Source organism: Sphaeramia orbicularis, chromosome 21, assembly GCF_902148855.1.
Source record: "Sphaeramia orbicularis chromosome 21, fSphaOr1.1, whole genome shotgun sequence".
Taxonomy (NCBI): Eukaryota; Metazoa; Chordata; class Actinopteri; order Kurtiformes; family Apogonidae; genus Sphaeramia; species Sphaeramia orbicularis.
Genome location: NC_043977.1, coordinates 26,109,580 through 26,170,527, shown reverse-complemented (window position 1 = coordinate 26,170,527; position 60,948 = coordinate 26,109,580). Strand labels below are relative to the sequence as shown.

The following is a 60,948-nucleotide window of genomic DNA, read 5'->3' as shown; positions in this document are numbered from 1 at the left end:
GTCGTGCTGGAAAATGATAATGGTTCAGAAGAACTGCTAACCTGATTGTGTCTCACTTGTGTTTGTGGTTATCCTATGGGCTCCTATGTCACTCTGTCATTATTTCTCTATCTGCACCATGGCACATGGCACTGAGCTGTGGTCCAAGTGTCCTGTGGAGCCACCCTACACCCACTGTGTCCCAACTCCTCCCTGTAACTCACTCACTCATTCTGTACTCTTCTCAGGCTGTGAATGAACAGGCTGTAGCCGACACTATTTAGTGTAATTTGTTACTTATGGGACACATTTCAATTTCAAAGAGCAGCAGACTATCAACTGACTTCCCAGTAACATAAACACAACGGAGAAGTGGGTTTCAGGCAGAAGCTGGAGCAGGCGCTGGAGCCAGGACAAACCCACCAATAGAAACTCTTCTCTCATCCATCGGCGTAGGCCCCGCCCATTAAGTGCAGTTAAATTCGCAAGCAAAACTTTTGAAGTTGCAAACAAAGAGAAGTGATTTTCAAGCAAAACTTTTGAAGTCTCAAGCAAAAGTTTTTAACTCACAAGCAAAGAGGACTGATTTATAAGCTGTGACGGCCCCGCACCTTCCGGGCACTAGGGGCGCTGTCAGTTTCTGTTGCAGATGGCGATGGCGTAATTAGTGACACCTGTGGCGGTCCAGGCCTGACTATATAAGCAGCTCGTCCGTGACGATCATTGGCTCTCTGGTTCTCGGGCTCTCTGGTCGTCTCTCTCTGGTCCGGCTCTCACTCTGGTTTGGCCTGGTCTACACGCTCTTTGTCTGCTCCGGTCTGGTCTCGGCGGTGCTGGCTCTCTGGTCTGGTCCTGCTCTGCCCTGCTCCTCCTGACTGGCGTTTTCACCACTTTGTGTGTGTTTTTGTTATTGTTAATTTACTTAATAAATCCTTGTTACTTTTTCACCACCTACGTCTCCATTCTGGTCACCACCTCAGAGCCGGGTTGTGACAAAGCAAATTGATCTTTTTTTTTTTAAATTGCCACTTACTGTCTTTTGCTCTCAGATCTCTTTTTGGTTGCAAATCTATTCTTTTTAATTGCAAAGCCATTGTTTTTGATTGATGAATAAAGAAACAAATTTCTCTCCATTCCCCACAGGCTTGTGCTTGTACTGTAGGCACAAAACATGATGGGTAATCACTTCATCCGTTTCTCTTCTCACACTGATGCATCCATCACTCTGGAACAGGGTCAGTCTGGACTCATCAGATCACATGACCTTTTTCCTTTGAAACACAGTCCAGTCTTTGTGCTCTCTATCAAACTGATGGTGGTTTAAGAAATGAGATGCCACTCACTGCATCAGTTTAAGTTACACAACTTATTACCAGAAACTTAATCACTGCAGTTATTATGCAACAGGTGTCAGCATTTTTATGGTCAGTGTATAGTGCCTGTGCGTAGATGTTGTAACAATCAAATTAAAGATTCATGAACATTTTTATTGTAAATGTTAAACTCAGCAAAACAGTTTAAAAAAAAAAAAAAAAATCATATATATTTTATGGGTGTGGGGGGGGTGAGGTGGGGCTTGGTCATTTCCCAGACAGAACTGGAGTGTGACGTATCTGACTCTGGGTGGAGAGAAAAAATTAAAAATAAATCAGCCGTATGACATACAGCACTGATCAGAAAGCTCTTCTCTTCTCCCTCCATCTCTGCTCTGCTGATGGAAACATTAGAAGAAGCCCAGCTCTGCTTTCCAGCAGTCAACAACTCCTGCAAGAAGTCAACAGGCTCTCACTTGGAGGCTGTGATGATTTACACCCTGCTCTCCCTCATCTCTGTGGTCACTGTGGTTCTGAACCTGGTGGTCATCATCTCCATCTCCCACTTCAGGCAGAGATACACTTCTCTGCGTGGTTGATAGAATGTGTATTTTCTATGATTACGCTGATGTACAGGGTTAAAAGTCAACAGTTAATGTCTCTGATAGGTACATTAGTTTATTTGAATTGTTTTTGCAGATGACTAGTTTTAATACTTAGAAACAAATGTTCTTTTGAAAAAGTAATCCTTAATATTTTTGTCCTGTTCACCAACACACTCCTAATATTACACTCCTGATTACATCCTTTTTTTCTGCTTCATGAGCGTTACCTGTTTGTTCAATAATTGTTAAATACAAGTATAATCTGCTTTATTGTATTCATTTTTACTGTGCCTGAATTGCTTCTTATTTCTTATTATGTCGAAAAACTGCATTATCTTCAAAACTGCTGTTTTATAACCATGTGTTTAATCACTATATTCTCCTCTTTCAGGCAGCTCCACACCACCACTAACTTCCTCCTCCTTTCTCTGGCTGTCGCAGACTTTCTTGTGGGTTTTCTACAGATGCCATTTAATATCTTCAAATATGGAAACTGTTGGCTCCTGGGTGAATTTGGATGTGCTGTGTATATTTTTTTTAGCTTTATCATCGTCAGTGTGTCAGTAGGAAACATGGTTCTGATATCAGTTGACCGTTATGTAGCTATTTGTGACCCCTTATTGTATCCTACAAAAGTCACTATGAAAAGAGTTCAGTTCAGCATTTATTTGTGTTGGATATTTTCAACTGTTCATGGTGTTTGGATACTGAGGGATTTCCTCCAACAACCATACAGGTATAGCTCCTGTTATGGGGAGTGTGTACTTGTAGTTAATTATGCTGGAGGAGCTGTTGACCTTGTTGCGACTTTCCTGGGCCCCATTGTTGTCATCACAGTTTTATACATGAGAGTATTTGTGGTGGCTGTGTCTCATGCTCGTGCCGTGAGATCCCACGCTGCGTCAGGCACACAGCAGATTTCAGTGACAGTAACTGCTTTGAAATCAGAAATAAAAGCAGCCAGGACTGTTGGTGTTCTTATAATTGCTTTTTTTGTGTGTTCTTTTCCATATTATTGTTTCACCATTGCAATTGCACTCAATTTAGTCGAAACTGCAACTGGAGACGGTGAGGAGTGGTTGCTATATTTTAACTCCTGTCTGAACCCAGTTGTGTATGCTTTTTGTTATCCGTGGTTCAGACGGTCTGTTAAACTCATTGTTAACCTTCAGATCCTGCAGCCTGACTCCTGTGAGATCAGCATACTGTAGAGCAGGGACTCTCAAAAGTGTGATCTGAGGACCCCTGGTGTGCTGGGAAGATGCTGCACGAGGGTTACAAAAGGTCATTTAGAATAAACACATAAGACACTGAACACCATATTTTGAAATTAAGTTTGAAATCACTGTCAAATATTAATGATTGTATTTGTATGTACACTTTAACCCATAAAGACCCAGTGGCAATTTTGCAGCAGTTTTCTCTCGATTTAATCTTTCTTAAATGATTTATCAACATTTATTACAATATTATCCTATGTGTTTTGCATTTTTTCCAGTGAAAATCATGTATTTTCCTATATTCACTGATCATGTAGATGTTCATTAAAGCACCATAGAGGGTTATTATATCACAAACAAACAAACAAAAAAAAAAAACAGCAGAAAAAGTCACTTTATCAGTATAATCTATCATGAACTGAACATAAACCAAGTGTGTCCATTCACTACCATTGATCAAAGTGACAGTGTTTCCATGTTCACTACAGAGCATCCGAACGTCCAAATGGGTCATATCTGATGACCATGAAGACATGACCAGCTACATTTTACATCAATTATTTACATGGATTGATAGAATTAGTGGATTACCAGGTATTAAACATTTTGCATCAGGAGAAGATTTTAGTCGCTGGTGATTGTTTGGATCTTTATGGGTTAAAAGTAATCAGAACTATTAAAACAAAGCAATGGGATTTCTATGTTTTGTTCTCATTTATTTGTCTATCTAAAATGGAGTGTATTACTGCAGGTGCATGCTTTTGAAATAAATAAATAAAAAAGGATGAAGAAATATATCTTTTTAATCTTGCGTGTTGATTAGAGTTGTGAGTAAACGGCCACATAAGTACAGTGGGTCAGAGGGGCAACTGCCCCAAAAATTATCCACTGTAAGAAAAAAAGGAGTTTGTGACTTATTTAAAAAGAAGTATCTGAAAAATAAATGTATGTCTTGAATAAAAATACACTTGCATGAAAAAAACTATCACCTAAAAAAAACCCTTTTAATAAAAAAATAATTTCTACAAAGAAATAAAATAAGCTTGTATATTTTTTAAGATAAAATATTCTCCACAAATAAAATAGACTTCTACAAACAAGTGTCTCAAAATAAAATTGAGCAACATCAAAAATTATACATTTATATAAAAAAAAGACTGTTTGAAAATATAAAACTTCATATGTATGTAACCCCTTTTTAGTGCATTACTTACAATGGGGTCACACTCAAACACACAGGATCCTGGGTTTCCAGTTGGTGATGGTGAATTTACTGGTTTTCCTGTCTACCTTTAAAGTTAGGGAATTTTTCTTTGCACTTAGAACAGTAGGTCTATGATTTAAATAAACTTGCGCATCAGCTACTGTATGCTGACATACACTATGTAAATCTTAAATTATATGTAACAAACAAAAAAGAAACAATAAATGCAGTTCCACTTGTCTGATGAAATGTGACAAATAGGTGACCTTTATTCTATCTTTTTGTCTACATGAAATAGCAGAGAATGTATGAAATAAAATTTGTGTGTGGGTGTTTATGCGTGTGTAAAATGTATGTAAGTGTGCTAATATGGAATGGGGTAAACTTGGTAAGACCCTGTTACCTCTGACACAGTTATAACAATAATGCAGAATATCCCCCAAACCCCGGTAACCACAAACACTGTAACCTGGCCTGATGCAACCCCAAAACCAGACAAAACAGTACACCTAACAATATACATTTACCATTTAAACCTGCACTAAATACTATTTCTGCGCCAAATGCACTCGAATGTACAGTCTTATAACACTAGTTCACTCAGTCTTAGAAGAGCAAGCTCGCAAAAAAACAAAACAAAAACTTTGGGGCCCATTACGTTGGTGCACATAAAAAAAAAAAGAGAGAAAAAATATAGTAATCCACAAAGCAACTTTGAATGAAGAAGGAAATCCGACGTAGGAATAACTAGAAGCACTTGGAGAGCACAGACCTCCACCGTGGCAGATAAGTGCCCGGGATTTGGATGAAAATTTCAGGAAATGTTGATACTGGCACAAGGAACAAATGATTAAATTTGGTGTAGATGGGGGATGGGGGGGCCACGGGGGCCCACTGATCTGCCTTAGCGGAGGTCTGCGCTCTACGACTGCTTTTCTAGAAAAGACAACGCAGACCTCCGCCAAGGCAGATCAGTGGGCCCCCGTGGCCCCCCCATCCCCCATCACCACCAAAATTTAATCATTTGTTACTTGTGCCAGTATCAACATTTCCTGAAATTTTCATCCAAATCCATCCATAACTTTTTGAGTTATCTTGCACACAAACAGACAGACAGACAGACAGACAATGGCAACAAAAACATGACCTCCCCGGCGGAGGTAATGACGTTCACTCAAACTGTTACAGTGGTCTATGAATGAAACGGCCCTTTGGCTTCAAGCCAAATACTCATGAACAGTCCAGGATGCCTAGTGAACAGACGATGTACCAGACTTTCTCCATTACAGTTCAGGATGCCTAGCTTTTGAAAAGCGAGTCTTTCCTCCAAAATGACTTAGCTAGCTTTGTCAAAGTTTGTGCACTCAGTTTACGGTCTTATTAGAGAAAACTCAAAACTGAAGTCAGCTGGCCTTTACCATAGGCTACAGCACTCAGTAATACACAGTCAGACGAAAAAAAGGTCCGGCTCCTTCAACTCTCAGTTCGCCATCCTTTCTCGTCGTAGCCAAAACGCAGTCCTTTTCTTCCTCTCTCTTTCCGGTCACTGCCAGGTACATTCCTCTGTCCCAGATTCTAATTGGCCCAATCCACAACATTACCTCTAAACTGACACAGGATTGGCTACAGCGTAGACATTTCAGTGGGAAAGGACCCATTGCATCATGGTACTTGCATCCCCTTCAATAAACACATGTAATTAACACAGTCTCTATTATAAAAAGATTTGTAAAAACCTTAGTGAAAAAACTGGATTCATATAAAAAATAAATAAATAAATAAATAAATAAAAAGGGCCTTACATATAATATTGAAATGATGTGGGACGCATTTAACGTGATGATGTTTGGAAACTGATAAGCAGAATCTATAAGCAAGCACACAAACAATTCCAAGGAACAGCGTTACAGGGAACTGGTTCTCTACAAGAGCCAGTTCTCGAATTCCATCCCTAGCCATAGCATTTTTTGTAATGGTGAAAAAGCCACATCTTTCACTCCAAGGTAAGACATTAGCTAACACACTCCCTGATAACAATGACAGCCAGAGTCCTGCACGGGTCCAGTTTTCCAAACCCACACCCTTCTGTACCCCCAAGGCTGGTATAAGCGGATGCTACCTGCATTAGTTCATAAGACCGGGGCTACCCGCATTTTTTTTATGTCCAATTTGCATCCGCCCTCACCTGCGCACGTTAGACCTGCAACCCAAACACATTGTCTGCACAGTAACTCATTTTCAAGGGCTTTATTTTTGGCTAAAACACATGCCATCAATAAATGTCTAATATGTGCTGCTCAGTGACGTCTGTGGGTGGATGTAAACAGAGGTGAAGCTCACTTCACAGTAAAACAAACCGGCTGTGGATCAGCTACGGTGAAATTAGATCATCATCATTGAATGTCCTGCTAATTATTTTCATCTGTGAATTTTCTTTTATTTTTTCACTTCCTTGCCTGCGACTTGCCTGCATTTTGTTTAATGTTACCTGTGCCTGTACCTGCAAAAATTCTTCTTTTTTTTTATTACCCATCCCTGCATGTTTTTGCGGGTTACCCATCAAGTACACGACCTGGTGCAGGACTCTGATGGCAGCGATGTCAGATGACGCAAACCACTAACAACAACATTAAGTATTACCACATGGCTATCTGAGCTAAGCAACTGGATTGTGTCCAAACAGTACCTGCAGCTAGCCACCATATTAACCGCTCACAGCACCTCATTTTTAATAAAACTAGCCATTCATTGATTCATTTTATGAACCACTAAATTCTTGTGTGGGTCAAGGGTTGTTGGAGCCAATCCTAGCTATTGATGGGTGCGTACATATGTAGACAAATACCCAGTCAGTCTCACATTCACACCTACAGGTGACTTAGATTGACCAGTTAAACTGAAGTACCCCAAGAGACATTTGGAGAACATGTAAATTTGACAAAGAGAACGCCCACACCAGTCAGCACTGGAACTGGACCCAGGACAGTGCTAACTACTGACCCTCCAAGGTGCCCCCATTTCATTCATTTCATATATATATATATATATATATATATATATATATATATATATATATATATATATATATATATATACTGTCTATATAGGTCTAAAAGATCAAACATATACATATTTCACTTCATTTACGCATGTATTTCAATTCATTTATTAGAATTTATGTATTGTATGTATTAACTTTTCTACAAAAGGTTCTGGATCAGCCCAAATAAAAGGGCCGAGGTCCAGTTCAAGCCACTGTAAATTAAACACAAGTATAATGATGTTACACTAAAAGCCTGAATAATTTAAAAATGTAAATATTATGTGAGGATATTTCCATCATGTGAAATAGAAAATGAATCTACTAGTCTCTGACTGTGTTCCACTGTCAGGCTACACAACTGGGATTGAGTTTTGTAGATGTCATGTGACGTATCTGAGAGTGAAGACGAAGATAAATGAAGGGACGTATTCTCTTTCCTTCATACTCTGACGATGGAAGCCGAGCTCTGCTTTCCATCATTAAACAACTCCTGTTGGAAGACGAGCCGCTCTCAGTTGGAGGCCACAATCGTCTACACCCTCCTCTCCCTCATCACTCTGCTCACTGTGGTTCTGAACCTACTCGTCATCATCGCAATCTCCCATTTCAGGCAGAGACACATATATTTGCATTGTTTCTACAACATGTATTTGTTAAAAACAATATTGAAATTAAAGAAAAAGTAACCCTACATGTTCCAGCAGTTATGGTGTCTGATGGGAACAGTAGATGTTTATGTAGACAATATTAAGATGTCCAGTTTCAACAATCAGTTTGCTTCATATAAAATATTATTAATATTTCTTTCTTCCATAAGATACACTTTTTAATGTTACATTTACAGGAATACATTGTTTTGGTGTGTATCTCCATTTCAACCATTGATTATTTATTAGTGCCTCAATCCCAGTGCCAGTATTACTACTTGTGAAAACACTTTTCTTTCTATACAGGCTGTTTTATAACGGTGTGTTTTACATGTATGTTCTTTCATTCCAGGCAGCTCCACACCACCACCAACCTCCTCCTCCTCTCCATGGCCATCGCAGACTTCCTTGTTGGTTTTCTACAGATGCCATTCCAGATCTTCCAGTACCAGGGCTGCTGGTATCTGGGTGACTTCATATGTGCTGTGAATTATTTTTGCAGTTTTCTTGTCGTCAGTGTGTCAGTCGGATGCATGGTTCTCATTTCAATTGACCGCTATGTGGCTATTTGTGACCCCTTATTGTATCCTACAAAAGTCACCATGAAAAGAGTTCAGATCTGCATTTATTTGTGTTGGATATTTTCTTTTGTTCATTCCTTTTGGATACTGAGAGATTTAGTTGAAAAACCAGACAGGTATAATTCCTGTTATGGCGAGTGTTTACTTGTAGTTAATTATGCTGAAGGAGTTGTTGATCTTTTCGCAACTTTCCTGGGCCCCATTGTTGTCATCACATTTTTGTACATGAGAGTATTTGTGGTGGCTGTGTCTCATGCTCGTGCCATGAGATCCCATGTTGCATCAGTCACACAGCAGATTTCAGTGACAGTAACTACTCTGAAATCTGAGATAAAAGCAGCCAGGACTGTTGGTGTTCTTATAATTGCTTTTCTTTTGTGTTCTTGTCCGTATTATTGTTTCACCGTTGCAGCTGACAGTAACTTATTTGGACCTTCATCTGCAGATGCTGAGGTCTGGCTGATATATTTTAACTCGTGTCTGAACCCTATCATCTATGCTTTTTGTTATCCGTGGTTCAGACGGTCTGTTAAACTCATTGTTACATTAAAAATACTGCAGCCTGACTCCTGTGAGGCCAACATACTGTAAAGAAGGGATTCTGTGGCCCCTTGGTGTGCAGAGAAGGTACTGCAAGTAGAATGCAAAAGGTATTTTACAATGCACACAAAAAGGATTTATGATTAAATATTTATTAGTTGACATAAGTAGACTTAAAACAAAGCCAACTGATTTCAAGCTTGCTTTGTTTTTTATTTATTTGTCCTATTTTTGGACCTATAATTTATTCGTTAGTGGGATTCGGCTCATTATTGCCATAGGTCCAGGTGACATAGAACTATTCTATGCATGATATAAATTATTAGGGGGGATACTTGAACTTAGTCTTGCTTGTTGATCAAAATCAGCATCATTAAGTCTGGGAACGGTTGTTGAGCTAAACTTTGCATAGTGCTTTTTTTTTTGTTTGTTTGTTTTTTTTATCACTCTTTAAACACATGTTAAATCACACTTGATATCATGAATCTTTCATACCTTATAATTCACATTCTTCTAAATCATGGTTTTTGTCACAATACCTGAAAAATTAAAAGGAAGACTCGCATTAAATAAAAACTCTAAGGTCCTGAAATATAAAACATTAAGCTATAATTGTACTTGTAAAACTTACTAAAATTGAAGTAAAATGCATTCATTCATTCATCTGAACCCGCTTTATCCTCTCTAGGGTTGTGGGGGGTGCTAGAGCCTTGACATCAAAACAAATCAAATCAAATATAAAACTGTAATAATAACACTGACTCACAGGCTTCACATTATCCCTTACCTAACTGTGTTTTAACCCGTATATCAACACCATTTAGGATTTTATTATGGATGTATTACAACTTGAACGTCAAGGCCTCTGTGTGTGTATATCAGGCCATTTGACTGATTTGTGGTTCCTAACTTCAAAAAACAAACTTCAACAAACAAAAACCCACTCTGGTTTTGGTATTTTAAAAAATTAATTAATAAATAAGTAAATATAAGTGTTACAGCCAACTCAAATTAAACAGACTCATTATTCACAGGAATCCAACATATCCATTCAGCCACAATACTGTTGAGGTTACACAGACTGGAGTTATTACCTCCGCCAAGGAGGTTATGTTTTTGCCAGTGTTGGTTTGTCTGTCTGTCTGTTTGCAAGATAACTCAAAAAGTTATGGACAGATTTGGATGAAAATTTCAGGAAATGTTGATATTGGCATAAGGAACAAATGATTAAATTTTGGTGGTGATTGGGGTGGGTGGGTGTGTGGGGGGGTTAGGGGCACTGATCTGCCTTGGCGGAGGTCTGAGCTTTTCTAGTGCTTTTCTAGTTCTGAATATAAAATGACACACTCTGATTCCATGATGCATCTTGTAGTAAATAAAACGTTCCCTCCGTCACATGTGTTGACCAATCACAACAGCATAGCAAAACAAAACAACACAACACAGATCAAAGCTCTTGATGATCCAATCGAGCACTGTCATGGATCTATTATTTCTCTTAAAGGTAGGTAGGAGATGTTTTCCTGGAGCTTTTTTTTTTTACTATATTGCTTAAAATCCCCTTCACACCCCAATTACAATCAATTAATTAAATGCTCTAACAAAAAAATTCACAAATGTAGTCACCTGTGGAAAGGACAGGACTGAAAAACACCATCCAATCATTTTAACTGGCTCATTGAAATGATTGAATGGTGATATGTCTATCACATTCATCTGCCATTTGTCCCTCCCCCCTCCCTCGTCTGCGAGTACAATCCGGCACTCTGGAGGCGTGGCTTCGAGGAAAAGTCTGAAGAAAAGGGTTTGGACTTTTGAATTGTGTATTTTCAAAATATAGCTTGCTCAAACCGTTTTTCCAGGATCTCCTACCCTACCTTTAACACATCCATGACTTTTAACAGTATAAATGAAGGGGGCAGAGTCACAGTCACGTCATCCATTAGTTTTCCACTTGGAACATATTTATAACATGTTGGGAAATAGGAGACGTGCCCCCCGAAGTACAAAGGAGGATAACATGACCTCCCAAAAAAATGTACATCTGTCTTATACCCTCTGTCCGATGGAGGCAGCATGGATTGAAAGGTAGTAAGCACATGTAATAGGACATTACATAGGGATAGTCTGTGACATCATGTCGCCACCTACTAGTTTTTGGACATTTGTTATGAAGCCAGGATTTTGCTTTTCGGCTATTACCATGTTGACTCTATGGAGTCATTACAACCATGTTTAGACAAAAGGGCTGAGCTTACAGATTGTCTGTCAGGAAAAATACTGTTTTATTCAATAAAGTGAAGGTCTAAACACCCAAATTGGCAGACAAGTGGGCTGTCAATCACACCTGTCAATCACAGCTTAACACAGCAGACATCAATATCACCAACTTGCCCTAAAATGTTATTAACAGGTATTATTTAGAGATGGACTGCCAGTGCATTTAGTACAGTGGCGGCTGCTCGTCTTTCAGAGAGGGGAAGCTCATTGTCGGCTTACATAAAAAAAAACCCCAAAAAAACAGTCAAGTTATTTAAACATAAATTCAGCCCTCTGTTCCTTTTTAAGAAAATGGTCGTATCGTACCAAGTAAACAAGAAAACGTTGAAATTGTGTTAAATTGAGACAAGGAAGTCCAATGAGTGTGTTTTATTTACAGTGCAAGAAATGAACAAGTAATTTCGTAGTGGTTTCTCTCTTGATTTCACAGCAGAATGCGCGACGGTATTAAACTGAACTGTGTCAGTGAAGGAGTAGATCTCAAAATAGCTGTCAATCAAACGGGATTCAGCCTTTCGACTGATCCTCCTATCAGCACGTGGAAGCCCAGCGTCCAGCCCAGCTGAGCTCCGCCCACAGCTCCATTCACCCCTAGAGCCACCCGGCGTCAGGGAGCGGGACAACTTTGTGGCATTTATCCAATTACCGTCCAGTTTTGAGGCAATGAAAAAAACTGTTCCACTCAGTCCCATTGAAGTGCATGGACGCTGAGCGTCTACAGGCAAATGCACTGAGCAGAGATCGTATGAGAAAACAGCGCAATGGGAATGTATGAGAAATGAACAACATCGAGTCTGTTGATTTGTGATAAAGCTGATTCTGAACGAACTCGTCCTTGAGATGAACGTGTTCTAACACATTTGTAGTCAATGAAATGTCAACACAACCGTACATATTTAACCATTTAATTTTCGTAATTTTAGGGGAAGCTGAGCTTCCCTTGTAGTCTGTGAGAAATTGCCACTGATTTAGTAGCTAGGCTAAATACAACAAAAGAGACGAAAAAACCCATCGAAAAAAATCCACCTTTAACCCAAACCTGCGGCACAAAATCAGCTATTTTCTATGAACAAATATGAAAATAAGCCTCATCGCAAAAATCAACTAATTCAAAAAAGATCATTGTAATCGGCTGAAAGCTGCAGGGTCAAAATATAATTGAGGGACTTTTTGAGTTCCCTTTACAAAGTAACATATGACAGGTATAGCTCACACTTTTACTCTTTTCAGGCCTAAAATCAACATAACCATAACACCACATGACATTTTAACAGAAAGATTCTTCTAAATATCATATATACAATTCAGTAAAATTGAAATTGAAAGTTATTTATAAAGATATTGTAGTAACACTGTTGATGTAAGAGTGCAATAAATACACACTCAACTCACACAGTTCTTTATATTAAATAACTAAGACAGAGGAGAAAACCTACCTTGGAGTCTTGCCAGTGTTTTCTTCAGGAGGAAAGGACATCATGTGGAGTAGGTCATGTGATTTGGAGGTGTTTTTGGACTGGGTAACTTAGTTGAAAATGATTTTTCAGACAAAGATACAATTTGTTATTTTCCATTTTTCCATTTCCATTTTTTATATTTTGCCAAAAAACAAATATCTGTCATGATTATCTAAACTTAATAAAATGGACACAATCAAAACAATTTTTGAATAAGCTCATTTTATTATTGTTTAACTAACCAGAAGGTGGTTGTTATTAAATTTGGACATTTTTTTAGTTGACATTTTAGTATATCTAGTCATTCATTAATTATTTATTAATTATTTATCAATAATTGATTGTTTCCAAAATTAAATAAGATGTGATCATAGTGAACATAAAAAACATCATTATTTTTTATCTTTGTAATAAAATGTATGCAAGATATATCCCATGGACTTCATAAGTCCCTCAATTATATATTGATGCTGCTCTAACTGAGCACAGACTCACATTTGAGACACTGCCTCACAAATGTCCACAGCCTCTTTTAGAGCCCACAGACACTGTGACATATGTGCATCATGTAAATACCAAATAGAACACCAGTACAAATATTGTTGCAAAATCAGACATGAATAAAACACATTTCAGACTTTCCTTTATTCCATTAACAGCTGGGGCCTATTCTGATAGATGTTGCCGTTGATAGTTTCACATGAAAACTACAGGAGCATGAACACTGGTGTGAATGTTAAGCTCATGTGCATGTCTCTGCTCATTGAAGACACATAGTCTGAGGGTATTTTCTAGAGAAACACCTTGCAGTAGTACGAGAAGGAGGTAGTAGTACTAGCCAGTAGTAGTAGAAGGCAGCAGCAACAGCAGTGGTAGTTGTATTAATCAGTCCCTCCAGGATTTTGCAGGATTTTTTTTTTTTATTATTGCGGCCTGAAATGTCTGATTTTGCGGCAGCTTTTCCAAAAAATTATTAAAGTCACAGGAACATGGGCATTTGCAAATTACCCAGAACAGTCTTTTTTGAGTTTTTAGCCTTGACTTTAAACAAAACAGTTTTTTTTTCATTCATTCATTTATTTGTTTTGAACAGCCAATCAGAGTGTAGCGTCACAGAATGCCAGCCAATGAGAGCGGAGCGTCACAGAACATCAGCCAATGAGAGTGCAGCATCACAGAACATCAGCCAAGGAGAGTGGAGCGTCAGACAACATCAGCCAATGAGAACGCAGTGTCATGGAACGCCAGCCAATGAGAGCGTAGCGTCACAGAACGTCAGCCAATGAGAGCGCAGTGTCACAAAATGTCAGCCAATGAGAACGCAGCATCACAGAACGTCAGCCAATGAGACCGCAGCATCACAGAACGTCAACCAATCAGTGTGCAGCATCACAGAACGCCAGCCAATGAGAGCGCAGCGTCAAAGAACGTCAACCAATCAGAGCACAGCGTCACAGAACTTCAGCCAATCAGAGTTGAGCGTCACAGATCGTCAGCCAATGAGAGCGCAGTGTCACAAAACGTCAGCCAATCAGAGTTGAGCGTCATACAATGTCAGCCAATGAGAGCGCAGCGTCACGGAATGCCAGCCAATGAGAGAGCAGCGTCACAGAACGACAGCCAATGAGAGCGCAGCGTCACAGAACGCCAGCCAATGAGAGCGCAGCGTCACAGAACGTCAACCAATCAGACTGCAGTGTCACAGAATGTCAGCCAATGAGAGCACACCGTCATGGAACGCCAGCCAATGAGAGTGCAGCGTCACAGAATGCCAGCCAATAAGAACGCGTTGTCACAGAGTGTCAGCCAATGAGAGCGTAGCATCACAGAACACCAGCCAATGAGAACGCAGCGTCACAGAACGCCAGCCAATGAGAGCGTAGTGTCACAGAACGTCAGCCAATGAGAGTGGAGCATCAGGCAACATCAGCCAATGAGAGCGTAGCATCACAGAACACCAGCCAATCACAGCGCAGCATCACAGAACACCAGCCAATGAGAGTGGAGCGTCATCGAACGTCAGCCAATGAGAGTGTACTGTCACGGAACACCAGCCAATGAGAGCGCAGCATCACGGAACGTATGCCAATGAGAGCACAGCGTCACAGAACATCAGCCATTGAAAGCACAGCATCACAGAACATCAACCAATTAGTGTGCAGTGTCACAGAATGCCAGCCAATGAGAACGTAGTGTCACTGACTGTCAGCCAATGAGAGCGCAGCATCACAGAACGCCAGCCAATGAGAGCGCAGTGTCACAAAACGTCAGCCAATCAGACTGGAGCGTCACAGAATGCCAGCCAATGAGAACGTAGCGTCACAGAACGACAGCCAATCAGAGTGGAGCGTCACAGAACATCAGTCAATGAGAGCGCAGTGTCACAGAACATCAGCCAATGAGAGCGCAGCGTCACGGAACGCCAGCCAATGAGAGTGCAGCGTCATAGAACATCAGCCAATGAGAGTGCAGCGTCACGGAACGTATGCCAATGAGAGCGCAGCGTCACAGAACGCCAGCCAATGAGAGCGCAGCGTCACAGAACATCAACCAATCAGTGTGCAGCATCACAGAACTCCAGCCAATGAGAACGTAGCGTCACTGACTGTCAGCCAATGAGAGCTCAGCATCACAGAACGCCAGCCAATGAGAGCGCAGTGTCACAAAACGTCAGCCAATCAGACTGGAGCGTCACAGAATGCCAGCCAATGAGAACGTAGCGTCACAGAACGACAGCCAATCAGAGTGGAGCGTCACAGAACATCAGTCAATGAGAGCGCAGCGTCACAGAACATCAGCCAATGAGAGTGCAGCGTCACGGAACGCCAGGCAATGAGAGTGCAGCGTCACAGAACATCAGTCAATGAGAGTGCAGCGTCACGGAACGTATGCCAATGAGAGCGCAGCGTCACAGAACGCCAGCCAATGAGAGCGCAGCATCACAGAACATCAACCAATCAGTGTGCAGTATCACAGAACTCCAGCCAATGAGAACGTAGCGTCACTGAACATCAGCCAATGAGAGCGCAGCGTCACAGAACGTCACTCAGTGAGAGCACAGGGTCACACAACCTGAGAGCCTGATCCTCAGTTTTTCTCTTTCCTGTTGTGCTGTTACACAGTTATAGCAAACATTTTTTGTAATAAATAACTTATAAAATATTATTATTATTATTATAATTATTATATTATTATTATTAAATATATACAAATGCAATGTAGAACAACATCACTTTCATCCAAATCATCCAAAAAATATTTTGTTTGTAGGTGTTGTAGGGAAAACCTTAAACGTTGATACTCCAGGCTAAACTCTGTCCTGAATAAGGGCATAATTAAAAAATCCACTTTACTGCAGTACGAATGTTGATATTGAACAGTATGAATGAATCCAAACACACATCAAACCAACCCTGACTAATTACAGCACCATGTTTGGGTCTGGATTGGCTGATAAACCCAGCGCTGGAGTATGACGTACATGACGTTGGGCGGAGAGAGAAGATAAAAGAAATCTGCTGCATGAAACACAGCTTTATTCAGAGAGGTCCTCGAAAAATTATCCCCTCATCCTCCCCCTTTTTTTCTCTGATGATGGAAACCTTAGAGGAAGTTGAGCTCTGTTTTCCATCATCCAACACCTCCTGCAGGAAGACGAGTCGCTCACACTTGGAGGCTACTATCATCTACACCCTCCTGTCCTCCATCACTCTGGTCACTGTGGTTCTGAACCTGCTGGTCATCATCGCTATCTCCCATTTCAGGCACTGACTTATTTACATGTTTATACCATGTGTGTTTTAGTTGGACAGTGGTTAAAATAAGCTGTTTTCACAACCACATCTGCCTTAATATGATTACATTATCTCATGAATACAGTGATTTTTTATATTTTATTGCTTACCTATCATGCAATCTATCATATTGCACTAATGTTTTTTTACGGTATATGACAATTTCTCCTCCCTAACATTACAACGTCACCTCTTTTCCTTTCATACCTGCTGTTGCATGTCTTTTACATGTATGTTCTTTCATTCCAGGCAGCTCCACACCACCACCAACCTCCTCCTCCTCTCCATGGCTGTCGCAGACTTCCTCGTTGGTTTTCTACAGATGCCATTTCATATCTTCCAGTACCAGGGCTGCTGGTACCTGGGTGACTTTATATGTGCCGTGAATAACTTTTCTAGTTTTCTTGTCGTCAGTGTGTCAGTCGGGTGCATGGTTCTCATTTCAATTGACCGCTATGTGGCTATTTGTGACCCCTTATTGTATCCTACAAAAGTCACCATGAAAAGAGTTCAGTTGAGCATTTATTTATGTTGGATATTTTCAACTGTTCATGCTGTTTGGATACTGAGGGATTTCCTCCAACAACCAGACAGGTATAATTCCTGTCATGGGGAATGTGTACTTGTAGTTAATTATGCTGAAGGAGTTGTCGACCTTGTTGCGACTTTCCTGGGCCCTATTGTTGTCATCACATTTTTGTACATGAGAGTATTTGTGGTGGCTGTGTCTCATGCTCGTGCCATGAGATCCCATATTGCATCAGTCACACAGCAGATTTCAGTGGCGGTAACTGCTTTGAAATCAGAAATAAAAGCAGCCAGGACTGTTGGTGTTCTTATAATTGCTTTTCTTTTGTGTTCTTGTCCGTATTATTGTTTCACCGTTGCAGCTGAAAGCAATTTATTTGGACCTTCATCTGCAGACGCTGAGCTGTGGTTGCTATATTTTAACTCCTGTCTGAACCCAGTTGTGTATGCTTTTTGTTATCCGTGGTTCAGACGGTCTGTTAAACTCATTGTTAACCTTCAGATCCTGCAGCCTGACTCCTGTGAGATCAGCATATTGTAGAGCAGGGACTCTCAGAAGTGTGATCTGAGGACCCCTGGTGTGCTGGGAAGATGCTGTAAGAGGGTTACAAAAGGTCATTTAGAATAAACACAGAAGACACATAAGATACTGAACACCATATTTTGAAATTAAGTTTGAAATCACTGTAAAATACCTACCCCGCCCCCCGAAGAGGTGGCAAGGGGTATTGTTTTAGGTCCGTTTTGTTTGTTTTTTTAACACTAACAGCAAAACTATTGGTTGACTTCATACCTAATTGGGTTAATAGATTGGCAGTGACACAGAATAGATCTGATTACTTTTTGGGAAAAGCAGGTCAAAGTTCCAATTTTTAATGAATTTAAATTTTTGTTTTTTTCTCCATTTACTTATAATAGGGAAATTTCAAATGTCTATAAACACATCAATTTTTAAGATTCAAGATTCACTTTATTGTCATTCAAACACAATACCAACGTGGATACAGCGCAGAACGAAATGAAGGGCGTTAGATTAAAACCACAATATGAATATAAATATATTTATATTGGGTGTTTTAATTTTCTTCAAACTTGGCACATATATAGAGGCAGTTGATCTGCTGATAGATTGATTGATCAGCACACGCATAGACATGATGACATCCGCTGGATCGATGACAAAATTGGCTACAATACACATCTTTGAGAACTTAGAAAAGCGCTATATAAAACCGATGTATTATTATTGTTATTATTATTATTACAATTTGTGTGAGGGGTGGAGTTTGTTGTGTCTGGCACCACTTGTTATGATTATATTTATATGTACACTTTAAAAATAATCAGAGCTATTTAAACAAAACAATGGGATTTGTATGTTTTGTTCTCTTATTTATCTGTGTATTACTGCAGGTGCATGCTTACATAGTATTTTACTGTTATAAAATACATTAAAAAAAAAACAATAGATGAAGAAATACAGCTTAATCTTGTGTGTTTAGAATTGTAAGAAAACGGCCACATTAGCCACAACAAACTGCCAAATCCAGTCAACTTGTAGACTATATTCTTGACACAAACTAGTAATAATGGGCTCTATGCACAACCCCAGTACTTCCTGAACTTCAGGTGGCTCCTTTATTTCCTGTCTTTCATTATTGGACACACTGATTAGTCCAGGTGTGCCTAATTAATCAGTTGTCCCAAGTAGCAGACACACCTGGATTAATCAGTGTGTCCAATAATGAAAGACAGGAAATAAAGGAGCCACCTGAAGTTCAGGAAGTACTGGGGTTGTGCACAGAGCCCATTGTGTTTATTTATCCACTACTGCTGAGATCTGTTAGTTTGTGTTGTGTGACTTCGAGAGAAACTGTAATGTCCATCAGCTTTATTAACAACACTCACATAACAGGCCTAAGAAGGTAAACACCAGCCTGTGGCGTCAGATCTACTGAGGTCTTCAGTATGATCAAGCCTGTTGTTAAAAACACTCATTCTAACACAAAATACTCACATTAGGGCAGACTCTAAGTGACTGTTTTATAGTGATGTACTGATTTGTCCCTTTGTTTCTGAACTAAATTAATTCCAGAAACAAGAAAGTCAAAAGAATACTGAGAAAACATGTTTGGGAAGTTTTCTTCTTCTAAGAAGTTAAAGGCAAAATATGTAACATTTCTCATTTGTCTTGTTTGGACCAATAGCCTCAACTGAGCAAAAGACTGAATAAGGAAGAAATGAATCTATTATAACATCCTTTCCTGCCATTTCCACACCAATTATATTTCAGAAATACAAATGAACATACCCTGATCTTCATGAAAACTATATGGATGCTGTAAAAAGAATATGCAAATATAAAATACACAAAGCACAAGCTTCATAGTCTTGATATATCAGTTATTTAGGATTGTTTAAAACTGTTTTTTAGTGGGGGTATCTGGGACCACCACACATAAGGGGGAGGGGGGCAGGGGGTTGTCCGAAATAAAAGAGCTTTTGGCCCAATTTTTTATTTACTTAAGACAAACCTGATTAATCCTGGGTTCGATTCCAACACCAGTCGACAGGGGGTGGGACCTTTCTGTGTGGAGTTTGCATGTTCTCCCCGTGTCTGCGTGGGTTCTCTCCGGGTACTCCGGCTTCCTCCCACCATCCAAAGACATGCACTAATAGGTTAATTGGTTAATCTAAATTGCCCATAGGTGTGAATGTGAGAGTGATAGTTTGTCTCTATATGTCAGCCCTGCGATGAACTGGCGACTTGTCCAGGGTGTACCCCGCCTTCGCCCCTATGTAGCTGGGATAGGCTCCAAGCGACCCCCGTGACCCTAGTGAGGATAAAGTGGGTTCAGAAAATGAATGAATGAATGAATGAAACCTGATTAAGTAAAGAGATGGAAACATTTTTGCAACAGTGCAATTCTAAATATTGTCCAGCAGATGCCAGTGTTGTATACATAGTAACAGTCTGAAGCAAACAAGCCTTTTCAGTTTAGACCTATTTTTCACAAGGCACATTCCCTACACACCATGATGTGAGATGTTTCAGATATCAGCCATGGTCCTGTGAATATGGACCACACAGGCAAGAATGTGTTTATGTAGTTTAATATTACCAACACTATGACTTCTTTCACTACCATCTTCCTCTGACTCTCAGCTGTCTTCATCCAAAGCAGCTCAGCTACAATCCCTGTTAATGCCACTAGATGTCAGCATCTACTTTAATGTATCTGATAAGTGCTGAATGCAGCCACACTTACACATGTATTCATCCCAGAATAATCCACTGACTTTAGAGGTGAGAAAGTAAACAACCTACTATATGCAATTTAAACATTTTATGAATTTGTATCTGAAAAGCATTATTCATGAAACTCAGATTAATCTATTATCTATTTTGTCATTTATAATTACATACCAGAATACCTATAAAACAACTGTTAGAACAAAGACACATGTTTTTATAAAACTTTGACTAAAAATTGAAACAACCATCAGAAATATGAAACTGGGAGTACAATGTAAAACATTTTGTCATATGTCATAAAAGATGCATTGTTAAAAAGCACCAATAAAAAAAAAAAAAAAAAAACCCACATATGTTGTGTAACATAGAAGAGTCTGCTTGTGTGATACCCAAGAACAACTGCAGGAAGTCACTGAAAATATTCATTTTGAAAGTGAAAAGCCAAAATTCTTCTCTCCTTTTCCTCTCATAAAGAAGGCATTAACAACTACAACCATGTCACAAAAATGTGCCATGACAAACAGACATAGAACAAACCTGAGAGCAGTACAGTGATGAGGAAGACCATTTATCCAGAATGTCTGTATGTAATCTGCTGTCACTCTGGCCTGTCTGTTGTTAGGCCATGCGCTCAGCTGCTACTATGCTGATTACTCTGTATCCAATATATTTGTGTATTGTGTCCTTAAGTCCAAAAACTACATTCAACACACTTTCCATGTGACCACAAAGAAAGTAAAGTTCTAATTCCTGCACAAATGAAGACAGAGGTCACTACAGTCTACTCTCATTAAACCGCCCGCCGTTATACCGCCATTTTCACTCACCGCCGACCAAAACCATTGCACAAAAATCCCCAATGCATTATTCCATTAGCTACCGCCATTTCCGCCTATCGCCATCCGCCAGCCCAGTTTCATGCACAAACAACACTTATACCATTGATTTCCCGACCGTTATACCGCCAGCGTGATTGCCATCGAGTACACATAAATTTTAACAATGCACTGAAACAAACGCGCCAGACGCTGATCGCGACAAGCTACGAGTAGGTCTACGGAACGGCCACCGTTCATTTATCGCAGAACACTCAGTAGGTCAGGATGTCGGGAAGAGGACGTGGGATTAAGCCAAAGCCTCAAGATGATGGGGTGTCATTTCCCGACACGGTATAATAATGCTTAAAATGTTTCCCCACTTTAAATGATCCCTTACAACATAACAGAATCAAGATTTATTTAGAAACGCAATTAGAACGGGTTAACGGAGGCTGCATAGACATCATATAGTAAAGACATGCACATTATGGACGCAACCCGTTGTAAAGCCATTTTTGCTATACCGCCAATTTGGCCGTGAACGGAAGTTGGCGGTATAACGAGAGTAGACTGTATATTAGATTAACTAACGTGCTACCCTCTGTATAAGACAGACTGTGTGGACCCCCCTGATATTGTATGGAATTTTGTCAGGTTGTCTGCCCTTGTCCTGTGCTGTTCAGCTCAGGGGAAGACAAGTAAACGAAACTTTTTAAGATCACCACAACCCACTGAGAAAATGAACACAACTGAACCAGGAGCATAAACAGCATTTTAGATGCTTGAAGGATCAGCTAAAAATCAGTCTCATTTAAATTGCACAGTATATCAGAGTATTTTCTTTGTGTGATTTTTGAAAAAAATATTATTACTGAAGTTTTTCACAGATAGATTTTATACAGATGGGGTTACAAGTTACAAAAAAAACAAAAAAACCCCCAAAACATTAAGTCACATACTTGTGTTCAACAACAATCAAGCAATAATAATAATAATAATAATAATAATAATAATAATAATGATAATAATAATAATGTAGCCGGATGACGGTGGAGTGAGTGAACAGACTCAAAAACAGAATTATAAATTATATTATCTTCCTCTCCGTGTCAAACCAAATTCCTGAACAACCATGCTGATTGGTTGTTTAGCAGGTCAATGCCCGGACATCCTCTACAGCGACATTTATAATGACAGATGATCTTAAAGAATGAGCCTAATGGACTCGGTTTTGACACTAAGCTGACCTTTTGCCTCTCAACATCTGTGTCCCATTATTCTTGCTTATCCAGAGGTGAAGATGAACCCAGAAACGAACAAAGGACTGAATGATAAAATCCCTATATGTGCCATGTTAATAATGTATTACATTATGTGTTAATGTTGATTAACTCAGCACGTTAACTCTTGTATGCATGTAATACTTAGCCATTTGCCTGACCTGTGGTTTCACATATGTGTAATCCTGATCATGTTCACGGTGAATTATGTGAAAGTAGAGTATCACTGCTTATAGCATGTCTGAATAATCATGCTATTATTTTACTGATGCTTAAGTGAGGGTACAGGTGATGTATAAAGTTTAAGAGGATCTTATTTGAGGATGCAAAGTTTTCTTACAAGGCTAAGCCACAGTCCTCTCCCCCTCTGTCTTCCCAGAGGGAAGAGAAACGGATATTTTGAATATTCACGAGGAGGCGTTTTCCCGCTGAAAACAGACAAAGAAGCAACGCCCCAAGGCATCGATAACTCATCTATATGTACGAGGAAGGCGTGGCAAGCTGGTTTTTGGACAGAACTATAAAAATGAATGAAACCAACTTCTCCGAGGAGTCTTTTCCATCTCGAGAGTCTTTTCCACCTCTCCCAGGCTCTCACAGAGCAGAGCTTTTCCACCTCGCTGCTCTCACCTAAGAGCAGAGAGCTTTCTCCAAGGAGTCTTGACCATCTCTTTGGCTCTCAGAGCTGTTCTATCCTCTAAGCTCTCCAAAGAGCTTTATCATCTTCGCTGTTCTCCACTTCTCCTGGTGAGCTTTCCAGAACCAGCCACCAGAGCCAGCTGTGAACCTCCTCCAGCCAGCAGAACTTCAGAACTTCCAGAAACTCCAGACCTTCAGGCCTCCAGCGCAAGCACGTCGCTTCACAGCCTGTTCCTGCTTCGAACTACGTCAGAAGACTTCATCCATCCGCCGTCAAGGCCGTGCCAGTTGCTGCATCCGCACCGCAACAACTTGTAAGAAAACTTGCTCCTGATTTATCTGAGTTGGTGTTATTCCAATTTAAGTAGGTTAACCTCAACGTAACCTCACTAACATATAATATCTTGAATATAGCTATCTGCCAGCTTATCTACATATTCTCCTGTCCATAATCTCCTGCTCCTTTGGTTGTATTTGTCTCTTGTCTTTAGTTATTTGTGTGTCTTAGTTTAGTTAATAAAGTATTTATATGTATATAAATCCATTGCCTCAGTTGTGCTTTGTGTACTATTATTCACACATGGGTTCATCTGTGCAGTCAACGAACTATCAACCTATGCAAGATTTCCAAATTATTGTTTTGAGTTGATTTAAGTTTAAGTTGGTTATAAATCTATAATTAAAATTAATCAATGAATCAGCACTCAATTAATAAATAATTTGGTATCCTATTCTTGCTACAATAATAATAATAATAATAAGTGGTGCCAGATACAACAACCCCGCCCCTCATATGTATTGTAGCTTATTTTGGCATCAATCCAGCTGATGTCATCATGTCTATGCATGTGCTGATGTCAGCATATCAACTGCCTCTACACCACCAGTCAAAAGTTTGGACTGACCTTCTCATTTAATGGCATCAGGTGGACCACAGGTGGCCAACAGTGCTCAGCATCACAGGGAACTTCCTTCAAGACTTTTGGAGAACATTTCAGGTGACAAACTCATGAAGCTCATCGAGAGAATGCCAAGAATGTACAAAGCACAGAATAAAGCCAAATGTGGCTATTTTGAAGAATCTAAAATACAAAACATGCTTGAGTTATGTCACACTTTTTTAACTACATAATTCCATATGTGTTCACTCATAATTTTGATGCCTTCAGTGAGAATCTACAATGTAAATAGTCATAAAAATAAAGAAAAACCAGGTGAATCCAAACTTGTGACTGGTAGTGTATATATTGCTAAGTGTTGAAGGTAAATTGAAACAAAATTGAGTGTTTTATAGACATGTGAAATTCCACCCATATAGGGTAAATGGTGAAGAAAATTTTTTTTTTTAAAAATTCCTAAAAAAATCCAGGTTGGCATGAATTCAACCAATATTTTTTGGTGCTACAGACGTGACATTTTGGCCCATTATACGTAAAGGGAAAAAACAAAAGATTTAAAAAATTGTATTTAAAAAAAAATTTAAACTTTGACCTACTGTTCCCAAAATGTAATCAGATCTATTCTGGGTCACTGGCAATCTGTAAACCCAATTTGGTATGAATTCAACCAATATTTTTGCTGCTAGAGTGTTAACAAACAAACAAACAAACAAACCGAACCAAAAACAATACCCACCCCTCTGAGGTAATAACAGGCAGAAGAGCTGTACAGTATATGTGTTTACCTGTCCAAACCACAGTTGTTGGATAGAATAGAGAGCACAGAACCAGTGTCAGTGTGTTCTCCAGGTCTGTCTGCCACTCATGATCATTTTAGGTTTTACCTATTATTTATGGTTTTCCCCGTAATTAGCAGCTGTTTGGAAGCTGTTTCACAGCATTTCAGAATCAGACATGAGCGTGGCTGTGTCTGAGTCTTAAGTGCATGCAGTGCTCGTTGCCATGGGAACAGCAAATGTGGTCTGTGAGCACAGCTGCAGACAATGAGCTAATTAAGCCTCCACAAAAAAAAAGCTGAAATAATAGAACTACACTAAAGTTAAAAATAAATACATCTAAATAATAAATAATGAATACAATAAAAAGAAATATAAAATATATAATATTAATAAAGGTCAAAAACGTCCCATAAATGCCTATATGAAATGAATGAGCTCATCTGGGATCACATTCAGTTAAAGGAGCCTATTAAACCCTGCTTTAACAGGACTGACACAGACTGTGGGAGGGGCTTCTCGTCTGAGTACAGGTCTACAGAAAGTCTGTGGTGACGTCAGTCCACAAACACTGACACAGATTCCACATATGAAGTGAATGGGAGCTATTTCTTGCTTTACATCACACCTAACCATTCAAGTTCACCACTCCGGCAAGAGGCACATGGGTTACATTTCCTTCAGGAAATGTGTGAAAGTCTAGTGAACGTGCTGCTGCCCGTCTTGGCCAGGACACTCTTGAAAAAAGATATTTTTAATCTCATTGAGGTTTTCCTGGTTAAATAAGGTCAATGATTTAATTTTTTTTCACAAATAAAAAAAACTGAATAGTGCGGTGTGCAAAAGTATTCTGGTTTCAGTACTTTGTGGAACCGCCTTTTGCTGAAAATACAACTGCAGTCTTTTGCGGTATTCTCTACCAGCTTTGCACATCGAGACTGAAATTTTTGCCCATTCTTCTTTGCAAAAACAGTTCAAGTTCAGTCAGATTAGATGGAGAGTGTTTGTGAATGGCAGTTTTCAGGTCTTGCCACAGATTCTCAATTGGATTTTAGGTCTGGAGTTTGACTGGGCTATCTAACACATGAATATGTTTAGTTTTAAAACCATTCCATTGTAGCCCTGGCTTACGTTTAGGGTCGTTGTCCTACTGGAAGGTGAACCTCCGCCCCAGTCTCAAGTCTTCTGCAGACCCAACAGGTTTTCTTCCCAGCTTGTTCTGTATTTGGCTCCATCCATCTTCCCATCATCTCTGACCATCTTTCCTGTCCCTGCTGAAGTGAAACACCCCCAGAGCATGATGCTGCACCACCATGTTTGACAGTGGGGATGGTGTGTTCAGAGTGATGTGTGGAGTTAGTGTTCCACCACACATAGCGTTTTGCATTTAGGCCAAAAAGTTCAGTTTGGTCTCATCTGACCAGAGCACCTTCTTCCGCATGTTTACTGTGTCCCCCACACGGCTTCTGGTAAACTGCAAACAGGACTTTTGGGGTTTTCTTTTAACAGCGAGGTTTCTTCTTGCCACTCTTCCATAAAGGCCAGATTTGTGCAGCGCACGACCTAACAGTTGTCCTGTGGACAGATTCCCCCACCTGAGCTGTGGATCTCTGCAGTTCGTCCACTGTCACCTTGGGCCTCTTGGCTGCATCTCTGATCTCCTTTTTCGGGCAGTAAGTTTAGGTGGACGGCCGTGTCTTGGCAGATTTGCAGTTGTGCCATACTCTTTCCATTTCTGGATGATGGATTGAACTGTGCTCCATGAGATGTTCAAAGCTTGGGAAATCTTTTATAGCCTAACCCTGCTTCAAACTTCACCACAACTTTATCCCTGACCTGTCTGGTGTGTTCCATGGACTTCATGATGCAGTTTGCCTCCCAATATTCTCTTAACAAACATCTGAGGCCATCACAGAACAGCTGTATTTGTACTGAGATTAGATTACACACAGGTGGACTCTATTTAGTCATTTGGTCAATATTTGATCATTCAGCAATCATCAGGCAACTTCTGAAGGCAATTGGTTGCACTTAGAGAAAAGGGGGCTGAATACTTTTGCACACCACACTTTTCAGTTTTCTATTTGTAAAACAATATTAAAATCATATATCATTTTCTTTCTACTTCACAATTGTATACCACTTTGTGTTGGTCTTTCACAAAAAATTCCAATCAAATATATTTATGTTTGTGGTCGTAGCGTGACAAAATGTGGAAAAGTTCAAGGGGTATGAATACTTTTGCAAGCCACTGTAACTCTGCTGTGTACACCTCTTCAGGGGTACATGTAGACCGTCATCTACTGCAGGTAAAACACTGACTATAGAAAATGATTTATCAGTCTGTGTGAGTTATTATCATTATTATTATTATTATTATCCAGAATGATTTCCTACTTTATTCAATTTATATTCAAGATGCACATGAATGTAATTTCATTGCCAAAGAAAGCTGACCATGTTATGTTTTCTGTGTAATGTTTTTTTAGCAGAAACAATATAGACCAACCCTGTGATCCCTGCGACCCTCTGGAGGATTAAGAGTTTTGGAAAATGAATGAATAACAGACCAAACAAAACAGGCTGAGAAGTACAGTAAACTTCCAGTATGGAGAGTCATTAGGTCCTCTGCTGTGACGTCCCTGGGGTGACACTTCTACAGAACCGACCTCAGGGACCTGTGTTGGATACTTCAGACCTCAACTAATTAGTAACTGTATGATTTAATGACCATTGTGTGTTGGCCATTTGGGATGTCTGACTGCACCAAACAGCATGTCTGTAAAACTTTTTGTTAATATCGAGCTACATAGTTTTCCTTTGTGAAGTTGTTCCATAGGGTACACAAGAACCACTGAAAACTATATAATAATATATGTAGCCTATATAATATCATTTTTATTACTATTACAGTCTGGATGGTCAACATGTGTTTTCTTTACTGTCCCATGGGCAACATAAACTGCTCCTCTGTGGACAGCCAGCTCGTAAATAACATACAGTTCATCAACAGGGTCAGTAAAAACATAACAAAACAACACTGACTATGAAAAAGGAGGTGTATGTATGCTCTCAGTATTAGTATTTTAATTCCGAATATGATCAAAACATCACTTTAGATGAAGTATCTTAAGTGCAAAGTGACACTTCACAGGGTTGTTGAAGATAAGTTGGGTAAATCTGAATTTTAACCCTTTATGGAGCACTCATTGAAATACTCTAAAATTCACAATTTTAACCTTTGTGTGCTATTGGACATCATCATCTACCTCTTTGTCAGTTGGCGTGACAACAGTCTCCCTTCTCTTGCCATAAAACATCCAAGCAGTACTCTCTAAAAAGTAAACACATGCAATAAAATGACAGTTCTAAGGTTGTAAACTGACAAAAATCACTCATGTTCACTATTTACAGGTTCAAAATGTCTATAAAATCTCTCTGAATCATTGTATGTTATAAAAACCAACATACTTCTTGACCTCACTAAGGCACGGGATTGGCCCTATATTTAATGTTTGCAGAAATTACCAAAAATAGTCACTTACCAGATAGCATCATAGCCTGCTGCCTGCAAACTCAGCCCCTAGAAAAGTATTAGAACATTAGTACTCATCCTGCAGGTAGGTGGACAGCCAGGGTAGGAGACTTTTACAGGCCTTGAGGTTGAGAATGCCTTCAAGTAGCATTTCTTAAAGGGGTTTTATGAAGTACTGATTTCATAGTCCATCACCAGCAGCAGGATGTCATGAACCAGAAGGCAATCTCAGCAACCAAAACCAAATTAATTCTACATCTCCACAGACTGAATCACTCAGTGAATAAAGTTTGAAGCTCATTGTTCACATGCATTTGTATTTTGGTACAATCATGTTTTCTTCAAGCTAAAACCCAGGTGGTCAAAATGTCACTGTCACTGATCTTTACACCCTGTGTCAGCTGATAGTTTACACTAAAGCTCCATCAGCTTAGCTCTGGTTTTAGACAAAACAGCCACAGTTAAACCAAATTCACTTGTGTTTTGTGTATGGATTGTGTTGGCAAGGGCTGGACTGGGACAAAAATCCAACCCTGGACTTTTTGATCCAGACCCACCCACCACAACCTACATGCAGGTGCTGTACTGACTTGCCCTGTTAATATACATATCCACAAACCCTCAATAGTGCCACTTTTACTGAACAATATCCCTTTGTCTTCCGAAGCCTTCAATAAAATAACTCCATAGTTAGTGTGTTGCTCATATGCTTTTAAGAAGGATACTGACAAAAGGATTTAAGATTCAGAAGTGTTTATTACCCACTAATTCAGGTACAAATAATAAAAAATGTCATTGCAGCAAGGTCCTGGGAAGGGAAACATCTCCTCAAAGAGAGAGAGAGAGAGAGAGAGATTAATAATAGATGGTAATTACACAACACATGTTTTAAACTGTTTTCAAATTTTCAACTTTTTCCAAGAAATGGGAACCTCACCCAAAACAGAACAGCCTTTGACATTTTTATTTATTACTCATTGAATCCAAAAATGCTGCCTGACCCTTGAATGCCTGCTGCATGTGGAAAACCACTGACAAGAAGAGGTAGAACAATATCTCAAATAACTTAAAGGGGTCATATTTTGCTAAACCCACTTTTATTAGTCTTTGGTACATTCATTTGTGTATTTGGACTCCAACAGTTCAAAAAGTTTCAATTTGAAAGCTATCTTTATATTTATTTTGGCAAAAATCGAGTGGATTTCAACAACCCGTTTCAATTCCTGCTTAATTTGTTACGTTTGCAACTAGTTATGTCACAACATTTTCACATATAAGGTCAAGACTTCTGACGGACATTTCTCCACGTACGCCATATTTGTTTGTCAGCAGGTGCGGTTGTAATTCATACTGAAAATATGTCCAAACTTTGAGCCAATTACCTAAAATGTTCAGTTGTTGGTTGTATTAACAAATTCAAGTGGCTGAAATAGGTAGAGCAGCACAGACAATAACCTGGACGGGGGTGGGGTCATGTGCATTTAAAGGGCCAGCGCTCAAAACAACTTTTTTCTTGTCATTACTCAGAAATGGGATTGAAGATGGACCTGTGGAGTTCAATTAATGAAGAATTCAGACCCAAGCATAGCATTTACAGTTTATGTAGACCACAGGGAAATGTTTTAAAGTGCATAATTCCATTAAAAAAAGCAAAATATCACTCCTTTAAAGCCTGCGAGAGAGAGAGAGAGAGAAACAAGGGACATAAGGATTGAGACAATTATTTGTAGATTACAGTCTACTCTCGTTAAACCGCCCACCGTTATACCGCCATTTCCGCCTATCGCCATCCGCCAGCCCAGTTCCATGCACAAACAACACTTATACTATTGATTTCCCGACCGTTATACCGCCAGCGTGATTGCCATCGAGTACACATAAATTTTAACAATGCACTGAAACAAACGCGCCAGACGCTGATCGCGACAAGCTATGAGTAGGTCTACGGAACGGCCACCGTTCATTTGTCGCAGAACACTCAGTAGGTCAGGATGTCGGGAAGAGGACGTGGGATGAAGCCAAAGCCTCAAGATGATGGGGTGTCATTTCCCGACATGGTATAATAATGCTTAAAATGTTTCCCCACTTTAAATGATCCCTTACAACATAACAGAATCAAGATTTATTTAGAAACGCAATTAGAACGGGTTAACGGAGGCAGCATAGACATCATATAGTAAAGACATGCACATTATGGATGCAACCCGTTGTAACGCCATTTTCGCTATACCGCCAATTTGGCCGTGAACGGAAGTTGGCGGTATAACGAGAGTAGACTGTATTATATATATTATTATTTTCAATGCTTCTACTGTACTTCTAAGACAGTCTTACCTTATTAGATGAGCAGTTTAGTCAACAATGCAGTCTTCTCTGCAACTCTGTTGATCACATTGTCTTTTATGCAGGTTCATTAGGATGTTCCTCTCAGTAGTTATCAGCATGAAAGCCTCTAAGGTGGTCCTGTGAGAGTGCACTTCTGAGTCTGCTTTAAATAAACTTTAGAGCTGAAAATGTACGTTCACAGGCCACCTATGTGATGGACAGAGTGAGCAGAAACTTGTATGTAAGGCCAATGAGATGGTATGCATCTGTTAGCAGGTTGAACCTGCTGAGTATCAGGTAGCAGCCACAGTGGACAGTTTTGGCATGAAGTACGGCTTTTCTTCATCATTTCAACCTGCATGCATGTAATTAGAACTTTAGTTAGTTGGCTAAAGTATGGAAAACGGTAGTATAATGATTTGAAAAATGGGCAAACAGTTTGAAACTGTATAGGCTGTAAAGCATGACATAGAATAAAAACTTGTACACAGTGAACTTGACAGCTGTAGGCTACTTTGTGTACTGCATAATAAGTAATATAGCTACATATTTTATTGTAACAGTAGTTAATCAGTGTTTGATTGATGTGAACTGTATAATATGATAATGTTGAAAGTAAAGCATACATATGTGTTATTCAGCTTACCACAACATCACCTCCTTCACACGGTGGAACGTCTGCTTCAACATTTTCTACTTCAGTCTCTGGTTGGTCCAGACCACCTGCTGTTGCTGTGAGGGACCTGGTGAAGCAGCAGCCACCTTGCTACCAGCCCCAGCCCCTGAAGCAAACAACATCAGAATTTTTTTTACTCGTTGCAGCCTCAGCTGCTGGAGCTTTTCTTTTCTTATCTCTCAATTTTGTGGCACCGCCTATGGATTTTTTTGTCGCCTTCTTCATTTTATTAATTTCTTTTTGTTGGTAAGATGATTGCACTGTCTCTCTGATGACTCTCTTTCTCGACTACTTTTTCATAAAGGTGATTGGATGAGGGGTGGGACTCCTGGGCCGCTGTAGCCTCTTTCATAGGGCCACTGGGCCAGGTCAAGAATTGATCATTTAGATGAAAGACAAACCACTCGGCCAACTGCATGTTTATCTCTTCTTTTTCCATAGCCAAAAGGCAAAGTAGCTCTTCCTCCTCACCAATGATGCCATGGCAGAAAGTGCTGAAGTATTGTGGGAAATGTAGGAAATTGTCACGAAAAATGTAGGAAATTGGTACACTCAAACCTCAAATGTCCGCAGACAGTGCATGCAGAATCCACGCTGCTCACAGTATGTGCACAGTACGCCCAACTCAGTGGGAGCCTTTAGATGTGACTTCTTTAGTATGAATGATAGAATGTCGGTGAATCGCCAAAAACGACCGCAAAATTCAAAATGGCAAACTTCCTGTTGGTCTGGCATCATCAGCCTTGCTGACTTTTTTGTAGTTCTCATTAGATAAATAAGTGCACTAAACTTCCTCCAGATGGGAAAATGTGGCCAGGAGTAGTGGTCTGTAAGTGGCACCACAGAGCCATTTTTGAAGGTTGTTTAAGAACCTATAAAATCTTTAAAAATTTGCTGTCATGATTTTGCAACAAAAAAAAAAAGACTCATGGTGCATGTTCAGGGCCGTCAAAAGTGTGAAGGAATGTCCAAAATAAAAATAATAAGCACAGCAGATACAATAGGGCCATTGCATGGCCAGCACTCAGGCCCTACAAAAACACAGTATATACTTTGATCTCTTCACTCCCTTTCATATTCCATATGCATATGGAGATAGAAAGGCTATTTAGGTTAGGTTGCCACATGCAAAACCACCTCAAAATAAAGAGATAAAGGCCAAATTCTCAAATGAAGTGGCTGTTCATGTGACCTGCATTATACCAGGACTGCTCCCATGCAACTGGTGGATGTCCAGAGCCACAGGGTGCCTGATCTGAAGAACCACAGGCTGCTTCTTCATCCCCTTCCACTTTCAACACCAGAGTATGGGGAAGAGAAAACTACTGCAGTATAAGACATCTGTGGGCCTAAAAATAGGAAAACTCAACTGAACTGAACCTTTTCCCAACTGTCTTTTCATGTACTTCAGAAAAGGCAAAGTTCCAAGTGCAGATAATTGTTTTCTAAATTAAAAGTGGATCAAATGTAGCCTAAAAAAAGCCTAAGAGTAGACTTTTATTGAATTTGTCTATGCAAACCCACGTTTTGCGTCACTGTCTCTATACAGTTAGGTTACCTAGGTTACCAACTGTCATATCAAAGACCTCTGACTACTGAATTGTGGTGGAAATGAAGTAGAGTAGCTAACTAATCAAAACCAAAGACTGAGATGAAACAAAATGAAATGAAGAGTGACTTGAACAGTTCTAAAATACGACAATGGATCAGTGACTGAAGAGAAAAGCTGCAGAAACGACGACCAATGTTAGCAACAAGGTGCAAAGACATTCTGTTAGCAATGAGCTGTTAGCCCCATTTGTAAGATACTGCAGACTTACTTTGTAATATATGAAATATCGTAATATAAACTGTGTAAAAAGTTCTTTTTAGGGTGGGAGTGGGAAACTGGCTGGTTAGGTGGTCTGTGAAATTCTTTTTTTTTTTTTTTTTTTATGATAAAGTGGTCCTTGCTGTGAAAAAGTTTGAGAACCCCTGGTTTAGACTTTGATGTGAAAGTCACCTTGACTTTGTCTCAGGTGTAATCAAAGTCTGTTTGTATCATAATCTGTATGCAGAGTAAAATGTATAAAGGTCTGTGAACTGCGTCAGTCTGCATCAGTAGGGAATGTGGCGACAGAGATCTAGTTGTGTGTTGATTCTCTGACTTTCTGACTGTTTGGTGAAGTTCATCTGTGATATGGCAGGAAAATGAATGAAATGGCACGAGGTTATTTTAAAAATTTGAACAATAATATATGATTGGCTTAATTCAATGAAATTTGGTCAATATTTACAGGTTTATATAGACTTTATATTATGATAATAAATATTTTAATAACATCTATTTGACAAAAATCTTAATTCTTTGTAATATATACTAAATACTCTGCAACTGGGGCCACACAATGGAGGTTTGTATTTACAGTTTGTATACATATTGTCTTTGTATTTCTCTGTGTACATTTGATCTAAGCTGCCACACTAATAAAATACTATATACTAGTAGTTTACCAATGAAATTGTCTTAGTAGTCTATTGACTCCTAAGAAATATATGGATGTTAGAAGCACATTGCTTAGTCTTATATTATCTACTATTACCTTTAAAGATTCACTTTTACAAGTCTTATTACAGAGGTCATGCAGAATTCAACACAGGTTGTGACATTTGTGCTGTCTATGTACGCTGACCTAGGACAGTTCAAGTACCTGTATTTCACCCTTGCACTGTTATTTTACTTATCAGTCATTTTTGCCAACACAGTTCTTATAGTCATTATTTATATGGACAGAAATCTGCATGAGCCAATGTACCTGTTTTTGTGCAGCTTGTTTGTTAATGAAATATACGGCAGCACATCTTTGTTACCCTGCTTAATGGCACAGATTTTATCAGATACTCATGACATTTCTCAATTTTACTGTTTTCTTCAAATATTTAACATCCACTCATATGTAGGTATTGAATTTGGAACTCTGACAATAATGGCATATGACAGATATGTGTGTATTTGTAAGCCTTTACATTATAATAGCATAATGACTAAACTAAAGGTTCAAACTGTCATTCTTATAATCTGGTCTGTTACTTTTTTAGAAGTTGGAGTTTTGCTGTCTTTTACAATCCGTATGGAGTTTTGTAAACCTGTTATCAAAAAAGTTTTTTGTGCACATCATTTAGTGGTTGAATTGTCATGCTCAGAAGACAGAACAGTGTCACTAGTTCATGATTTGGTTTTTGGCCTTATTATAAGTGTGGCTGCCCCTGTTACTTTTATTACATACACTTATATTAAGATTTTAAGAGTTTGTGTAAAAGGTTCCAAAGAGACTAGAATGAAAGCTGTCGAAACCTGCTCTCCTCATCTGATTTCACTCATCAGCTTTGTCTTTGCCTGTTTCTACAGTTTGATCACTCAGAGATTTGACTTTTTCTCTGTTCCATATCCACTGTGTATTTTCTTGTCTATGTATGTCGTGATCATTCAGCCTATTCAGAATCCTGTCATGTACGGTTTCAAACTGTCAAAAATGAGAAATGCTGTTAAGAATATGTTGACAATAAACACACAAGTTTTACATTTTTATGGAGTGTATTTAAACGTCATTGTTATTTTACCCTTAGACATAAACAGCCACCTGTGACCAAAATCATCTACTGATTTAAAATGTTAAATAACTTCTGAACCATCAATCCTTTCAATACATGTTAATGATTTAGGTAAAATGCAGTTTCTCAGCTTTTCAGTGGCATCAGATATGACCCATTTGGACATTCACAGGCTAGTGAACATGAAACCCTGCCATTTTCTGCAACATTGATTCACCTATAACCCCTACAGGCCCAAACATCCACCACTGACCAAAACCATTCACTGATCTTCAATGTTTAATAACTGCTGATCCCCTAATCCTATCAATACATGTAAATAATTGGTGTAAAATGCAATTTGTCATCTTTTCATGCTCATCAGATACAGTGTTGGGCAAATTACTTTTAAAAACTAATTAGGGTAATACTTTCTATGAAGGTCTAGTTTATAATGCATTAAGCACACATGCATAAGACATTATAATGTATTTATAATGCATTATAAAAGTCATTACAACAGTTATGATCAGGTACAACAACTTATACTAAGGTTAATAAAGTATTATTAGTAAGTGTGGACATAATGTATTATAAATTCCGCTTTCATAATGTTTTATACCGCCATACCAAAGGGACAACAGTGTTTGAAGGAAGAATCTCAAGTCCTGGGTTACATAACACATTATAACCATCATAACCATCAACCATGATATTATAACACAAGTATGATGATGTATGAGCACTGTCTGCTGGCTCTAAGTAAAGTGTAAGTCAAAAATTAGACATCAAAGTGTTCTTAATAACTCTTTATTTTGTAAAAACAAAACATTAAAACAACAGAGAGAGTATATACAAGTCAATGTAAATACAAGTCTATTCACAAATACAAATCAATGCTGTCAGTTTCAGGCTTTTATCCAAATAAAAAGGTGAAAAAATGTACGTTAAAAAAATAATAATTTGACAGCTCTAAAAGTTTCTAATACTAAATAAAATAGGTAGGTAGGCGTACCTCAAATTTCAATAGTTATGAACGGCATATTTATGGATGTCATGCAACAGCTGACCAATAATATGAAATCTACGGTTCCTGCCCAGCCAATATTCCCACTCAATCACTCTTAAATGTTCTTTCAAAGTTTTGTGGTACGGTTTCCACGGTGCCTCCATCCTTCAACCTTGATGTCTGCCATGCATGTTCCAAATGCTAAGTGACAAAATGCCCTTTAATGACATATAATACCGCGTGATGGTCAAACCCCATGTCTGTAAGTGCCCGCTGGTAAACTCGTCATTCATCAGAGACAATCTGTGAGCCTCCTCTCACATGGTGGATTATGGTCAGCAGGAGATCTTCTCTAGAGCGACCTCTCATCACTTAACAAATTCACCATTTCTGCATCCAGTGACGATCCTCACTCACGCCCCCAAATGGCCCTCTGGGACTGCTGCGTTCAAATCAAGTTTGAACACTGGAAAAAAAGGAACCGCGAAATGATACAAGTGAATTGAATGGTTGTCCAAATTGTAAATCTTAACTGGGAACTTGGAAATTCTGCTGTCTTTTCAGACGCAATATTTTCTGACGTTTTAACTTGTATTTTATTTGTAATTATACATTATACTGTTGTTTCACAACAATAATTGCAATTTGTGGATGTTAACAGGTATATCATTGATTAAATTAGCTAGCTGTGTTAACTGGACATACTAGTTAAGAGGATATTTGAGTCACTGAAATTGAAATTAGCCAAAAGAATTTATTTACAGCGTGAACAGAATATGCTGATTATCAAAATTCAGAAGCTACGAGTTCTGATTTGTTAAACGTAGCACAGGGCATCACAAGGACAATGTGGAGACTCAATTGACTGCAGTTTTGAACGGTCTTCGGTGAACGGCACATCAAACCAATGTCTAAAGTAATAGCCTATATTTCAACACAGAATGTAAAAACATGAACAATACATATGAAGTTGTTTTGTTTTTTTTTAGTTTTCCCAAGTTTTGTTAGCCAAGCTTAACGTTAGCATCAAGGCGAAGCATTACACAGGGTAACTTATTCAAGATAATCCAGCCAACATGTTGAACAAGCTAATGTAAGCTAAGTTAGTGTGTAGTGTGAACATGGTAGTGTCTTCTGTAAACATTTTAAGAATTTCAAGCTAACATTAGCCAAATCATAATGCTGCTAATGTTAACCCTTTGTTAATTATCTTTTATGAACAGCCCTGAAAATGAGAAGGGGTGCTTGGAATCCTACAAAAGACAACGTTATTTCCATCCCTGCTGGGGATGAAGAGAGGATGGCTATGTATTTCCATTCAACAAAACTGTTCATTTTCATATACAGTACGTATGCATAGGTGGAGACTGAGCCATAGTCCCCCCCCCCTTCACTTTCATGTTGGGGGACAACTAGTTAGTATATTACCAGTTCATAACCAGAATCAGAAAACTTTATTGATTCCAGAGGGGTTAGTAACAGTGTTATTTTTAACGGCATTATTCCCAACACTGATCAGATATGACCCATTTGGACGTTCGGAGACTCTGTAGTGAACGTGGAAACACCGTCCTCTTCTACAACATTGAATTACAAGTAAAACCTATTGAGTTTGATCAATGACAGTAGACGAACACACTTGTTTTTATATTTAGTTCAACTGAGCTTATAGGACTTGATGATACAATCCCTTGAATAATCAACACAGCTTCTTGTTTCATGAGTGGGAGAGGGATATAAACATCATTGGGGTCATCAGGTAGGCACCCTTCATCCTCAGTGTTTCGTTGATTTAGGCCCACGACACCTCCAAAGGGCTCAACAGCAACACCTGGCATCCCAGATGTGCCCCTCTCTGTTTTTCCCTCCACATTCATTTTGCAGCCCAGTTGGAGTCCTTCCTCTTAATCCACAGCCAGTTACTGCTTCGCTCCGCAGCCTCTGACACTGACTTTGCTGCTTGTCAGAAGGCCTGTCCTTTCACCCCTGATCTCTTCAGAAGTCTTGTTGTGGACTTAACAACGAATCCTCTGCAGCCAACTTCTACAGGGAACATTTCGGTATGCCAGTTGTGCTGTTTTGCCTGGGCTACTATTTCAGCATACTTCAGGCTTTTCCATTCATAAGCTTCTTCAATAGCAGTTTCCCATGGCACCGTTAGTTCCACAATGTGTAACAGCTTCTATGAAGTTGACCACAGGATGAGGTCGGTCTGAGATAAGTTATACTATCTCCATTGGGAAGATGAGTCTGTGGTCAAGGTTGGCCTGCATTTACCAATGTCGGGTGGGTCAAGGAGGGTCGTGCTTTTCCTCGGTAGTGATTTAGCAGGACATTCACCAGCTTTCACAAAGGGAGTTGTGGTTGGGGGTCCTTGCATCAGCGGGGAAGGGCATTGGTGGTGGTTCTCCTTCCTTCTAGGATGCTTGCCAGCTACCGCAAGACCTAGTTGTGTCTCCAGGTGTGACGACCTTGGGACAGGCTGACTTTGCACCCAGTAAGGATGTGCCTCAGTGTTGCAGATGTTTGGCAGAGCACACATGAGGGATCTTCTCCTTTCCATTGGTGTAGATTTTTGGGAGTTGGAAGAACATCATAAGTGGCTCTGATGATGAAGCGGAATCTGCTTCCTTCCATTTCCCAAAGATCTCTCCAAGTCAGCTTTCGGTGCTCCAAGTTTTCCTAGTTGGTCCATTGTCCCTGTTTGGACTGTGAGACTGCTTTTGTGCATCTCTCTGCCTCCTCTTGGCACTGAACCTCCTCAACCACCAGCCTTTATCTCTCAGTGGGTGTCGTCTTATGCCATGTCGCACAACTTGCACCAAGTCCACACCCTGCTCTTCCCTGTTGGACGTGTCCCATAATGTCTCCATGTCTGAGATCAGATTTTGTTTGCTGCACAGCCTCTGATAAGGACCATTTCCTCCCAGTTACCAGTCTGGGGGCAGCTGCTCATACTACTGCATGATGTGACTCAGACAGGGTCATGTCCAGTCTCACTTTGGTGCACTTATATTCTTCAATGAGGCTGGAGACAGGAAGTTCCAGAGCACCAAGTCTATGCAAGCCGATATTACTGAGGCATCTTGGGAGTCCTATCCATTTCTCAATGTACAAGCTGACAGTCCTCTCCAGTTTCTCGACCTTGGTAATTGGGATCTCGTAGACTGTTAGGGGCCACATCAGATGGGGGAGCAATCCAAACTGCAGGCACCATAGTTTCAGCTTACCAGGAAGCGGGGGTCTTGTCTATGTTGGCAAGGTCTTTAATGGTTTCCTCCCTCAGTTGGTTACTCTGGTTTAAATCTTTGAGGTTTTCATTGTACCATCGTCCCAAGCTGTTGAGTGGCTGCTCAGACACCAGTGGGAATGGGTGTTTCACCGATGTGGAATCTATGGTCTACAAGTTTTCCACTGACAATGGAGATGCTCCTAGATTTGCTGGGTTTAAACATTATGCAATCCCAGGTTATATTCTCATGAAGCTCTCCCAGAAAGTGTTTGGTGCATGGGATGGTGGAGGTCATGGTGGTCAGATCGCCTGTGTAGGCATGAATAGGTGGCAGTCGCTGTCCATCCTGGAGACGCTCTCCTTCTACCACCCTTTTGGAGGCCCACATGATTAGTTCCATCGCCATGGTGAAGGCCAGTGGGGAGATGGTACCTCCTGCCATTAGGCCTACTTCCAGTGCTTGCCATGATGTTGTGTAGTCTGTTGTTGATATGCAGAATTGCAAGTCTTGGAAGAAGTTTCTGCAGTGGACCAGAGGTGCAACAGCCAAAAAATTATCCACTATAATAAATTATCCACTAATTGTAAAGCAACCTTTCGAAGTAAACAGTGCCCCCCTTAACTGAAAAGGTAGATGATGTTTTTTTTTTCTTTTTTCCTTTTTTTTTTCTTTTTTTTTTTTTTGGATGAACCTTATTTAAAAAGTGAAGGGGTTTTCTTTTTTGGGCATGTCAAGTTTAATATTTTCAAACACTTTTTTTTTTTTTTTAAATAAATGTATTTTTCAAATGAGCAATTACCATTTTATGTGGATGATATTTATTTTGGGGCAACATATTTTAAAACCTAACATTGAATGACATTTTGATGTAGTTCAATTTTATTTTGAGACACTTTCTTTTGTAGAAGTTTATTTTATTTGAGGAGATTTTTTTTTAATCATACAGGTTTATTTTATTTCTTTGTACACATTTATTATTTATTACAAGTTCTTTTTAGCAGAGTTTTTCTTTCGTACAAGTTTATTTTTTATTTAAGGGGTACATTTATTTTTCAGATACTTCTTTTTAAATAAATCACAATCTCTTTTTTTCCTATAGTGGATAATTTTTTGGGCTGTTGCCCCTCTGGGTCACCGTACCTTGACTTTGTCTCAGGTGTAATCATAGTCTGTTTGTATCATAATCTGTATGCAGAGCAAAATGTATAAAGGTCTGTGAGCTGCATCAGTCTGCATCAGTAGGGAATGTGGTGATAGAGATCCAGTTGTGTGTTGATTCTCTGACTTTCTGACTGTTTGGTGAAGTTCATCTGTGATATGGCAGGAAAATGAATGAAATGGCACGAGGTTATTTTAAAAATTTGAACAATAATGTATGATTGGCTTAATTCAATGCAATTTGGTCAGTATGTTTATATATACTTTGTATTATTTTAATAACATCTATTTGACAAAAATCTTAATTCTTTGTAATATATACTAAATACTCTGCAACTGGGGCCACACAATGGAGGTTTGTATTTACAGTTTGTATACATATTGTCTTTGTATTTCTTTGTGTACATTTGATCTAAGCTGCCACACTAATAAAATACTATATACTAGTAGTTTACTTATGAAATTCTCAAAGTAGACTAGTAGAGGCACATGCTTAGTTTTATATTTTCTATTACCTTTAAAGATTCACTTTTACAAGTCTTATTACAGAGGTCATGCAGAATTCAACACAGGTTGTGACATTTGTGCTGTCTATGTACGCTGACCTAGGACAGTTCAAGTACCTGTATTTCACCCTTGCACTGTTATTTTACTTATCAGTCATTTTTGCCAACACAGTTCTTATAGTCATTATTTATATGGACAGAAATCTGCATGAGCCAATGTACCTGTTTTTGTGCAGCTTGTTTGTTAATGAAATATACGGCAGCACATCTTTGTTACCCTGCTTAATGGCACAGATTTTATCAGATACTCATGACATTTCTCAATTTTACTGTTTTCTTCAAATATTTAACATCCACTCATATGTAGGTATTGAATTTGGAACTCTGACAATAATGGCATATGACAGATATGTGTGTATTTGTAAGCCTTTACATTATAATAGCATAATGACTAAACTAAAGGTTCAAACTGTCATTCTTATAATCTGGTCTGTTACTTTTTTAGAAGTTGGAGTTTTGCTGTCTTTTACAATCCGTATGGAGTTTTGTAAACCTGTTATCCAACACATTTTTTGTGCACATCATTTAGTGGTTGAACTGTCATGCTCAGAAGACAGAACAGTGTCACTAGTTCATGATTTTGTTTTTGGCCTTATTATAAGTGTGGCTGCCCCTGTTACTTTTATTACATACACTTATATTAAGATTTTAAGAGTTTGTGTAAAAAGTTCTAAAGAGACTAGAAGGAAAGCTGTCGAAACCTGCTCTCCTCATCTGATTTCACTCATCAGCTTTGTCTTTGCCTGTTTCTACACTTTGATCACTCAGAGATTTGACTTTTCCTCTGTTCTATATCCACTGTGTATTTTCCTGTCTGTGTACGTCCTGGTCATTCAGCCTATTCAGAATCCTGTCATTTACGGTTTCAAACTGTCAAAAATGAGAAATGCTTTTAAGAATATGTTGACAATAAACACACAATGACTTTACATTTTTATGGAGTGTATTTAAATGTAATTGTTATTTTACCCTTAGACATAAACAGATCAAATCAACCAAATGACCAAAATCATCTACTGATTAAAATGTTAAATAACTTTTGAACCATTAATCGTTTCAATACATGTTAATAATTTAGGTAAAAGGCAGTTTCTCAGCTTTTCAGTGGCACCCATTTGAGCATTCAGAGGCTCTATAGCAGGGGTGTCAAACTCATTTTAGTTCTGGGGCAACATACAGCTTAATATGATATAAAGTGAGCCAGACCAGGAAAATAATATAAATAATAGGATAATAACTTTTGAGTGAAAAAGTACAATTCCATAATGAAAATCTGTATATCCAAGAATTGTACTCAAGCATAACATGAACAAGTATGAACAACCTGAACATTCGTAAGTAAAACAAGTGCAATGTTAACAATATTATGCCTTAGTTTATCATTTATACATATGCATCACAACTTAGAGATCACAGTGGACCTAACAATACACAAAACATAAGATAACAGGCAGAACATTATATTAAAATTCCACATACTTCTCTTAAGAGATTTCAGGTTATTCACTTTTTTTTTTTTTTTTTTTTTTTTTTTTTTTTTTTTTTTTATAAAAGGCTAGTCTGTAAATGTCAACATTTACAGACTTTATATTTTCATGTTACATAAAACAAAGAGAAAAATTTACAGTTTTCATTATTTATAGGTTCTTATGATAGAATTTTAATGCTCTGACCATTTTTAGATAGAATTGACCTAAAATGATTTTAACAGCCTTGACTGTTAATATCTTCAGTGTAATTTTTGTATTTCACAGATTCATCCCAGGGGCCAGATTGAACCCTTTGGTGGGTCAGATTTGGCCCCCGGGCCACATGTTTGACACTTGTGCTCTATAGTGAACATAGGGCACTGGTAGGTAAATCCACTAATGTAATTTATATATAAATCTCAGTATATATATAGATATTCAGAGAAGCACAGAATAATCAACACTTATATTTTTCAAGTAGATCTACAGCTAAACAGTTTTACATTGTTTTTCTCATATATTCTCATCTATTTATGGGAAAATTACAAGTAACAAATGAGATCTGTTGTTGTTTGATTAATTTTGTAAATCTGTACACTTAGAAAATGTGCTCTTAGGGACAGGACTGTACAGAATATGTGCTGTTTGCAGCATGTATGGAAATGTGTGAACTTTTCAGCCTGTATCCTGGATAATAAAATTGGGTTGTAAAAAAATAGTTCAAACAGTGTATAATGCGGTGGCCCAGAGGTGCAACAGCTCAAAAAATTATCCACATCAGAAATAAAAAGAGAACAGCCCAAAAAATTATTCACTATAAGAAAAAAAGGGAACAGAGCAAAAAAATTATCCACTATAAGAAAAAAAACCCATCATCCACCTTTTAAGTTAAGGGGGCGCTGTTTACCCAAACGGTCTCTTGCTTTTAAAACTAAGGCCACCACAAAAAATAAAAGCATCAGCTGAAAATTTTTAAGGCCTTCAGCTAATGTGGTTAATGCTAACGAAGTGACCCACAGAAAGTGGAGTTTGGTGCACTAAAAATAAAGTTATTCTAAAAATATAGAGTGGATAATTTTTTGGGCTGGTGGATAAGTTTTTGGGGGCTGTTGTCTTTTGTTTCTTATAGTGGATAATTTTTTGGGCTGTTGTCTTTTTTTTCTTATAGTGGATAATTTTTTGGGCTAGTGGATAATTTTTTGGGGGCTGTTGTCTTTTGTTTCTTATAGTGGATAATTTTTTGGGCTGTTGTCTTTTTTTTCTTATAGTGGATAATTTTTGGTCTGTTGTCTTTTTTTCTTATAGTGGATCATTTTTTTGGTCTGTTGTCTTTTTTTCTTATAGAGGATAATTTTTTTGGGCTGTTGTCTTTTTTTCTTATAGTGGATAATTTTTTGGGCTGTTGTCTTTTTTTTCTTATAGTGGATAATTTTTGGTCTGTTGTCTTTTTTTCTTATAGAGGATAATTTTTTGGGCTGTTGTCTTTTTTTCTTATAGTGGATAATTTTTTGGGCTGTTGTCTTTTTTTTCTTATAGTGGATAATTTTTTGGGCTGTTGTCTTTTTTTTCTTATAGTGGATAATTTTTTGGTCTGTTGTCTTTTTTTCTTATAGTGGATCATTTTTTTGGGCTGTTGTCTTTTTTTCTTATAGTGGATAATTTTTTGGGCTGTTGTCTTTTTTTTTCTTATAGTGGATAATTTTTTGGGCTGTTGTCTTTTTTTTCTTAAAGTGGATGATTTTTTTTGGGCTGTTGTCTTTTTTTTCTTATAGTGGATAATTTTTTGGGCTGTTGTCTTTTTTTTCTTAAAGTGGATGATTTTTTTGGGCTGTTGTCTTTTTTTTTCTTATAGTGGATAATTTTTTGGCTGTTGTCTTTTTTTTCTTATAGTGGATCATTTTTTTTGGGCTGTTGTCTTTTTTTCTTATAGTGGATAATTTTTGGGCTGTTGTCTTTTTTTTCTTAAAGTGGATGATTTTTTTTTGGGCTGTTGTCTTTTTCTTAAAGTGGATGATTTTTTTTTGGGCTGTTGTCTTTTTTTTTCTTATAGTGGATCATTTTTTTGGGCTGTTGTCTTTTTTTTCTTATAGTGGATAATTTTTTGGGCTGTTGTCTTTTTTTTCTTATAGTGGATAATTTTTTGGTCTGTTGTCTTTTTTTTCTTATAGTGGATAATTTTTTTGGGCTGTTGTCTTTTTTTCTTATAGTGGATAATTTTTTGGGCTGTTGTCTTTTTTTTGTTACAGTGGATAATTTTTTGGGCTGTTGTCTTTTTTTTCTTAAAGTGGATGATTTTTTTTGGGCTGTTGTGTTTTTTTTCTTATAGTGGATAATTTTTTGGTCTGTTGTCTTTTTTTTTCTTATAGTGGATAATTTTTTTGGGCTGTTGTCTTTTTTTCTTATAGTGGATAATTTTTTGGGCTGTTGTCTTTTTTTTTCTTATAGTGGATAATTTTTTGGGCTGTTGTCTTTTTTTTCTTAAAGTGGATGATTTTTTTTGGGCTGTTGTCTTTTTTTTCTTATAGTGGATAATTTTTTGGGCTGTTGTCTTTTTTTTTCTTATAGTGGATCATTTTTTTTGGGCTGTTGTCTTTTTTTTCTTATAGTGGATAATTTTTTGGGCTGTTGTCTTTTTTTTCTTAAAGTGGATGATTTTTTTGGGGCTGTTGTCTTTTTTTTCTTATAGTGGATAATTTTTTGGGCTGTTGCACCTCTGAGCCACTGTAGTATAAGGCCAATATCACCACTTCAGATGCAGGTTTAGTCATGTATCTGTGACTCTGGGAGGGCAGAAATTTTAGGTTATAGTTAAATATTAATGTCAGGCATGAAGTGACTAATTTTAAATAGAACAGCTCAAGGAAATGAATTTCAGTGCATGCAATGTCCCCTAAAGTGAAAACCCATGAGGGTGTGTTTGATCAGTATGTGTGACTGCAGCCAAGGCAACAGAAACACAGTGGACCAACGCTGGACAACCTGGCAACAGGAATTCAACACATACTGCTCTGAGACTCTGTAAAGGGCAGCCTTTGGACAGGACTCAGCAGGTACGTCAAGAGTTTTGTCTTTTAACTTTGTGAAAATAGAAGATATGACAAACACAAATGGGGAGCTCATAAACCATCCACGCTGATATAAGTTCTAAATGTCCCTTTGCACTGCAGTTGTCCTGTGTTCTAGGATATTCTCAGGGCTGCTGTCCATGAATGACCAGGTCAGGTGGGTCCTTATGACTCTGGACGAATTAGATTTGAATGTTCTGATTTCTGGAACTGAGTCAGAATATGAACAAGATGATCTGAAGGCTTTCACTCAAAGCCGCCCCTGTACAAATATATCTGGCAGTTTTGGTAATTACAATGTCTTTTGTTATTTATTTTATATACACTGCCCTGGAGTGAATCAGAAAGTGGAGTGCTCAGTCAAGAATTAATAAGTGGGGAAAAAAAAAAAAAAGAAAGAGTAAAGCTGACAGTGAATGTAAGGTTATTTTCCATCAGTGGTCATCTGTGCCTTTGGTCACACAACATTTTTCATATTCCTTCTTTGTGATAAGAGAATCCAGGCCTATTTTGTTGGTAAATAGCAATGTCTGTCACGTCCAAATTCATCTAGTTTAACATAATTCAGCATATTTCAGTTCCATTTTTAATATGTAGCAGTTCACTTACTTTGTCTAAGTCAGTGTTTTTCAACCTTGGGGTCGGGACCCCATGTGGGCTCGCCTGGAATTCAAATGGGGTCGCCTGAAATTTCCAGTAATTAATTTAAAAAAAAGACCAAAAAAAAAAAAAAATTACTAAAGTGGCAAGGTTTCACTGTAAAAGGATTGACGTTATTACAATGCAAACTTTGGTGCTGCTGGTGGATCTACACCCCAGGTGAGCCTCTAAATAAGACCCTCTTTCCTCCTCATTTCAGTTTAACCCCTGGAACACTGGTTTCAGATGTTTGTGGTGCAAGATTTTATCAGTTTGAGAAAGAACAGACTGTACCAACCAACTTAAAAAGGGGATTGGGAGCAGTTAATGCGGTGTTTTTTAACCTTAGGGTCGGGACCCCACGTGGGGTCACCTGGAATTCAAATGGGATCGCCTGAAATTTCTAGTAATTGATAAAAAATTTCACAAAATTAAAGCTTACTAATAAAAACTTACATTATATAACCTAAATGTCATGTAAAATTGACGTTTATTTGCAACATATTAAAGCAAACTATTACATGATCAAAAACAAATTAATTTTAGCAAAAAAAAAGTCTCAGTATTGAATGTCTGGGGTCGCCAGAAATTTGTGATGTTAAAGTGGGGTCACGAACCAATAAAGGTTGGGAACCACTGGTCTAAGTCCCTCCGACTCAGTCAAGTTCATCTCATTGTCACTGTATGGACCTAGGCCTTTGTTAGTCTGTGATCTGAAAGCTGTATCAAGCCATTTATAACATTTTACGTTTGTAAGAGGCAGACTTATTAACCATGGACATATGCAGATACAGGGTGGGGAAGCAAAATTTACAATATTTTGAGGCAGGGATTGAAAGACAGTGTATGACCAGTTAGTTTATTGAAAGTCATGAGAATTTAAATCTTCAAATCATATTTTACTGCATTTCTAACGGTCTTGTTGTCTACCTCAAGTTCAATTGCCATTTTTCTCATGGATTTGGTTGGATCCTTTAGGATTTTGGATTTGAGAGCTTTAATAAAAGCTTTGGTACGTTTTTTGTTGCTTCCTCCACTTCCAGACTTTCTCGTAATAGTTTTGCTCATAGTCATTCTCTTCTTTCCATTATAAACAGTCTTTATGGACACTCCAACTATTTTTGAAATCTCCTTTGGTGTGACGAGTGCATTCAGCAAATCACACACTCTTTGACGTTTGCTTTCCTGATTACTCATATGGGCAAAAGTTTCTGAAAAGGTATGGATAATAGTGTTAGGTATGATTATGACGTCAATATATGTTTGGTTTCAAAACAATTGACGTAGTGCCTGCTGAGAAAAAACAACTAAATGTTCATTGTAAATTTCGCTTCCCCACCCTGTATTAGTGTCATCTCAGACTGATCTGTATTGATGTATATGTAAAATGATTATTTTTCTTTAAGATACTGTAACTGTAAAATCACAGGACAAAAACACATGTGATGACAGACATTCATGAAGAAAAAGATTTAATACTAGTAAAAGTTACTCCATTAAAGCATAAAGAGGAAATTTTGTAAAAGTCATTGATGAAATGACGTGGGAAAATATAAATAAATAGATAAATAGATAAATGTTTTTCATAATTGTTCAGCTGTATGTGAGGTGATTCCATCATGAAGGATTTACCTCTGTCCCTGCTGAGTCGTGGGTGTGGTCAGTTCATTTCGTCCAACAAAGGGAGGCAGGATGGACGACTGGACGTTTATTTCACACCACAGGTACGACTTCATTGTAACAGTATATACGTTTGTTGGTATTTACAACCCCTTCAAAATATGTATTTGTATGTAAAAAATACTCACATTGTATTTTTTAAGCAGATTATTTACTACCATTAATGATTACGACACACTTTTTTACCCCTCCCCCTGCAAGGGAGGCAAGGGGTATTGTTTTTGGGTAGGTTTGTTTGTTTGTTTGTTTGTCAACACTTTAGCAGCAAAACTATTGGTTGAATTCGTACCAAATTGGGTTTATAGATTGCCAGTGACCCAGAATAGATGTCATTACATTTTGGGAAAAGTAGGTCAAAGTTCACATTTTTAATGAATTTTTTAAAACTAATTTTCCCCATTTACTTATAATGGGTGAAATTTCAGATATCTATAAAAGTATCAATATTGTTTAAATTTTCTTCAGACTTGGCACATATATAGAGGCAATTGATATGCTGACGTCAGGACATGCATAGACATGATGACATCAGCTGGATCGATGCCAAAATAAGCTACAGCATGTGTGAGGGGCGGAGTTGGTTTTGCCTGGCACCACTTATTGCATTTAAGATGGATTGCATTACTTCTTTCCTTATTAAGCTCCTCCCATAATGAATATTCAGTATATGATGAATGATTCATGTTCAAAGTCTTGCGTGTGAACAGGTATTAAAGGTATAACAGGTAAAAAAGGAAAAACTCCAAATATTGACTTGGGAATCACAAACTCACAAATGGAAAATGGTCTTAAATACCTGTTTGAGAGGTGTAAATATTTTAAAGTGCTTATAATTTAACTGAAAATAATTGATTGTATGCACAGATTTCATTTGTGTATTTGCAGACTCACTTTATTTCTTCTTATTTTTTGATATGGCGATATTCACAGACAAAATGATAGACAATTTTAAACACACATTTTAACTTGTATAATCAATGTGTGTTCAAATAAAGGTTAAATGAATGAAAGAAAGTCAGCCCCATCATTAACTCTTAAAGAAGAACTGCTTTTTGTGATGACTTGCAAATCAAAATTTCTCTATTTTATCTATATTATACTATTTTAACCTCTGCATTTTTCAGTGAAAATCTGGTATTTTCCTGTATTTTATTCATTGATCATGTAGATTTTTCATAAAAGAAAAACTTTTTTGCAGCAAAATATATCAGTATAATATATCATTTACAACCACTCCACAGAGTAAATCAGTGTTTCAGAAGATGAATGTGCGTCCACCTTCACTACGGAGCCTCTGGAAAGTCAAATAACATAAATCGGATTTTGCTGAAAAGCTTAGAAATGGGCTTTAACCTGAATTATGAGCATGTATTGATGGGATTAGTGATTCAAAACGTATTAAATATTTTATATCAGTAGATGCTTTGGTCACTGGCAGTTCAGGTCTTTGAGGGTTAATCAATCAATCCCTCAGGTTTTGCTTTGTAATCATACACCGACCAATAGGATTACTACATTTGGAAGTCTCGGGACGCTCTGCTTCGACTGTCTAAAAGTGGATGTCTACTTACCGGAGAGGAGCCAACCCTTCCAAAGACTTACACCACCCGCAGGGGGCCGCTCATACTGTACTCCCAGGTATGTATTTTTGTACGTGAGGAGCCAATTCACTGATTAGAACTTTAGATCCAAGTTTGATCCAGAATTCAGTGTGAGCAAAAATAAGAATATTCTGCTTTTCCTTTATCATTTTCTGCTGTAAGGATCTGGTCACTCTGAAAACTTGTGGCTCAGAGGCCGTTGATGGGAAACAGCAGGTAGTCCGTCGGTATAATCCACAGGTGAAACAGCAGCTGAGCACGATGAAGGAGCTCACCTCCACCATTCTGAACTACAACAACCATCTAGTGAGTGAAACAAAGCTAAGCCTCACACCTGCTGGCTTGAAAAAATCTAATTGTTTATGTGTCTTCTCTGTAGTTAACCACCTCTAGACTGGTCCCACCACTCGTTCCTCCTTATCACCTCCCTCCATCTTCAGTCCTGTGTGGTCCCAGTCCGTTGCCTTTTCACACCAGCCAACAGCAACTCAGCCCAGGGATGCATGTCCATGTAAAAGCACAACAGAGAAACACTGAACAACAGGAGAATCAATCTGAAGGTAAGATAGATAGATAGATAGATAGATAGATAGATAGATAGATAGATAGATAGATAGATAGATAGATAGATAGATAGATAGATAGATAGATAGATAGATAGATAGATAGATAGATAGATAGATAGATAGATAGATAGATAGATAGATAGATAGATAGATAGATAGATAGATAGATAGATAGATAGATAGATAGATAGATAGATGGTTTCCTTTATCTATAAATGTATTTTTAGATCTGCTTCCATCATATTTGCTATTGGAATGACTTAAATAATTAAAGTCTCCTGTCCCAGGATCTGTTATAATAACACGGGGTTACAAAACAATGTTTTTTGCAAGTTGTCTAGGTTTTTTCAACTGAATTAGGACCATTTTGCACCGCTAAATCCAAAAATGACATCTGTTTTTCTCAATCAGGTCAGGGTTTTTTGCTAGTTTGATTTTGAAAAATTTGATCTTCTCACAAAATTGATTACATTTTTGTGACTTTATCAGTTGATTTTTTTAATATAGTTTTCACCCAAAATAGGTTTTAAGAGAAAAAAAATAATTTTCTAACAGGATTCCTGTTAGGTACAATGGTGTATTCACCGCAGATGTAGCAGAATATGTCAGGCAAAAGTAAAACCTTCAGAACTCGTTTATTGCAAGAAATATGAAAGAATTTTGTATCATATGATGTGAAAATGCCCATAAATGTAAGCAAAAATGTTAAAAAGCCAATATGTAGCATAGTTCAGAAAGTTGACCTGACTGAGCAAAATTAATGTGATTTTTGGATTCAGCACACCAAAATTATCCTAAATCAGCTCAAAAAACTTAAACAATAAATTTGTTGTTGACCAGTGTAATGATAGTAATGAATAATGGATTAGATTTATACAGCGCTTTTCTATGAACGCATACTCTAAGCGCACACAGTGGATCTATTATTCATTCACTCTCACATTCCCCCTCTGGTGGTGGTAAACTACACCTGTAGCCACAGTTGCCCTTGGGCAGACTGACAGACGTGTGGCTGCCAATTCGTGCCTATGGCCCCTCCGACCACCACCAAACATTCACACACATTCATACACCGGTGTGAGTAGCAGCACTGGAGGTAAGGAGGGTGAAGTGTCTTGCCCAAGGACACAACAGCACATGAACAGAGAGGGATTCGAACCGCCAACCCTTCAGTTATCAGACGACCCACTCTACCATCTGAACCATGGCCGCCCCATCTGTTATCTCTACAAGTCCCAAAAGTCAGAACAGAACTGGAGAAGAAAGCTTTTAAATTTTCCGCTCCCACTGCCTGGAACAACTTACAGAAGAAGACAAAAATGATGGAACTGGTCAATTTAAATACATTCAAAGTCATTCTAAATCAATGAGAAAAGGATAAATCTGGGTGTAGATGTTTTTCTAATTGATTGAATCAGGTTCTGCTTTGAGATGCTTTTAAGGAACACTGAAAAACCTTTAACACCTTTTAAATGATTGATTGTGTTTTATGTTTGTTCTTAGTTTAGTGTTTAATGTATAGTTTTAGAACTGACTTTTTTGTGTATTATTTTTAGTGTGGATATATGGCTGGGATTTTTATTTTGTGTAACTTCTGCTGCTGCTGTCTTGGCCAGGACACTTTTGAAAAAGAGATTTTTTATCTACATGAGCTTTTTTCCTGGTTAAATGAAGGTTAAATTAAAAAAAAAAAAAAAAAAAAAAAGAACATGTTTCAAGGCTGCAGTGCAGTCTGAAATCCCACTCCTACTTGATGGTTGCAAATGGGAAAAATTACATTTGAACAAACAAACAAAAAACATATGTTTGGGTGTCACTGAGCTAAACTAATTATTTGCCATCTTTTCCAAAACTTCTCCAGAGCTTTTGTTTCCAGTAGATAAGGAGGTAAAGCTGGAAGGCAGGAACAGAATCAGGTTGAATCTGTTCCTTCAGATACCGACTGCATCCAGGACCCCCACCCCACATATGGAGCCCCAGACTTGGATGCAGCATGTCACAACAAACTCTGAAGAACCAGGAGACACTGAGGTAATTCAAGATATATCAGTTTAGTACTTTATCCTCCTAAGACCCAGCTATGGGTTTTCTGTCCACATTTGTGGACAAGAGTTTCACAACATTATCTAAAAAAAAAGAAAAGAAAACTGTCCACCACAAAGGACATTCCATAAGAATTTTAAAAACTGCATCTGAAAAAACTGTTGCATCATGATGTTTCCAATATAGGCACTTATTTAATAAAAAACAAAAAAAGCTGGTACTTTGCTGACATTTCCTGGGTCTTAGGAGGTTAAATGTTTCAAGATATTTTCATGTGTATCGTGTACTTTTTTTTCATAATGTCTTTCTGTTCACATACAGACTCACTCAAACACAAGTCAGCAGTTCAGTGAGCACTTAAAGGACACTGGAATCCACCATCAGAGTTCTGCAGGGGAGCTCCATCACTCAGACATCAGTGACGTCCATGATGATCAGGGCTGTTCCTTTCAGAGAGACAGTGAAACATCCGGTGATAAGGAAGGATATGAAAGGTCAATAAGTGGATACAGACCTGAGAGAATAGGTGTGTGCTTTCTCACAGTCATGATTAGCTCATATACCTTGTACCTTTTATACTACTGAATGGAGGGTCCTAAGTTAAAGTTCTTAATGTGTAGTAATCTGTAACGGTCTATGTGATATGACCACATAAGATAACCAGTCCCTCACACTAATAATCGATTTCACTGTTTTAACTTGGATTTAGTATAAATTGGCACCTCTTGACTAAACTTATGCAATTTCCATCATTTTTTTGGACAACAACCCAACAACAAGTGGTGCCAGGCACAACAAACCCCACCCCTCATGTGTATTGTAGCTTATTTTGGCATTGATCCAACTGATGTCATCATGTCTATACGTGTGCTGATGTCATCATATCGATTGCCTCTATATATGTGCCAGTTTTGAAGTAAATTGAGACCAAATTGTAATTATAAGTAAATGGGAAAAAAAAAAGATTTAAAAAAATTCATAAAAAATTTGAACTTATATCTACTTGTCCCAAAAATGTAACCACATCTATTCTGGGTCATTGGCAATATATAAATCCAATTTGGTATGAATTCAAACAATAGTTTTGCTCCCACAGACATATGAAATATTGCCCATTATAAATAAATAAAAAAAAAAAAAGATTTTAGAAATTCATAAAAAATTTTAACTTTGACCTACAGTACTTTTCCCAAAATGAAATCAGATCTATTTTGGGTCACTGGCAATCTATAAACCCAGTTTGGTATGAATTCAACCTACAGTTTTGCTGCTAGAGTGTTACCGAGCTAACAAAAAATCCCTTTGTAGGGTGGGGTAACAACACTGAACCAATCCCAGATCATAACACTGCCCCCACAGACTTGTACTGTAGGCACTAGGTATGATGGGTAAACACTTCATCTACCTCTCTTTTCACCCTGATCCCCCCATCACTCTGGAACAGGGTCAGTCTGGACTCATCAGACCACATGACCTATTTTCCGTTGAAACACAGTCCGATCTTTCTGCTCTCTATCAAACTGATATTTGTTTAAGCAATGATCTCCTACTCACTACATCAGTTATGGTTTAAATACTTGCTGATCACTGCAGTAATTATCCAAGAAAAGTCTCACAAATATGAACACACTTTATTTCCCTGACTGTCTTAAGTTTGTGGATCACCGCAGCAGTCAACCACTGCGTCGGAAACAGCATCAGGTATGTTTCTTGGACAAAGCAGCACTAACAAAAGTGTAAAAGCAAACCTGGAATTTCTGTTGATAAATTCATTTTCTGGTTTTCTTTACAGCAGGCATGTTTCTTCCTCCTATAAGAGCAACACCTTTAGTCTGCCATGGAGGCAGCAGGGAGCAAATGGGCAAGGTGTGTTCAGATTGTCGCATTTAACAAAATAATAAAAAAAAAAAAAAATTAGTCATTTTAACCCATGAAGACAGTTCCCAAATGAAATTTTCTCCAGATTTAACTTTGATGGGATTTATCACCTTTAATTTTCATATTATCCTCCTTATTTTAAGTTTTTTCAGTGTAAATCATGTATTTTCCAATATTTAATTTATTGATTATGTAGATGTTCATAAAAACTCAGATTAAAGTTGACAGTTATTATATCAGAAAGAGAGAAAACTGAAGAAAAGTGACTTTTCAGCAAAGATATCAATAACTGAACAGAAAAAACAAGTGTCTCCATCCACTGTCATTGATCCAACTCCATGGGTTTTATTGGTGAATTAATATTATAGAAGATGACGGTGTTTCCATGTTCACTACGGAGCCTCTGAACGTCCAAATGGGTCATATCTGATGACCATGAAAAGATGACACTGTATTTTACACCAATTATTTATAGGATTAGTGGATCAATAGGTATTAAAATAGATGATTGTGTCACCAGTGGCTGTTTGGGTCTTTATGGGTTAACTCAGTGATTCCCACTAATTAAAGTGTTTATTTCCAGATAAGTCGCTGGAGTCCAACCAGTGATGAACAGCCCACACAGCGTCTGCCTCCCATAGCAGAGAAACCCACTGATGGACACAAGACCCAGACACAAAATGACACCAAAGCACAAAAGACTGGGTTTCAGTCCATCAAAAGTACAACCATTGGACTTCACCAACAGCCTCTGCTTCTTCCTCTGCTGATTCCTGATAAAACAGAGGGTAAGAAACACAGACAGGGAGACAACAATGAGTGTTCTGCCCTCAGTATGAGAACAACATGACAACCATGCTTCTACATATTATGTGGTTTAGTTTCCCCCTGTGACCTTCACACATTATTCAGTGAAGTCCCAAAGTAATTAAACAATTAAGACCACATGGTTAAATGCTCCTGTATTATTCTATGGATTACTACTATGGTCTGTAAACTTGGATATTATTTATCTGTTATGACGTATATCACATCCTGGACATTAGTTTGTCAGTGGTTAACCCATAAAGACCCAGCACTACTTTTATGTCAGTTCTCAAATGAAATGTTCTATATATCTAACCTTTCTTAAGTGATTTATCACCATTTATTTATAATAATATCCTGTGTATTTTGTATTTTATCACTATAATTTCGGTATTGTCCTGTATTTTAATCACTGATCATGTAGATGTTCATAAAAGCTCAGATTAGAGTTGAGGGCTATTATATCAGAAACAGGGAAAACTGCAGAAAAAGTGACTTTTTCAGCAAAATATATCATAAACTGAACATAAATCAAGTGTCTCTATCCATTGTCATTGATCCAACTCCATGGGTTTTACTGGTGAATCAATGTTGTAGAAGATGATCGTGTTTCCATGGTAACAACGGAGCCTCTGAACATCCAAATGGGTCATATCTGATGACCATGAAAAGATGACAAACTGCGTTTTACACCAATTATTTACATGTATTGATGAGATTAATGGATCAACAGGGATTAAACAGTTTAGATCAGTAGATGGTTTTGGTTAGAGGTGGATGTTTGGGTCTTTATGGGTTAATGAAAATGGACTTGGGATAATTTTGTGAATAAGAGATCGATGGAGCCCCTCTTGTTCTCATCTAGAGATGATGTCTGAGAGGTTCATTCTGATCATGTACAAGCACATTCTCTTTCTGGACCGTTTTGAGAAGCTCAAAAGCCCAACCCTCTAGGCATGGTAAATTTCAGCCCAGAAACCTCTGTAGTGATTCCAGCAGTGCTGATAATGGCAATTGAAGGAAAAAATTCAGAACTAAAGACTCTAAAAATACCAAACTATCAACATTTTTAATCCAGTTTAGCACCACAGCACTTACTATATTTGTGCTGATCAGTTTATACCTAAGTATTTTCCTCATGAATATGGAGAATGTAACTAGTAAATAGTGATCGAGGAGACATTTTTTTTTCACCAAAAGAAGTATGGTCACATTGTCACTGAGTAATTCACTTGAAATCACTGGATTGTTGCCTGTCTAACACTGAAAACAGCATATTTATTACAGAGACATTATAAGGTTTACATGAGGCTCAAGTAGGCAACTGCTAAGTTTATCACATCACCATAATTTAAACACAGATGAAATATGAACCAGACTCATCAGGCTTTTGACATTTTCATTAGTATTTCTCTTTGGTTTTTGAATGTTTTATTTATGTTGAGGAACTGACCAGATTTAGTTTAGTTTTTTGTATTTTTAATTTTTCAGGTATAGTAAAGACAGCCTTGAGTTACTTCCAAAAAATCTCTGAGTGATATCGAGTTGATATTGTAATTTCCTGACACTTGACTCCCTTATTTCACAAAAAAAAACTGCTTGCTCTTCTTTTTTGAAGACATGGGTCAGAAGCAGAGAAGAATGAGAGAAAAAACAGAAAGACAAAACTATAAACAAGAGGCAGTGGGCCATAGAGGAGGAGGAGGAGGAGGAGGATTACCACCTGAGAAGGGATTTAACATTATTCTGGATCCAGGAGAAGGTACAGAATATTTACATGGAGCTATGTCCGTCCAAAACTTCCTTTTAGCTAGTTTTTATTGGATTGAATTCTTCGGAGTTTATTTGGATCTGCTGAGATTTGCATCCCTATGTGTAACATGTATGAAGGTAAAACCATATTTTCCCCTGGTTTATTACCCTCCATGTTTTTCATCTTTTCCTCCAGACCCCCCTGTCCCAGTGGGACTGTTGGGTAGTGTTACAGGGAAGCGAGGTCCAGGGAGGCAGAGCTCTATGGCCTTTTTACAGAATCGTCTCCTCGACCTCCAGGATGGATCTGAATCCACTGAAGCCAGCAGAGGACTGGTTAAGGGGGTCCTACCGCTGGAGCTCAGAGGTAACAGGGGGTTTAACCACCAGGATATGCATGACACTCAAAGCCAAAATCCTGGTCCTTATTCGAAGTGGGTTTTGATGTTTCATGTGACGTTTTAGTTCTTTATGTATCTTATTTTGTTTTTTTTCTGTTGTGTGACCAAGTATCTGAGTTTAACCCTATAACAACAAACGTATCATATTTGATACATGAGTTTTGAAGCCCTCTACGTGACCTTTGTGATATTTTTTTTCTTGAAAAACCTGATGTATACAATTAGATACATGCAATACGTGGATAATCCACCGGGGGGAGGAATTCATTCACCAGTGACACTACAAGACTGTCATTAATGAGGAAAGAGACAGAACTTTGCCAGTTTTGAAAAGGAATTACCAATTTGTTAGACATGTTTGTGTTATATTTTGTTTTTGTTTGTTCAAAAATAATAATATTTGAGCATTTAGACCCGATGTATCAAATACGATGCAAAATTGAAAATCATACATGGAAATTAATATTTGAAAATAAAAATGTTTGGTTGTTCAGAAGGACCAATAAAGGCTCCAGTTTCAAAGAACTGGAATTTTCTGTCAATAATTTAATGGTTCAGGCTTTATAGAGTTAACATAACTTTAAGTATATCGCAGATCCTTAATAGTCTTAATATTTATTTTTCTAATTCACCAAACCATTTTGAAGAAAATACCATTATTGATAATAATAATGTTTAGGAAATCTTTAACGTAAATTTTTCTCATTTGTGTTCATGAACAAAGCCTCCATACTCTTCACCAAACAAATGACACAGAGACCAAACTGTTCAACTGAATAATAGACCGAGTTAGTTTGAGTGGCAAAGGCAAGAAATATCTAAAATCAATCAGAAAAATAAACCATTATTTTCACATTTTTTCACAGTGGTTATGTCTGAGGTGTCAAACTCGTTTAAGTTCAGGGGCAACTTTTTCGTGCAAAAAAAGTGGTTTGAAATCTCTAAAAATGTTAACTAGCCATTTTTTTAGTCATTAATCAATACAGGGGTTGTGAAATGGAAACTTTCAGTCTGGTGTTTGTGTTGCTATGTTTTGAAGATTGCATTACAACATCCTTTCCTTTGCAATATTTGAGTTTCATGTCAGAGGAAAATGGTGTTTGTATAAATATGGTCCAGTCCAGGGGTGTCAAACTCAGATCCTCGAGGGCCGGTATCCTGCATGTTTTAGATGTTTCCCTCTTCCATCACACCTGGAAGCCATTACATCGTTATCAGGCTTCTGCAGAGCATGATGATGAGCTGATCATTAATTGAACCAGGTGTGGAAGGAAGAGGGAAATATCTAAAACATGCAGGATACCGGCCCTCGAGGACCGGAGTTTGACACCTGTGGTCTAGTCCATCAGTTCAGCCTGCTTTATTTTTTCTATAGCACATTCAGCTAAGTCATCATCTTGGATCCTGAAAGTATTTACTGTCTATTTATGTAGATTTGCAGAATGGGAAACCTGTTGGCAGTCTTATAATGGGTCCTGATGGGGAAATCATTCAACTGTCACTGTATGACAACATTCAGGATCAGCCTCAAGGTGACGGTGACACGCAGGAGCAAGGTACACTCAGAGAACCTCATAAATGAAATAAATATATCATGTTTATCTATTCGAAAGTATGAATAGTTAAAGGTAGGATAAGAGATCCTGGAAAAACAGTTTGAGCGAGCTGCATTTTGAAAATACACAATTCAAAAACCCAAACCCCTTTCTTCAGACTTAAGACTTATGAAGCCACGCCTCCAGACTACCGAAACGTGCAATGCTTGTTCCAAAGCAGTGAGCAGCATCAATTACCCCCCGTCCGCGAAACCATGCGTACCTCATTAGATGTTGCACTTTTCACTTGTTATTTTGATACATGTTCTAAGTAATCTCGGCTTAGTAAAAACAGCTGATTGTAGTAAGACTGATGTCAGGCTAGTAGTCCACTACAGTTTGCTTTGAACATTTTAATCTGTGCATTTCACCATTATGTTTGTCCTCAATTCCTACCTAGCTGGCTAAGTCTACATTGATTTATGTTAGTGCCAAAAAAGCTTGCCGGCAGACTTTCCATCCTAATATAGCTAATATAGCTGAGCTCTGGCTCTGGCTTCATTTCCTGTACAAGTGCTTCAAGCCTCTAAAAATATGCCATTCGTGCACAAAGAGGGGTACACACAGAGGGGGGAGGGACTAATGGCAGTTGAGTTTGATAGACATATCACTGTTCAATCATTTCGGTGGGTCAGTTGAAATGATTGGATGGTGTTTTTTCAGTCCTGTCCATTCCACAGGGGACTAAAATTTCTTATTTTTGTGTTAGAACATTTAATTAATTGGTTGCAATCAAGGTGTTAAGAAGATTTTAAGCAATATAGTAAAAAATACTCCAGGAAAACATCTCCTACCCTACCTTTAACATCCTACAAAGGCCTTTAGTTAAGATCAGTAACTCTGTTTCTTGTAGCTCTGCAGGTTTTATCACCAGAGGGAGAGAAGTTACCATGGGTTATTCTGCTGCAGCCTGAACGTACACAAACAGGTCTGCACAAAAACACACAAAATGGGTCTGAATATCACTCCCTGTTGACAAAAAAACACAGTTGTGATTTGACGTGGCGTTAACACTTGAGGCAAAACTGTAGCTGACCTGCTCCTAGATGAAAAAGAAACATCTGTGGTTGATGTGCATGTTTTCAGACCATCATACATAAAAATATCTTACTGATAATTATTCACCTGAAGTTTGCTCCGGCTCTGTTAATTCTTTATTGTTATCATTCTCTGTTTCTTTCTGTGCATAGAAGTAGAGGGAGAACAAAACTCAGATCTGCCTGTGGGTGTTCCTCCCACATCATCAGTTCATAGAAAAGGTGAGTTGTTGTGTTTGTTTTTTTTTGTGGCTGAAAGCACCTTTTTAAAAATATATATTTGACATATCTGCTGAAGGAAACAAAGGAAATACAAAAAAAGGACATTGGTTCTGCTACTGATAGTTATTTGAGCGTCACTCACTGTATAAATGTGCATCTTCTCTATCAGTGTTTCACTTTTTGTAAGATTATACCCTGTAAGATCCTGTAAAATGTAACAGAAAGTCTCCACTCCTGTTTAGGATTTTCTCTGTAAATCCATAAGGAGTACATCCATGTCCAATGTTTTACTAAATTTCATGAAACTCAGTGCTGTACTTTTTGTGTAATCCTTCTGAAAGACATTCAGCAAGACAGGATAAATATAACATCCTTGGTGGTGGTAAAACTATCCAGTGGTGTCAAATTTAAAAATAGATAAATACATAAATATATCAAAAATAAATGAATAAATTGGGATTTGTGGTTTAATGATATTGTGAAATTAGATGAAAAAAAAAATTGACTACTGCCTCATTGAAGTGTACTTTTATCTTTTTAGTGTGTGCACAACATGTAAAGGTTTGTTCAATCATTTCATTCTGTTCCCCCATGAGCTGTTAGATCTTCGCAGATCTGCAGAGACTGATCCAGGATCACCAAAGACTCACTCTGACCCAGGTAAATTCTGCTGCACGGTGACTAAAGTTTACAGGAAAACATGTGGCTGATGTTGATTTATTTATTATACACTATATAGGGATTCACAGGCCTGACTAAATTACCATCTGAATAATCTTCTTAGTTTCTTTTTGTATAATGTGTTCCCACATAGAAGGCCAGACAAGTTTATTTGTATAACACTATTCACACACAGGGTAACTCTAAGTGCTTTACAAAGACATAAAAAATTACAGAACAAAAAAAAAGACATTAAAATTACATTAAAATAAAAAAAGGGAAAAAAGACATTAAAATCATCAGAGATGAAATGTGATTTTAAAATGTATTCACAGAATAAAAGAAAGACATTAATTATATTAAAATCATACAATAAAATTAAATAGAACAAAACAAGACATTTAAATAAAAAAAGTGCATTTAAAAGACAAGATTACCCATAAGCATATGAAAAGAGGAAGGTTTTTAACCTGGATTTAAAAAAGACGTGTACTTTTGTGTAAACATTGGGTCTTTAATCTTAAGTCTTTGAGTGGAGAGTTCTACAATTTTAACTGACAATATAAATAAACCGTTATAAATCCAGTGTACATACCGTTATT

The 60,948-nt window shown here is 38.0% G+C and overlaps 5 protein-coding genes across 5 annotated transcripts; all 5 read left to right on the top strand.

The window, feature by feature from the left end:
- Positions 1 to 2,256: 2,256 nt before the first annotated feature.
- On the top strand, positions 2,257 to 3,108 carry LOC115411975 (trace amine-associated receptor 13c-like). Its single transcript, XM_030124282.1, has one exon. It carries the CDS (start codon positions 2,257 to 2,259, stop codon positions 3,106 to 3,108), a length of 852 nt encoding a protein of 283 aa, XP_029980142.1.
- Positions 3,109 to 7,816: 4,708 nt separating this feature from the next.
- On the top strand, positions 7,817 to 9,183 carry LOC115411974 (trace amine-associated receptor 13c-like). Its single transcript, XM_030124281.1, has 2 exons — positions 7,817 to 7,974; positions 8,364 to 9,183. The coding sequence occupies exons 1-2, from the start codon at positions 7,817 to 7,819 to the stop codon at positions 9,181 to 9,183; spliced, it is 978 nt and encodes a 325-aa protein (XP_029980141.1).
- Positions 9,184 to 16,463: 7,280 nt separating this feature from the next.
- On the top strand, positions 16,464 to 17,732 carry LOC115413023 (trace amine-associated receptor 13c-like). The gene is made up of 2 exons (XM_030125738.1): positions 16,464 to 16,633; positions 16,913 to 17,732. Exons 1-2 carry the CDS (start codon positions 16,464 to 16,466, stop codon positions 17,730 to 17,732), a joined length of 990 nt encoding a protein of 329 aa, XP_029981598.1.
- Positions 17,733 to 34,016: 16,284 nt separating this feature from the next.
- Positions 34,017 to 35,021, top strand: LOC115411973 (olfactory receptor 4P4-like). The gene has a single exon (XM_030124280.1). It carries the CDS (start codon positions 34,017 to 34,019, stop codon positions 35,019 to 35,021), a length of 1,005 nt encoding a protein of 334 aa, XP_029980140.1.
- Positions 35,022 to 40,919: 5,898 nt separating this feature from the next.
- Positions 40,920 to 41,855, top strand: LOC115411972 (olfactory receptor 4P4-like). The gene has a single exon (XM_030124279.1). It carries the CDS (start codon positions 40,920 to 40,922, stop codon positions 41,853 to 41,855), a length of 936 nt encoding a protein of 311 aa, XP_029980139.1.
- The last annotated feature ends 19,093 nt before the right edge of the window (positions 41,856 to 60,948 follow it).

What these genes read in the sequence shown, in the direction of transcription:
- LOC115411975 (XM_030124282.1), top strand. Translation starts at nt 2,257, where the DNA reads ATGTGTTTAATCACTATATTCTCCTCTTTCAGGCAGCTCCACACCACC.
- LOC115411974 (XM_030124281.1), top strand. Translation starts at nt 7,817, where the DNA reads ATGGAAGCCGAGCTCTGCTTTCCATCATTAAACAACTCCTGTTGGAAG. An exon ending in ATCGCAATCTCCCATTTCAG is followed by an intron (nt 7,975 to 8,363) that starts GCAGAGACACAT and finishes CTTTCATTCCAG; the next exon opens with GCAGCTCCACACCACCACCA.
- LOC115413023 (XM_030125738.1), top strand. Translation starts at nt 16,464, where the DNA reads ATGGAAACCTTAGAGGAAGTTGAGCTCTGTTTTCCATCATCCAACACC. An exon ending in ATCGCTATCTCCCATTTCAG is followed by an intron (nt 16,634 to 16,912) that starts GCACTGACTTAT and finishes CTTTCATTCCAG; the next exon opens with GCAGCTCCACACCACCACCA.
- LOC115411973 (XM_030124280.1), top strand. Translation starts at nt 34,017, where the DNA reads ATGCAGAATTCAACACAGGTTGTGACATTTGTGCTGTCTATGTACGCT.
- LOC115411972 (XM_030124279.1), top strand. Translation starts at nt 40,920, where the DNA reads ATGCAGAATTCAACACAGGTTGTGACATTTGTGCTGTCTATGTACGCT.